Source organism: Macrotis lagotis, chromosome 7 (genome assembly GCF_037893015.1).
Source record: "Macrotis lagotis isolate mMagLag1 chromosome 7, bilby.v1.9.chrom.fasta, whole genome shotgun sequence".
Taxonomy (NCBI): Eukaryota; Metazoa; Chordata; class Mammalia; order Peramelemorphia; family Peramelidae; genus Macrotis; species Macrotis lagotis.
This window is the reverse complement of record NC_133664.1, coordinates 115,689,027-115,761,115: the sequence shown is the minus strand read 5'-3', so window position 1 is coordinate 115,761,115 and position 72,089 is coordinate 115,689,027. Positions and strand designations below refer to the sequence as shown.

Below are 72,089 nucleotides of genomic sequence, written 5' to 3'. Positions count from 1 at the left end.
ATTTTGGAATGCCAAAGAGGATTTTATATTTGATCTGGGAAGTGATAGGGAGCCACTAGAATTTTTTGAATGGGGGTGGAGGGTGGGTGGAGTTGAGGATTAATATAGTCAGATCTACACTTTATGAAGATTGTTTGGATAGCTGAAAGGAGGATGAACTATAATTGGAACATACGTGTGGCAGGGTGACTAAATAACAGGCTAAACTGCAATAACTTTAGACATAAGATGATGAGCATATGCACCAGGTTGATGAAAGTGTCTGAAGAGAGAAGGGGACATACAATAGAAGCATTACAATAGTAAAAATGATAAGTCTTGGAAACATTGGATATGGGATTGGGAATGAGAAGGAAAAGTTAAAAATGATACTGTAAGTCTGGGGAACTGAAAGGATAGCAATACTCTTAATATAATAAGGAAATTAGGAAGAAGGGCAGGGAGGGAAGATAATGAGTTCAGTTTTGGATTTATTGCATTTAAGACATCTATAGGATATTTGGTTTAAGCAATCCAGTAGGGAGTTGAAGATGTGAGCTGAGAGGTTAGGTCTATATAAGTAGATAATGAGAATCATTAGCATAGAGGAGATGATTTGATCTATAGGAGCTGAGAAGATCACCAAATGAAATCATATAGAGCAGAGGGTTCAGGACAGAGTTTGTGCAACACCCATCATTATTAGACTGAATGAAGAATTTGCAAAGGAAACTAGGAGTAGCCAGATTGGTAAGAGGAGTACCAGGATAAAGCTAGGAAACCTAGAGAGAAGAGATTATCAAGAAGAGAATGGTTGATAGTGACAAAGGTTACAGAAAGGTCAAGAAGCATATGTATTGAGAAAAAGCAATTAAGAAATAATGGGAAACTTTGGAGAGAGCAATATTGGGTGAACTATGAGGTTGAAAGCCAGCCTGCAGAGAATAAAGTGATGAGGAAGTAGATATGGCCTTCTCAAGGAGTTCAGCCACAAAAGGGAGGGAAGATCTGGAACAACAACTGGTAGGTTCTTATTATTATAAATTTGAACAGTTCTTTGCCTGACCTCTTCTTTAGCTATTTATCACCATTTCATATTCTAATATTCTTTCCACATGTCTCCCTTGATGAATTCATCTGCTCCCATATTAGTCAGTGATGATCTCCATGTAGATGACTCTCAAATGCTCTATCTCCAGCTCTATGTCTCCTCTAAGTTCCAGTCTCCCATCATCCCATTTTCAGTCACTCATTGAGGTTCATAACCTTGGAACTTGCCTTTGCTATCACTCCATCCCCCCAGTATCCAATCAGTTGCCCAATTTGTCATTGCTCTGGTTGCACACATCTCTCAAATTCCTTCCTCTCTACTCATACTACAGCCACCCTTGTTCTGCCCTGATGACTCCTCATCATGTGCTCTAGGATCCAGCTACATTGGCCTATTGTCCCCATGTAATATTCCATTCTTTTATTCCTTTGGTCAGACATGTTTAAAATAAATTAAAAAAATTTTTAAAGTACACAGAAAAATCACATAAAGAAACGTCCATTTTTGAGAATACAGTAATACTTGGAATAATCTCTGCCAAAACCTAAGTTTTTCCTAGGAATATCTCAGAGGAACAGTTATCCTGGGAAGAGAACTATCTTTTGTAGCTGTTGGTCCCTTAGGTTGCTATAATGTTTGGCCCTGTATCCTTGGGACACATTAAAGTTTTCCAGAAGTTCCCATATGGTAATACAGCTACAGGTATTCACCAAGAGCTACCACCATAATTTTGATCTTTTAACTAAGAAGTAAAATAGCTGGGTCCTGAATGGTCACTTGGTAGTCACCTCTCACACAAACTCAGTATTTATCAGAGATTGACTAATCTCCCTTGCCATAAGAGGATCTTAGAAATAACAGATAAACTAGAAGGAAGTAGAAAGGGCTAGTAATTACCTAATCCTTTTATTACCTTGAGAAATCATTTAAACTCTAAGTAAAATTGGGGAGGAGAAGTGAACTGATAAAATAGTGAGTTTTGTGTGAGAGTTAGATGACTGTCACTCCCTCCCCCCCAAAAATATAGACCCTAATGAGCAATAAAGTAAAGAGAAAAAAATTAAAATTAAAATAATAATAGAGGCTGCTAGGTGGTGCAGTGGACAGAGCACTAGCCCTGGAGTCAGGAGCACCAGAGTCCAAATCTAACCCCAGACACCCAACAATCACCCAGCTGTGTGACCCCGGGCAAGTCACCCCAACCCCATTGCCCTGAAAAAACCAAAATAAAATTAATAATAATAATAATAATAATAATGATAATAATATTCTTCAGTCTGTGTCCCAAAATCTCCAGTTCTGTCTCAGGTGGATCCCATTCTTTAGGATAAGTCCATCACAAAAGCTACTTCCATATTTTTTCACCATTGCCTTTGCTAATTGCAACTCCCTCCATTTGTACTTCCCCACTACCATATACTATATTTTCTCTCTCCTTTCACACTATCCCTCTTCTTAAATGTGCTGTGGGGTAGCTGAGTGGTGCAGCAGACTGATCACCAGCCCTGGGGCCAAGAGGCCCCAAGCCCACATACCACCCCTAAGGCCCAGCAACCACCCAGTCCTGTGGTCCTGGACAGGCCATCCAATCCTAGCCCCTTGCAAGAAGTAAAAAAGAAAATGTGTTATATCTAACCACTCTCCCACCATGGTCCACCCTCTCCTCCATCACTCACATCCCCCCCCTTTCCCCTGTCCCCCCCCTTCTTACTCCAGATGTCTATACCCCATTGAGTATATATGCTGTTTCCTCTCCTAGCCACCTCTGATGAGAGCGAAGATTCCCTCATTCCCCTTGCCTTCCCCCCTTCCATATCATTACAATAGCTCATTGTAATAAAAAAATCTTATTATATGAAATATCTTAGCCTATTCCACCTCTGCTTTCTCTTACTCCCATTACATTTCCCTTTTAGCCATTGTATTAGTCATATTTCAAAAGTAAAAGCAAGAAAAAATAAACAAGAACAAGGAAATTATACTTCAGCTTGTACCCAGAGTCTATCGGTTCTCTTTCTGGAGGAGGATAGCATTTTTCTCATCATGAGACCTTTAAAACTGTCGTGTATCATTGTACTTGTCAGAGTAGGCAAGTCTATCACAATTAATCATTTTAACCTTGCTGTTAGTGGGCACAGTGATTTCCCAGTTCTCACTTCACTTTGCATCAGTTCATATAAATCTTGCTGTGTGTTTTTTTCTTGATCCCTCCCTATGATTTACCACAACAGAATATATTCCATCACAGTCATGTGCCTCAACTTGTTCAGCCATTCCTCAATTGAGGAAAATCCCCTTGATTTCCAATTATTTGCCACCACGAAAAGAATTCCTACAAATATTTTTCTTTGATCTCTTTGGGATACAGTTCTAATAATGATATTGCTGGGTCACAGGCTATTCACAGTTTTATAACCCTTAAGGTCTAGTTCCAAATTGTTCTCCCAGATGGTTGAACCATTTCACTCCACCAAGAAGACATTAGGGTACTTATTTAGTAGAGGAAAATTTCTGTTGTGCTATAATGGGATGGGGACATATTGTAGAATACCTTCTAAGAAGATGGGATCTTAAACATTGAAAGGCCAGAAAAATGTCTCAGCTTGATCTTTTGTTGTTTTTGCTACTCCAAAATTTTATTTGAAGTATTATTTTTAAAGTTTTTTGGAGAGTAATGTTAAAAAGAGTTCAAATATGATAACTTAATATGGAAAGAAGTTATTGACTGTCCAGGTTTCACAGGTATACACAATGAGACCAGCACAATGGCTCTGTAGACTTTCAGTTTGGTAATCAGTCTAATACCAACACTTGAAATGACACTTGAATTGAGATTTGAAGACACTTCAAAAGACAAAAAGGGCAATGGGGAGTTTATGCAGCCATGGGACACACTGCAGACCAAGGTATGGAAATAAGAAAGAGTAATTCAAGAGTGAACAATTCCATTTGTTTGGACCATAAGCTACATAAAGGGAATTTGTCTGAAATGAAACTAAAAGCAGAGGTTGGAGCTAGACTAGAAAGAATCTAAAATGGTAGAATCAGGAATTTGTAAGCAGAGAGGAACCACCAAACATTTTTGACATTATTAGAGTATATATTAGGAATATACTTTGGGAAGCAGTGGGAAAAATAGATTGGAGGCAGGAAGACTGGTTAGGATCAATCCATACATCTCAGTCTCAAAGGATGCATTGAGTACACAATCTGTGAACAGAAAAACTTGCACCAACTTTCCCTCTACCATGGTCTTGACCTGTGGACTTTTCATGTTAAATAATTTACCAGTAGTATGGTAGCTGACCTTGATACCTTTTTCATCCTCATTGAGAGTATCTGATAACATCACAGAAAATTTCATGGTAAAAACACAGCCTTGCGTTACTCCACTGGTGACTAGGAAAGCAAAGAATTATCCAGAATCCAGGCAAGCATGTCATCGTAAAGCTGATGAACTTCTCCAAACAACCAAATTTTGCCATGATTTTCCACATGCTCTCATGACTGATAGTATCAAAGGTCTTCAATGCATCCATGAATGTTGTATATAGATCTCACCTTCCAGGTGAAGGATCAGCCTGTTAAGGAGGACTTTGGAAGAAATCTTGCTGGTTGGTTCTTGTCCTTCATTATCAAAGAGGATGAAAATGACATCACTATGTTAGAGACATTCTACAATGTGTACAATTATGAATGATCAGATTGAAACAAGCTCGGAATGCTCTACCACAGGCTGGGCACAAATAGTCCATGAGAATACCTGGAGCAGGTGCTCTAAACTTATGTATCTCATGTTTCCTTTGAGCTACTCCTATTCTGCCTTGCTCATAGAACACAGCACCATCTCTGATGAGGGCATGCCATGCCTTGTAAATCTGAGCTGGTATAGATTCAGTACCATGCCAGTGTCTTCCATGCTGCATCATAAGTCTTTGGCCCATGAATAGTCTTCACAACATCATAAAAGCACTTTGGATTGATACTATATCACTTTAAAAATGAATTTTATCTGCCTTTTTATGGAGCCAAGAATCCTGCATCTCTCATTTGAGGTCTTTTCTTGAGCTAAACTGCCAAGTAGTCAAACTCTACTGCAGAAAGCACAATTCCGATGGGCTGACCATTTTTTCAAATGCCAAATGTAGCTTACCAAAAAGGCTATTTTATGGAGAACTCATACAGGGTAAGTACTTATGGGGGGAGGGTGTCAGAAAAATAGATATAAATTCTATCTTAAGAATTTTGGAATTGATTATGCAGCATGGAGTTAAATTCTTTCTTCTTAGAGATGAATGAAATATCCTTCAGGTAAACCCTGTAGAGTTCTTGTTTTTCATTTAACAGCTTATGCTAATGATTTTTCCATTATTTTTGTCAAACTGACTTTGTCATTTTATCCATAAGTTTTCTGACTCAGATGAATAAATAAATGCATGATTGTTCACCAAATCTCTGAAAGCTGCCCATTCATTTTCTGCTTCACTAATGTGTGTTGACTCAGTTTTTCCTCTTAGGTTTATAATGAACTATTTTTTTCTGAAAAGCACTCTAATCTGTTTACATTAATTCTTCTAGTAATTGTCTTGCCTTGGGGTCACTGCATTTGTTGAATAAAATCCTTAACTTGGAGAGGGTGAGTCTTTGATCTGTCCAGCACTCTGCACTGCACATTGCCTTCATCATTCTCACAGCCTTTCTGTCTGTTAATGATAGAATGACATAGTCTATTAAATGCCAATGTTTGTTTGAGGGTGCATCCCTGAAGTTTTATTGGGCAATATATTTACTTTAGATAGATATTATGTAACATGTGGTAGATACATATATAATAAATAATTATTTTGATAACATGCACTTTTCCTAAAAGTGTCAATGGGTTTGTTATAAAGAATTATAAGCAAAAATGTATTTTCAGCAATATTTAGCAAAAAATTACAGTTTTTGGTGGTCAAAGGAAGCTAATTCCCTATTTCCCATGTGTTCAATGTATTAATATTTTTTAACTTTTTTACTTTTGCTCCATTTTCTGGGAATGTTACCCCTGTGAAAGTTGAGAATGGACTGGATAGATCAGAGACAGAGACAGAGATAGAAAGAGAGAGAGAGATCTGCCATATAGTAATTAGTATGCAGTAAACAAAAATATTTACTATATATATATACACACACTAATGCTTTATCTACTAGATTTACTGTGAATATAGCATATCTATCAATAAAAACTACTATATAATCTATTTTGTGTGTTTGTGGGGGGGGGGAGTAAATAGAAGATAACGGGGAAGGCCCTAACAGCTGAGGGATGAGAGGTAAGGGAAAGGAAGAGAGGGTTGATCATGAAAAGCCTCCTGCAGAAAAACAGAATTGCACAGAATCTTGAAGAAGTCGAGAGGCAGAGGGTGGATAACCAATGCAAATGTAAGAGATAGGAAATGGAATATTATATGAAAACAGTAAATTAGGTTAGGGTAACTGGATATCCAAATTGTGGTAGAGAAGTATAAGAACTATAGAAAGTGTCCAGATTTTGATGAGCTTTAAATGTCAAACAGCAGTTTATATTTTGATCTTGGAAGTAATAGGGAACCATAGTGTTTATTGAGGATGGCATCATAAGTCTCATACTTTAAGAAAAGCACTTTGGCGTGATGAGCTATCTCTAAAATTTGCTCTTTCAGAACTGACCATCTTAATGAATGATTGATTCAAAGAATCTTAGTTTAACTATCAGGTGTCGTTTTATAGTCGAGAAAATTTACCTGAATTTTTTTTTCTTTATAATTCATTATAGTCCTGAAGAACCAACTCATTCCTGCTTAAATCATTGGTATCCTATTTCATTTATAGAGGACTTTAGCTCCAGAAATTCACCTTTCCTAACAAACCAAAAGTAACAATTCATATTTATGTAATGCTCTAAAGTTTGCTAGAGGCTCAAAAAAGCCTGTGGGGTACATAGATAAGTATCATCATCATCTTTAATTTACTTGTGAAACAACTGAGACATTGAGAGGATACATGGTTTGCATATGAACACACCACTAGTGAATGTATGAGATGGGATGCAATCCCAGATCTTCTGACTCCCAGGTCCATGCCCCATCCACTGTGCCATAGAACCTTTCAGTAGACTTTGACCTTCAGGGTTTGCTATAAGCGAGGTCAATCTGTTCATTAAATAATATTGTAAGTGCCTACTTTAAATTGTCTATGTTAATGCTATATTAATGCATAAATGAATGCTAGTCTATTTTTTAAATTAAATGGTTATGTCTTTTTAAAGTGGTTATTTCTTCAGTAAATTTTCAATTTTCTAAATTCATAATTGAATCCATATATCACTATCTCAAATTAGTTTAGACTGGATAAAAAAATTGGAGAATAAATTAAGTATCTTGGTCTTCATTTGTAAAACCAGATGACAAATAGAAGGGTCTCCTCCCTATTCCTATTAGATTCCTATTAGAATCTTTGGCTACCTGTATAGAGGAAAGAAAATTACCAAAAACTGGAAGAGTCTGGGAAGGAGGATGCAAGTTGTCAAGGAGTATTGATGAGAACAAGGGAATCAGTGAAATACTTGTAATTTAGAGAGTCAAGGTGAAAACATTAAGTTGAAATTAAGAACATTTACATTTTACACTTCTGAGTTAAAGATTTTTTTTCATTAAACTAAATGTAATATATATTTTGCTTGACTTGAGATTCACTACCAGTAGAGGGAAATTTCATTTTCTGTCTCTTGTGCATTTATTAAAATAATGATTGACCTCAATAAAATTGCCAGATTTGAGGACCTTTTGATTCAAATGGCAGAAAAAAGATAGGAAAGAAAAAAAGAAAGTATTAAGTCAAGAATGGAAAGGGACTTTGCTGGAAGAAATGACCTATGGAGCAACATTTATAAAACAAACAATCTTTTTCTGAATGAGTGCTTGTCAATTAACTTGTTGGAAGAGTTGAAAGTGAGTGGAGGCAGTGAACCAGATGTCCAAACATATTGTCAAGAAGAGAAGTTTTCTAGTCTCTCAATATCCAGCCTGCCCTTCTTGGTTCCTCTGTTTCAGTCCCTTTACTATTTCTTTTCATTTTAAATTTACTTGCCCTTCAAAATCCAAAGCATCAACTAGTTAATCAAAGTAAAAAAAAAATCTATTATATAATTGAAATGTTCTGTTTTGTACATTTAAGCCACTTAAGTCTAACAAATTAATAACTCCTATGGTAGAAATGTCTGGGCAAAGTGTTCCAGTGGGAGAGATAGATGAGGGAAATGAGATCTTTTGGCTCTTCTGAAACCCTAGTGCATAGCCCTGGGTGTGTGTATTTTACATATTTAGGCATTTCATCCTGCTTCCTGTCATGGAATAAGTCTATTATGAAAGTTAATTTTTTAATATGATACTTAAAGATGAAGAATTTTATTCTAACAAATAGTTTTCAAATTGTTGCCACATGATATGATTACAAGTCTGTAGATTATATTGTACCATGTATGCATGTACACACATGCATATTTGTGAATGGACACAAAATTTCTATCATTGTAGTCAATCCATATGATTGCTATGTGATATGATTATTTTTCTGATTATAGTCATTTTTTTCAATTTATATATTTTTATTTATTTTTCCAACTACATGCAATGCTAATTTTCACCAATCACTTTTTTAAATTTATTTTTTGTGGGGTTAAGTGACTTGTCCAAGGTCACACAGCTAGGTAATTATTAAGTGTCTGAGACTGGATTTGAACTCAGGTCCCCCCTGACTCCAGGTCCGGTGTTCTATTCACTGTGTCACCTAGCTATTCCAACCATTCTTTTTTGCAAGGTTTTAAGTTTTATATTTTTCTGCTTCCTACCCTCCCCTCAGCCCTTCCCCTGACAGAAAACAATCTAATATAGGCTCTACATGTGTAGCAATGTTAAGCATAGATTCATGTTGATCTTGTTTTGAAAGAAGAATCAAATCAATAATGATTTAGAGCGATTTTCATATGACTACAGATAGCTTTAATTTTTTTCTTCTGGGAATTGTCTTTCCATATCCTTTGACCATTTATCAATTAGTGAATGATTATTTTTTTATAAATTTGATTCAGTTCTCTATATAATTTAGAAATGAATCTTTTGTCAAAAGCACTGGTTATAAAACTTATTTACCGATTTACTGCATTCCTTTTAATCTTGGTTACTTTGGTTTTGTATGTGCAAAAATTTTCAATTTAATGTAATCAAAATTATCCATTTTGTCTTTTGTAATGTTTTCTATCTCTTCTTTGGTCATAAACTGCTCCTCTTTCCATAGATCTGATAGATAAACTATTCCATGTTCTCCTAATTGACTTATGGTATCACTTTTCATGTCTAAATCCTATACCCATTTAGACCTTATCTTGATATAGAGTGTAAGATGTTGCTCTATGCCTAGTTTGTGCCATTCTGTCTTTCAGTTTTCCAAGCAGTTTTTATCAAAGAGTGAGTTCTTATTCCAGAAGCTGGAATCTTTGTCTTTATCAGACAGCAGATTATTATAGTCTTTTACTAGTGTTTCATTTGCACCTGGTCTATTCCAGTGATCCACCACTCTATTTCTTAGCCAGTACCAACAGTTTTGATGATCAATGCTTTATAATTTTAGATCTGATACATACAGTTAGACTTAAGCTCCTGTCCATGCAGAAGTACTGCCTATAATACTTTTTGCTTTCTACAATATAATTCTTAACCTTTCTGTTTAAAAAATATATAATTAATTAATTCTGGGGGGGATTTGGATTTTTTTACATTTTATCTTCATATAGTTGAACTTTTTTTTCATTGTTACTCATATATATTTTTTGAAATTTTTCTTTTATTCTGCAATGAATACCAAAGTGGGAATGGGGACGGGGGGGAGTAGGAGGGAGTATTTCCATATATAAAGTAAAACAAAGAAAAGATGATTAAAACTGAACCTGTTAATTTATATTATATACAACTTCCTTTTCTTAAAAGAGAATATAATAAATTTAGCATATTACTTTCAAAACCATCCTGCTTGTCTATTTTTCCTTCTACATTTCCTTTGATTCTCCTCTGTACATTTTCTTTTAAACTCTTCAATGACATTCCTTTCTTTTTGCAGGGTGGTGTATAGCATTATTCCTAGTCTGTGTTCCTTCCTCAAATGTCCCTTCCACTGAGTAAAAGAGAAACAAAACTATTCTAACAGTTATTCATAATCACACAAAACTAATCTACATACCAGTCATGTTTGAAAGAGTATATCTTCTTCTGAATGTTGAATCCATCACTATTCTCTCGGGAACTGAGTAATTTGCTATATCATTGGTTCTCATAAATTATGGTAGATCATTACATTGATTAGAGTTCTTAAATCTTATGAAATTGTTTCCTTTAAATTGCTGTGGGTTTTTTATAAATTATTCATGCTCTGCTCTTCTCCTTTTACTCTGTATTAGTTTGTGTAAGGCTTCTCTGAAACTGTCCCAGTTCAAGCATCACTTTTGCTTATTATTTGGGTTTTGATAGTTCTAAGTGAGTATATATAGCAATTGTTTCTGTTTTGACCAGAAATTCTGAAGGTCTTCCCCTTCCCAATTAGTTCTTTTATGAAGACAAACTAGGTACTATTTTGCTTCAATTCTTACCTGGCCTTTAATGACTAAATGGGTATTACCTTAGTCAAACTGAGACCTTAGACCTTAGCTTAAAAAGGTCAGGGTCTCCCACTGCATCCTGGGCCATCCCAAGTCATCTTGACCTGTGTCTTGCCACTGGACTCCATTAACTCTGGAAGAGAGAGTGAGGTTGATGACTTTGCACAGCTCTGCCTCACTTTAATTCAAGTCATTTGCAAGTCAAGACTGTTGTTACCCTCCTGATGTCATTGGTCCTCTTCAAGAATGAAGGAGAGGGACAGCTAGGTGGCGTAGTGGATAAAGCACCAGCCTTGGAGTCAGGAGTACCTGGGTTCAAATCTGGTCTCAGACACTTAATAATTAGCTAGCTGTGTGGCCCTGGGCAAGCCACTTAACCCCGTTTGCCTTGCAAAAACCTAAAAAACAAACAAACAAAAAAAAAGAATGAAGGAGAAACAACAATGATCTCTAGAACTCTCCCTTTTGTCATTTCTCATGGGTCACTAATATTCCATTAAATCCATAGACCATTTCTACAGCCATTCATCAATTGATTGGTGTCCCTTTTTTCCAGTTCTTTGTTACACAAAGCAAAAAGAGCTATTATTAATATTCTTGTAACCTATGAGTCTTTCCTCTTTCTTTGATCTCTTTGGGCTATAAATCTAATATCACCCAGTCTTAATCTTATCTGAGTGAATCTCATTCTTAGTTTCAATGTTCTCTGTACAACATTTATGGATATTTATGTATTGTGTTTTGCATGAATTGCTTCAATAATTCAAGTTTTTAAAGTAAAAGAATAATAAAAACAGTGTAACATCAGCAGGCTGGCACTATGCTGAGTTAGAAATACAAAGAAAGGTTCCTATTTCTTGCAGAAGTTGAAATTTTAGCTGAGACTAGAAAGAAGGAGACTGAAATAAAGAGGGAGAGAAATCCAGACATGGAAAACAGTTGGCAAATATCTATGGAGTCAGGAATTCGGAATTTTTTTGAGTAAGTAAGAGTAAGGAGACCAGTTTTATTAGATCTTAGCCCATATGGAGGAGAGGAAATTAGAAGATTGGAAAGATAGGAAGGGGATAGTTTTTTTTAAAAAAATACTGTTTTATGTCTGAAAAATGATTCCGTGACCACCTGGGTCTATCAAGGAAAACATGTTGAATTTACTTTGTTTCAGAATGGTCCATTAAAATATAAAACATAAAAAAGGATCCAGGTTTGATTTTTTTCTGTTTCTTCAAGGCTATTTTTAAATGATGAACAATATATTGAAAAGCACTCTCACAGTTTTGTCCAACTAAATGATTCAATAGTATTTCCTATGTAATACAATCAGTTGTACAGAAATTGGTTTTTTTAAAAACCTCTATGACCAGAGTCTCCTTTTAGATGCAGTTTCATTTATATCTGTAAATATGTCTATCTATACACTGAATATAGAAATTTGGGGATTTTTTTTCATTTCTTCTGTACTATATGTGATGAGATAGCTGCTATGTTGGGGGGGACAAAAAAGAGGTTAAAAAAGAAATATAGAATGTTTTTGTTTCTGTGTGTTTTAGCTTTTGCTTGTATAATCTAGATTCTGTGTTTGTTCTGTTAAAATGTGCAATAAAATATCATAGAAAAGAAAGAGACAAGACTTTTTTTCTTGTTATTCTGACACTCTTGGCTTTGAAACAACCTAAGTTTAAATATTTCGCAATTTACAATTCAATTGAATTGTGCTTTTCAGTTCCCTGGAAACTTTGTTAATATAGTCTTGCATTTGGCAATGATATTAATCCATGAAACAGCTTTAAAATCTACTATGCATCATTAAATTCATTTAATGCTTCATAATAGGTGTTTAAATAAGTTTAACTACCCCATATTTTCTGGAGAACTTGGTTCTTCTTATGAACTGCAAAGCAATTTATTTTTAAAATGTTGCCTCAAGGTTGATTTTAATTCAGACACTTTTACTGGAATTATATCAGGAAGCTCTATTGTAGGATATTATAATACTATTAGTTCAATTTTTTTTGAAAGCTGGATCTTTTTGTTCATTGAGATACTGAGTTGCCAGAAAATATTTTAAGAATTGTAAAGAACACACACATACCAAAGGTGTTTGAGCCAATATGGTGAAGATAGTATTAACATTCTCAAAACTGATAATGGATCAAATATAAAATTTTCACTGAAAATGTATTAATCACTGGAGAATTATTAAAAGAGAAGTTATTGTTTGAATCACACCAATGTTCCTACTGTGTCATGGCATAGTGGGGATTAGAATATGGTATACAATGAACATACAAGGAATAAGTCTACATGGTTGTTTCATACAAGATATATTGAGCTTACCTGGAAACTTCCAGGGATGAATATGGCTCAATATTAAAGGCTGATCTTGGTCAACCCCCCCCACCCCCCCACTCTGGCACGGCTGAAGGCCATGAAAGCATGCTTTCATATTGGGGAAAAGAAGTGGTCAAACTGCATCAGGGAGGATTGACCTTTAAAAAAGCCTTCCACTTAGTAGACTTTAAAGAGAGTGAATCTTCCCTCTGACTATTTTTTCTTCAAAATAAATAGTAAGATTCCCATTCTGTGTTTTCCTATGAGAATTTACAAGAATGGGAGCCCTCACTCCACCCAGCACCTGAGAACATGTAGCAGGGGTTACGTGATCCCACTCCTGAGTATTAGAACTTTCCCTGAGCATAAGTAACTGAACATCAAGTCTATATTGAACATTTTCAGCCATAGTGGTAACCAAAGGTTACCTCAGAAATCATCTATTCCTACCACCTCAATTCACAGATAACCTGGGAGAGGCTAATAATTCCCTCAGGTCATATGTGCCATAAATATGAAGGTAGGATTTGAATTCATGTCTTCCCACTCTAGAGTCAGTGTTTTTCCATGGTACCACAGAATTTAGGAGCTCCCACCGGCTATACTTCAGGAGGAGTCCCTGATTACTGCTATAGTCCTTGAAGATGACTTAGTTGCCTGACTATCTTAACACGTGCAGAACAAGGTGAAAGTTGACCCTCTGAGGATTGAACAGATCCACAAAGTGACCCATGTTTTGATTTTTATCAACCTTCTTCTGAATGTTGCATTCATCACTATTCTCTCAGGAGTTGAATAATTTGCTATATCACTGGTTCTCATAAATTTTGGTAGATTATTACATTTCCAGCCTAGGCATTATAACAGTAACTAATATAATACTTTTGTTGCCTGTTTAAAGTCTTTGTGGGCAAAGTTCTCATGGTTCTTTTGTCTTTGTGTTGAGGAAATTGCTGTCTCCTACCAGATTGTTACAGTTCCCTAAAGGCTCTGCTGGAATTTTCCATCTGACTTAAAAGTTAACAGTTCTTTTGTTTTTCTTTTATGGTTTATTTATTTTATATTATTACAATAATCTTATTGTGACAGTAAACATAAACCCCACCCCCTCCAAAGAAAGATAGAGAAATCTCAAGAATAGTGAGAAAAAAGTATACTTCAGTCTGTGTTCAGATTTCATCGGCTCTCTGGGATGAATTGCCTTCTTTATCATAAATCCACCAGGGAAGTTGCTTTGACATCTTTCCCCATAGTTGCTATTACTAGCTGTATTTCTCTCCATTCTATTCCTCCCCACTCCAATTTATTCTATTATCTCTTTTCTTTCACCCTGTCTCTGCTCAGAAGTGTATCTGACTAGCCTCTCCCAAGATCATCCCTCTCTTCTATCACCTTCCCCATCCCCCTTATCCCATCCCTTTCCTCTCATTTTTCTCTAGGGTAAAATAGATCTCTATGAAGGCTCACTCATTCCCCTGGCTTTCCCTTGTTCCACTCCATTGAAAAAAACTTTTTTCTTGACTCATGTGAAATATCTTAGCCCCTTCTTCCTCTCCTTTCTCTTCCTCCCAGTGCTTTTCCTTTATCATCCATTGACTCCATCTTTATGTCATATTATACCCTTATATTCAACTCCCTCCTGTGTCTTGTCCATACATGGTCCTTCTAACTACTCTTATAAATGAGAAGGTGCATATGCACCTTCTTCCCATGCAGGAACACACGCAATTCAACATCATCAAATTCCTCATAATTCTAAAAAAAAAAAATTCCTCATAATTAGTCCTTCTCATCCACCCTTTCTGAGTCCTGTACTTGAAGACCAAACTTTCTGTTCAGCTCTGATCATTTCAACAGGACAGTTTAAAATTCTCCTGTTTCATTGACAGTCCATCTTTTCCCTTGAAATGGAATCTTCAGTTTTACTGGATAGTTGATTCTTGGTTTTAATCCAAGCTCTTTTGTCTTCTAGGATATCATATTCCAAGCCCTATAAGCCCTTAATGTAGTTGCTGCCAGAGCCTGTGTAATCTTGACTATAGAATCATGGTAGTTGAATTGTTTGTTTCTGGCAATTCTTAGTATTTTATCTTTGATTTGAGAATCTTGGAATTTGTCTATAATATTCCTGAAAGTTCAGGAGGTGACTGGTGAACTCTTGATTTCTATTTTACCCTCTGTTTCTAGGCTCTCAGAGCAATTTTGCTGTATTATTTCTTGAAAAATGAAGTCTGGGCTCTTTTCTTGGTCATGGCTTTCAGGAAGCCCAGTAATTTTAAAATTATCCTTCCTGGATCTGTTTTCTGGGTCAGTTGATATTTCATATTTTCATCTAATTTTTCATTCTTTTGGTTTTGTTTTATTGTCTCTTGATTTATTACAAAATCACCAGCTCCCATTGTCCATTACAAGGAGTTATTTTCTTCAGAAAGTTTTTGTATCTCCTTTTCCAGTTGACCAATTCTGCTTTTAAGGCATTCTTCTCATTGACCTTTTGGACTGCCTTTTCCATTTGACCTAAACTGGCTTTTAGCGTGTTATTTTCTTCATTATTTTTTTGGATCTTCTTGACTAAGCTACTGACTTGGTTTTCATGAATTTCCTCTATTGCTCTCATTTCTCCTCCCGATTTTTCCTCTATCTCCCTTATTTGTCTTTCAAAGTCTTTTTTGAGTTCATCCATAGCCTGAGTCCATTTCCTATTTTTCTTGAAGGCTTTGGGTACAGAAACTTCAACTTTGTCATCTCCTGAGTGTGATTTTTATCCTCCATGAGACAAAAGTAATTTTCTATGGTTAGGTTCTTCTTTTTCTATTGTTTGTTCATTTCCTCAGCCTCTGACTGATTTACCATACTTCCAAAACTTTGTGGGCTTTTGGGGACACCCCACAGGGATATTAATTCCTCCAAGGTCTTTTGAAAAGCCCTGACTGTTCTCTGGCTTATGCCCTGGTCTGTGGTATGGACAAACAGCAGAGTCTTGCCCCGGGGGAGCAGAGAGACCTCTACAGTCTCCCCCAACCCCCTTAATGTCTGTGGGCTGAGAGCTCTGGGAGTGCTGGGTGACTCTGCCAACTCTGGCTGCAGGTTCTCACTGCAGGGCTGCTCTGAGGCCAGCTCTTACTCTGGTGTGGCAGAGTTCTCTCACTACCCCTTCAAGCCCTGCCTGGGGATCCCTGGGCCAAGAGGTCTGGAAACCACTCCCTCTGCCCAGATGCCCCATGGGCATTCCTGGAAGGCTGGAGCTGCTTTGCTTGCAGTGGCCATGCCTTGTGGTTCTTTCCAACCCCCTTTCTTGTGGATCTTCTAAGTTGCCTTGGACTGGGAAATTGTATCACTCAGTCTTCCTCTAGATTCTGCCCCTTTAAATTTTGGCTAGAGTCATAACTTGACAACTTTTGGAATTTTGCGGGGAATGAGTTTCTGGTCACATGACTATCTTGGCTCCACCTAACAGTTCTTATATGAGTTATAGAGACCTGTTAGAATTTAAGTTCTTTTGAACTGCTTTGATTTTCTATTTCTCTTCTCTTGTGTTTACCATTATATTTTGCATATAGAAAACACTTAATCAATGCTCTTAGTTTAATTTATTTATTCATCTATACCCAAAGTGCCATCCTAATTCCTTTAAGGGGAAATCCTAAACAGGAGCCAAACTTCAGCTTTAAGGAGTTCCCTTGGGGATTGTGAGCTAGGGGTTAAAGAACCAATATATGGGGGGAAGGGGGAGCTTATATTCTCTCCAAACAAGTTGACTTTGCTCAGGACTGAACTCAATGGGGAGGGGGTGTTAGGATTTGACAGCCCCACCCCCACTGGGAGAGGGGGAGAGCAAGCATCTCAGCCTCCTGGGCCAAAGAGTAGTCTTGTATTTATTACATCATCATGGTTGTTTACATGATAATGGAGGTGGTTGTTGAGAGAAAGCTAGTAGAAGAAACACTGGAACAAAATCATATTTCATGAAGGTTTTTGGTTTGAATAGGATCTACTAAGTTGAAATGATTTCCTTTACTGTATTCTCTTAATAATCTAGAAATTTTATAGGTATTCATGAATATTCATAACATGGAAGACCCAACTGTCAGATTCAAACAATTTAAAGGTATTTAAATTGCCCTCAGCAATTTGATGATAATGACAATTTAAATTCCGGATACTCTAGGTCTCTGGAGACCCCAACCTTTGAGAGGAAATTAGCATATTGTTCAGTAAATTTAACAATAACTTTGCCATCATTCATTTCTAGCTCAGATATTGTTCTTCACGTTGTATGAATTGTTTTCATTTTCAGTTTTCCAAAGGAAGCATTTTTCTAAAAGATAAATGATAATGATTGTTTTATCAATTAATTCAGGAGAATTACTGCTTTAGCTAATATTTTAGAATATTTTAATTCATATATATATATTATATATCCATATTTAGAGAGTGCCTCTTGTTTATCCAGAACTATATTACATTTTGAAGAAGATCTGTTTTAACTTTATCATTTCCTTAACAGATACCACTGAGGGGATGCTTGACAGGACAGCACCAGAAAATGAAGAATATTTTTGGCATCTTTCTTCAAAGCCTCCTTTCAGTGAATTTCCAGACTCCACAGACAGAAATTATATCATTAGCTTAGCAGCTAAACTTTCCACAGAAGAAATACCAACGGTAAGATTAGGAAAGATGGGATAAAGGTGAAATTGAACATTGTAATATGCTATCTTAAAAAAGAAATTTAATGCTCTGAAAAAGTAACAGATTTCTCTTTTGGGTCTTCAGGGCATATTAGCACATAGCTTATTTTCCTAGATCAGATCACTTGGCAATAGATTCAGAATGATTCATTAAGAATTATTTAAAAGGCTACAATAAAATAAATTCTGTAAAAAACAATGTTCTGAGAAAAATTACTTTTTTATTTAGAGATAATGTATTATGTGCAGTTTGATTTTGCCATGCAATGATAAAAAGCAATGACCCAGCTAGTAGTATACATGAGTCCTAGCTCTGCAATTAAGTAGCCCTGTGATACTGGCCGCCTCATTTAACTTGAACTTCAGTTTCCTTATCTCTAAAATAAGATAATAATAGTTATATTACTTCACAGGGTAGTTATAGAGAACCAATGGAATAATATATATATAAAGCAGTTTATAAAACAATATTAAAATAGAATCACAGAGTCTCCAAGTTAAAATAAATCCTAGAGACTATTTAATTTAACTCATCTAGCAACAAGAATCTGTCCTATGAAACCCCTAGGAGATGACCATCAGCCATTTCTGGAATAAATGCAGTAAGGGGGAAATTCTCCTTCTCCCAGGTCAGCCCATTCCTCTATTGGCTAGTCCTATAAGTGGAACATTGGGATTAAGTGATTTGCCCAATGTCACATAGCTAGTAAGTATCAAGTATCTGAGGTCAAATTTGAACTCAGGTCCTTCTGACTGGCCTTAGAGTCAGGAGGACAGGAGTTTGAATCCAGCCTCAGATACTTACTAGTCATATAATCTTGGGCTACTCACTTAACCCTGATTACCTTGCATCCAGGACCATCTCTAATCATGCTGATTTCATATTTGGTCACTGGACCCAGATGCTCTGGAGGAGAAAGTGAGACTGGTGACTTAGCCCAACATCCCTCACTCAAATCCAATTTATATGCTTGTCTTAGCATCATTTCCCCGATATGTCACAGTCTTCTTTGAGAATGAAGGACAAACATTAACTCTGGGAGTTAGGAATTTTTTTTTCCTTCTAACAAACCTAAATTTGTCTTTGCAATTTCCACTCTTGGTTTTATCTTCTGACACTAAAGGAATAATTTTAATCCCTCTCCATCATTTGGCAGCTATCATGGGATGGGAAGAGAGTTCCCACATGGGAAGCTCTCCATGACAAAAATTACAACTCTTTGTTCTAATTGTATATTTATAGCAGGCTCAGAAATGTTTAATGAGCTGCTCATTGTCACAATTGGAAAGTGATAGAACCCACATTTGAATCCAGTTCTTTTGACTCAAGTCTTCATTTTGGCAGCTAAACATAACATGTTTTCATGTGGTATAATACTCAAAACATTCCACCATCCTCACTGCCTTCCTTTAGATACATCTATTGATCATGTATGCCTCTACTCCTAGACACTATGCCTCTCTTTTTTTTTCCAAGTCAACAAATAAAAATTTTTCAACTATTTTCTAAATATATTTTATTTGATTTTCCCCCAGTTATAGGTATAAAACAAGTTTTAATATTCACTTTTAAAAGTTTAGGTTCTGAATTCTCTCCCTTCTTCCCAAGTACCCCCTCCCCATTGAGAAAGCAAGTTATTCACTATCTTAAAAATGTGTAGTCATGCAAAACATCTCCATAATAATCATGTGTGAAAGTAAACATAGACCTCTCCAAAAAACACTTCAGAAGAAATAAAGTAAAAAATAAAACACCCTTCAATCTGTATTCAGACACATCAGCTCTCGCTAGGCGTAGTTAGTCTTCTGGTCACAACAATGCAATATTATATCACATTGTTAACCCACATTGAAACTTCACTAAAACCCTTCATTTTTTTCAGATTAATGTCTATTTCCCCATTTTATACATATAATGTTGATTTTTTAGAATCCAAGTATTAAGATCTACATTTGGGTTCAAGTAATGTCATTACAAAGGATAATATTCTATGAATTTGAAAAGAAAATTGCCTGAGGGTTTGACTTATTTCTTGTGTTCATAAATTAGCCAATATGAGTTAGTATTAATGGCCAGTTTTGACTAATAAAATTATAGAGAGGCATGTTCACTTTCCCTCTTTAAATGCATTTTTTGATGATAATTATAGAATGTTCCTCCACTCATGTCCTACCTCATCATGGGATGGAGGTGCCATTCATAGGCTATATGAGGGAATTCTAAGTTCTAGCAGGTAGATCCTACCAACCAGGTTGAAAGACCTTTGGTCCTAGGCCAGAACAGCCTGAAAGAACATCTGAGAGCCAGCCTTGCAGTATTTAGAAAGTCTGCATGATCAGAAGGTAGACAATGAAATAATGAAAGAGAATTGGGCCATATCCATAAGGCAATCTATTAAAGATAAAGATTTATTTACCTCATTGGTGAACTGAAGTACCCATTCTTGAGTGAACTGGAGTACTCATAATGGGTCTTTGGATCTTTGAAAGTAGGGGCTTATAAAAGACCAGATTTGGCCAATGTATGAGGGTAGGTCAGCATTTACAGATGTCACAAAAGCCTGTGATCACAGTTCCTACAAACTGTTTAGTCTTAGATATAAGTCCCTCCTCTCTCTCTGTGTTCACTGATGCCAAGAGGGCTATCACTCCACATGCTCATTTGATGCCTTGCCAATTTGTATAGGACCTCTCAGAGGGTGATTTTCACTGGTATATTTGAAGATTTCTCCATCTCACCTTTTCAAGGATGAAGCGTTAGATTTTTTTTAGGTTGTTTTTTTTTTTGCAAGGCAAATGGGGTTAAGTGGCTTGCCCAAGGCCACACAGCTAGGTAATTATTAAGTGTCTGAGACTGGATTTGAATCCAGGTACTCCTGACTCCAAGGCCAGTGTTTTATCCACTACACCACTTAGCCGCCCCGAAGTGTTAGATTTTTAGGATAGTACTTTCTGTTCTTAAAACCTAGAAATATGAGAGACAGAGTTGACTGTCCTTTTCTACTACTTTGTTTGCTCTACACTATTTCTGGTTCTTAGGAATCCTCCAATTTCCTTCTTTCTGGATCCTTAGCCTGAGGCTCCTGTAGGATATATAGTCACCTTTCCATACAAGGATCATCTCTGATATGGATCTAAAAAGGCATCCATAACCTAAAGCAGCCCTGGCAGAAATCAAATCCCCATTGGTTTTCCTGGATTTCTGTCCGGGTCACACTTTGCATGATTTGATTCCCAAGTCATATCAGGATGTCTTTGGGTTCCTCATTTTTTTTTTTGTGCTCAACAGAAATGGGAAGTCTCACATTTACAAAAATATTTGTAGCAGCTCTTTTTGTAGTGTCAAAGGAATAAAATTTGAGGGGATGCCTATCAATTGGGGAATAGCTGAACAAGTTACGGTATATGAATGTATGGAGTATTATTGTTCTATAAGAACTCATGAGCAGCTAGACTTTAGAGAAACATGGAAAGATTTACATGAACTGATGCTGAGTGAAGTATGCAGAAATAAGAGAATATTGTACACATTCACTGCAACATTGAGCAATGATCAACTAGGATCTACTTTGCTTCCTCAGCGGTTCAGTGATCAAGGATTATCTTGTTAAGGAAAATGCCATCCATAATCAGAGAAAGAACTAGGGATACTGAATTCAGAGCAAAGCACAATATGCTCACTTTTTAAAAAACTACTTTTACATCTTTCCTTTATTTCTCATAATTTCCCCCCCCCCTTAATTCTAATTCCTCTTTCATAACATGACTTCTGTGGAAATACGTTAAACACGATTGTACATGTCTACCTTTTACCAGATTGTTCGTTGCCAGGGGTAAGGGAGAAGGAAGGGTGATAGAAAATTGTGGATTGCAAATAGATAAATGTTGAAAACTATGTTTGCATGTAATTTGAAAATTTAAATAGAATTTCAATAACAGGACTCAAATCCCTGTAACTTTGGCATCTTACTAGTCCCTTTGGTGGGAGGAGGGGACAAGGAGTCTGCACTTTGGCTATGGTCCCCTGGTCTCCTAGCTCTCGTCTTGATCTTTAGGTCTGCCTCTAATCACACCCCTACTTGACTTGTTAGAGTCGTCATAGCTCTGCCCAGAGGTAGTCTGTATGGAAAAACTACTTAATAAGCAATGAAAATAAATCTTACAACCTGTTTCTCTGATTCTGTAAATAGTTTGTGTGTGTCTGGATGCATTTGGTGGGAGTGGAAAATACTATTTGTATATGGTAGCACTATGTCTTAGGACTCTGGGATGTGACTAGGGGAAAGAATATAATAGACATATTAATCCATGGATTGGTTTAGTAAAAATGAAAAAAAATGCATTATTGGTAGAATCTCCTCCTCCCATGTGTTGAAACCAATCTGAAAACTCTTTGACCCACACCTGACAGGGGCATATCCCAGACTTTGCTGTTGTCTTATTTTTTCCTCGCCTTATTTTTTTCTTTTTTTAAGCTTACAGATTCAATGGTGTCATCAAACTTCAGGTCTTCATGGGGCATTATCACATTTAATAGTTTGTCCCTAAAGAGAGAGATTTTTATCTATCCCAGATCTCAGAGGTGCTGTGCAGATGGCGCTGCAAAACAACAGAACTAACAACCTGCGTTAAGAGCTGCCCAAGAGCAGCTTTTAAAAAGTCTGGAGAGAAAATACTAAATTTCAGCAATGTGCTGAATTACGACTTTTCTGACATAACTGGTTGTACATATTTTAGGCACAGATTGTGGGTTCTAACAAGTCATTGATGCTTCTTCTATTGAAAACCAGCATTTTAAATGATGTAGAAAGATGAGATAATCAGCACTTGGCTGTTTTCATTACAGTATGAACACTTGAAAGTTTTCCTTCCAACAGTGGATTTAAATTAATAATAAAACTTTGGCAATTGTTTTTTCGAGGAAAACTCTGTACTAAAGAGCAAAATCAGTTAATCTACTTCCATCACATGCTGTTCTCCTTTCCTGGGCTATCTTTCTCAAAAATGAAAAAGGACATGATATCTATTCAAATAACCAAATGGTTCTTTTTCAAATCATTTCCCTCCCTTCCTTCAAAATTACTCCAAACTCATATCCACCTACCTTTCCAGATTGGATGTAAATCCAATCACACTTTGTCTTTTGTTCTTTGCATTTCCATTATTAGTTAATACCTAAGTTTTCCCTGACCCCACCTTTCCTCCTTTCTCCATTTCCTTTCAACTAAAATTAATTTTTCTCTTTTCGAATGTCCTTTCAGCATCATCTTAGATCCACTGAATATGTGTCTCACAATCTACCTTGTATCATACATATGTGTGAACACACCTAATCTCCTCCTGAACTGTACATTTTGAAAGGATAGAGACTTTTTTTTCTTTTCCTCTTTTCTATTCTCAACTCTTTGCCCATACCATATACTTGCAAATGGTTTTTGAATTGAATTGAGATAATTTCCCCCAGGGACTTATGGGAATCATTTAATACATTTGTCATTATCTCATAAGCTTACTGACATTCATTCAAAAATATTTATTAAATACCTACTACATGCAGAATATTACACTGAAGGAAATTTAAAGAAGCTCTGAAGGAGGTTACAATATAGTAAGGGAAGTGACATGTACTGATAACAATAAATTATAAATGGGAATAGAACATAAGTGCATTAGGGAAGGGTACAATGCAAGGAGGTAAGTCCTTAGTAAGGAGATTAGGGAAGGCTTTAAAAAGAAAGTATTTGAGGAGGATTTGGGAGGATGACTAGGATTTCCACACGAGAAAATGAGGCTTAGGCCATTATGAAAATAGGAAACTTTGGGGGCCCAAAGTCGTGCCTGTTTTTGTGAGTATATATTTCTCATTTTGATCCACCACCTCTAGTCTATTATATACTCCTTGGCACAAAGATCCCCATTCATTGTAAATCTGTAGTAAATATTATTGGTTGAGGACTTATTTTATTTTTCCTTTTCATTCTTTTCTCTCTCCTTATTCTTGTTCTTCCTGATAGCCCATGTCTCCCTCCACTCATCCACCTTATATCTATAATATGTTATTTTAGGGGCTCCAGGAAGACTCCATGCCTGCCCAGTAGTGGTTCCATTATGTGCCATAGCTCTTTGATTGAAGTAACCCCCCAAGAAGGAAATCATTCATTATCCAGGGTAGGATGGTTGGGGGCTTGTGAGAATGGACTCCAGAAATTATCTAGTCCAACTTGTCCTTGGGCAAGAATTTCCTTTACAGTTTCCCCAGTTCCACTCTTAATTGAGAAGTTTCAGCAGAGGCAGTGTAGCATGGCAGATGGAGTTCTAGCCTATTGTTAAGAAGACCTGGGTGCCTACAAATTTCAGGTTTCTCGGAAACCAATCCTCTTCATCAGTTCTTACAATACAGTAATACTTCATTACATTTGTGTACCATAGGGTGTTTGGCTATTCCCCAAGGATGGACATTCCTCAAGTATTCAGTTCTTTGATACCACAAAAAGAACTGTTATAGATATTCTTCTACACATGAGTCTTTTTTCTTTTTTTTCTTTTACTTCTTTGGGGTATTGCTAGGTTAGAAGGGATGTGTGTGCTCTTTTTAATAGGAATATAACTGGTGATCATATTTCTTGCCTAGGAAATCATTTCTATGCAAAGACGACGTAATGCAGCTCGGCAAGCCCTAATGGGGAAGATTCCTGCAAATTACACTATCCTGTTTCAAAGGTAAATAATAATTTTGTATCAAGCAAGTTTTCAATCTATACATTTTTATCATTTTTTGAATTTCACACATATATCACTGTATTCATATATACCATTCCTATTCTAAATTCCAAAGAAAAGTCAGATATTCTCCTGGAGAACATTATATTGCCAAATTTGGCTAATTTTAATACAAACATTTCTTTTAAAATGTACCATTATTCTGTATTTAATATAATATATTAGGTTACAATTAAATAATGGTTCCATTTCTAGACTTCTGCAAAGTTAATAAAGTGTAGTAGGTAATGTATGCCGCTTGGAGTCAAGGAGAACTGCATTCAAATCCCTGGTCTGATAAATTCTGACTCTATGACTTTGGATGAATCATTTAACTTCTCTGTTTTAATATTTTCATTTGTAAAAAACCAGGGAGCACAGCTAGGTGTTACATTGGATAGAGTACTGGCCCTAGGATGGATAGATGAATGGATAGATAGATAGATAGATAGATAGATAGATAGATAGATAGATAGGATTAGATAGACAGACAGACAGAAAGCTTAAATAGATGATAGAAAGAGATAGAGATAGATATAGATGTAGCTATAGATAGATAGACACACATTTTATATATATTAAATGAAGTGAATATATGGTGAAGAAAAGCAGGTGAGTTGGTCATGTAGTTAGAATAAAGATATCAGATGCACAACTCGGGCACTCTTCAGGTAATAAGTATGAACGACCTATCTTATTAGACAGCTAGGTGGTACATTAGTTAAGAGCACTGATTTTAGAGCAAGGAAGAGCTGAATTTAAATCTTCCCTCAGACATTAGCTATGTGAGGGCAGGTTACCTTTCAGCCTGAGCCTCCTGACCTATCTCCTCAGGTTGTGGTGAGGACCAAGTAAGATAATCTTTGTAAATACATAGATATATATGTTAACACACACACACACACACACATATTAGGCTAACATATATTAGGGCATATATATTTGGGCAGCTACTTCTAAATGAATGATGGGGTAGCTCCTCTTGACTATATGGGGCAAATAGGCTCATTACAGATATTAATAACTGAGAGGAAAATTGTTAGTTTTGGTTTTAGGAGAAATATTTGCTCCTACTCTTATGGTACATTGGTCTTCGTGGCTGCTCTACATAATTTTACCTGCTCTTCCCTGCTCTGACTTTTTGACATCAAAATGCTGCTAAATTCCTATACTTTTTTTTTTTGGCTTATGGAAAGTATTAATTTGACTCAGGTTCATCTACCCTTTTCCTTTAAAGAGCACGAGCTTTCTCATGACTTTTAGAACCAGTTCTAAAATGCTTTTTTAGCTTTGCTCACTTATTCTCTCTCTAATGGAAAAAAGAAATTAGAAAAGGAAGAAAAAAATTCCAGTGTGATTCCCCGCGTTAGTATCAAACCCCTTGGTAATCTCCTTGAATCAAGAAAAGGTTTCCTTGGCAACCATGATTCTATTCAAGTCTCTCACCTATACAGAATCACAGAATGCTACCTCTTCTCTCTGTATCAATGCTGATAGGATTTTTTTTTTGGTCTGATGAATTGTGCAGCTTCTATAATTTTTTTTTTAAACCTGGTTTTCGACTAGCAGCTTCATAACAAGGCCAAACTCTTTTTTCTTCATGAACATTTTAGAATCCACACAACAGAACTATTTAAAGGGAGAGATGCAGTTATTTCCTCATATGGTATCAATGATTAATAAGAATAGATTGTAGCAGGGGTACAGATGAAAATGTACAAGCAAGGGAAGAAATATTAATTTTCCTTGCAATTTGAAATAATAGAAGCGGCAAAATAGATTATATAGCTATAGATTAGAGCTATATCCACAATACTTAGGGATCTAAGATTTCCCTTAACTTTGGACCTTGAAGGAAACGTCTTGCTTGGAAGGTGTGTTCTCCTCATCTCTGCAAATTCACAGTCTCTCAGTTTTCTCTCAAGGCTCAACTCGTCCAGAAGGCCTGTCACAATCATTCTGCCCCAAGTTCTTGTGTCTTCTGAATGCATATACACACCTATGCATACATGCATGCATGCATGTGTGCATAAATATACACATGCACACACATATTGCAGGCATGTTCATGGGATGGGTTGATATAAAAGCATTGTATACATAACTATATATATGTAGGTATTATATTGCAATGGATTGTGTAGACACGAGCATGTACATGCATGCATATGTATGTCTCCATATTTGCATGTCAGTATGCACTTATATATGTTCATTTTGTTTCCCTAAATACACTATAAGCTCCTTGAGGCAAGGGTAATTGCATTTTTGTCTTTCAAGTCCCAGTACCTAACATCATCAGGTATAATAAGTATTATTAATCAATTCTTGTTGATTGATTGAATGACTATGTGGCTTGGCAGAATATGTTTCCTAGGATAGGACTCAGGAGATGGTGACATACTCCTTACTTTGCCACTAATTTGTTGTATATGATCACTCTGAATCTCACTTTCCTTTATTAAAATAGGAGTTGACATCACATAATCACTTAGGTCTTCTTCAGATTTTCACACTTTTGCTTATTGAAAAGGACAAAAAAGATAATGGAGGGGCTTGCACTTTTGGACAAAAAGAAATCCACTAAAAAACAGTCATGGAGTCAAGGCACATCCTCAGTATGACCACACAATGAACTATTTCCCATCATCTAATCTTCATTTGACCAACAAGAGAACTTTGGAATTGAAAACTGGGGAACAATGAACCCCAGGAAGAGATTATTGGACCCTAAAGGCATATTGTCTAACAGAATAAGGACTTCATTAATCTTTATGAATTAAAAGAGAAGTCTTTTTTCTATGACTTTGAACCAAGAAAAGACTCCAAAGCTGGTGGAAGGAAGACTTATTTTTATGAAGGACGACTATCTCAACCTGTATTGTTACCTGTTTCCTGGAAGAGTCAGTTGATGAGGGGCAGCTAGGTGGCACAGTGGATAAAGCACCAGCCCTGGAGTCAGGAGTACCTGGGTTCAAATCCAGTCTCAGACACTTAATAATTACCTAGCTGTGTGTCCTTGGGCAAGCCACTTAACCCCATTTGCCTTGCAAAAACCTAAACCCCCCCAAAAAGAGTCAGTTGATGAAGAAAGATTGTCTCCACCCCCCTCCCCATTGTGTGCATTATTGGGATAGTGTGCTCCAAGTTTATGGACAGTTTATTTTTGCTTTGACTTTTTTTAGTCAATGTTTTAAGAGTTAATGAGGGAATTTTTTTTTTAGTTATATAGAATAGTTATCTTGAAGTGAGGAGAGGAAGGGCTACAGGAAGAAATTTAGGTGATGAAAGAAACAGAAGTCCAATAAAAAATTTCTTTTTAAAAAAAACAGCTGTGAAAAACAAAAAAAAAAAAAAGCTGTGACTGATTTATGGGAAAAATAACAGCTGGGGCTCAGGAACTAGAGTATAAAGTAATAAGAGAGTAACCATCTCTTAGGTTTATCCATTGAACCGGGAAAGGTTTAGTTGTAGCAATTGCTGCCCCTCTGAGGAACCTCCAATAGACCAGTAAGAATGTGAGTTTAGTGGCTGAACTAATCCAGAGAGAACAGAGAGTGGAGAGAAAGGGGGGAAAGGAACTGCTACATTAATATTCTACTGAAAATAGAATTTTAAAAAATATTTTGAAAAGCAACTGCATCAAACTTTAAACTCACAAAGTTTATTTAACTTTCAGTTCCTTTCCTTTTTGACTTGAATCTCACCTTTTTTAATATGCCCGACATTTAGTCAAACGGCATTGCACTAAATTGTTATTTGCATTCACATTGGTCCCATTATATAATCATGCCTCACTGAGCTGATTTGGGGGGATAAATCAGTTGAATTGCCTTAACTCTGGCACAGGTGCCCAAAAGGCTGTTGAATAATTGCCAAGACCAGCCTTGTTCCGCTATATCAGTGAAGGATTTTTAGAGAACTTGATGCTCCTCCCTGTTTTGGTACATTGTAAAGGTCGTGCATTCACTATACAGTGGTAGAGAGAAATGCTGGCCACCATTCCTGAGATCCCAAGGACATAGGAGGATTCAGTTTGAGATACTTACCAGCAAACATAGTGATAAAGAACACTAGACTTGGAAACAAAAGACCAAGTATTTATAGAATCATGACTTTGACATCTATTATGTGACCACAGACAATTCAGTTAACCTTTCTAAAATCCTTTTTAAAAAAAAATCTATAAATAGGAATAGTAATACTACAATCTTACTTCTCAAGGCTATTGAGGAGAAAACAAAATATAAAGTTTAAATACCATATTCTGGTGACTTTTTTTATGATGAACTAGATCTGTTTTGTTTGAAGAAGAGAAGGAATAAATAAAGGAAGGAAAGGAAAAAATGAAGAAAAGGGGAGAAAGAAAGATAAGGAAGGAAGAGAAAAAAAGAATAATGAATGAAAAATATCTTTCATAAATGCTTGCTATTTTCCAAACACTATGTTAAGTGCTGAGAATACAAATAGAAAAATAAGACAATGCTTACTCTCAAGGTGCTCATATTCTTAACTGAGGGACTTGGTATATAAACTTTTTTTTTCTGTATTGCTGAAGACAACAGAAATCAGTAAAGAGACAGATTTCAATTCACTCTAAGGAAGAATTTTCTACTTATTAGAACTAATTAAGAAAAGGCCCGTAAAGTAAGGTGGCACAGTAGATAGAGCTCTGGATCTAGAGTCAGGAAGACTCAGCTTCCTGAGTTCAAAACTGATCTCAGTTTGAGATTGCCTCAGTTTCTTCACTGTAAAAGAGCTGGAGAAGGAAATAGCAAACCACAGTATCTTTACCAAGAAAACACAAATGGGGTTATGAAGAGTTGGACATCACTGAGCAACAACCTTGGAAAGACCATTCAATGAAATAGGTGAGATCCTTATTTCCACAGAAGCAGAATGACCACCACTCAGGGAAGTTGTAGACAAGAAGCTGCATAAGAGCTCATATTTTAGTGATTAAAGGGACTTGGAGCTCATCTAGTCCAATGAAACCATGACTCAGTGTGGAAATAACCTTAGGCCATACAACTAATCATTGACAGAACCAGTATTTCAATCCAGCTCAATCTGACTTCATAATTAGTGAGTGCTCTTATTGTCCTTTTCAAGTCTAAAATTCCAAGATAGTAGGTTTTATCCAAGGTCACTTTTTTTTCTTTTTTTTTTTAAGGTTTTTGCGAGGCAAATGGAGTTAAGTGGCTTGCCCAAGGCCACACAGCTAGGTAATTATTAGTGTCTGAGGATGGATTTGAACTCAGGTACTCCTGACCCCAGGGCTGGTGCTCTATCCACTATGCCACCTAGCCACCCCTATCCAAGGTCACTTTGCTAGTTAGTGGGAGCACTGTGATAAGTATTTAAAATCAGTGATTGCCAAAGGAGAAAAAGGAAAGGAGAGAAATACCTACTGAACATGTCAGACCTGTGACTTAATAACCCCCCTTAGCTACAGTCTAAAAGTTCCATTGACCAGTAAGTGGTATAATGTGGAAGCCTTAAAGTCATATATAATGATATTCCATGTTAGTTTGCATAATTAATAAGAGACTGATCATTAATTTGTTTCTTATTATTGGTTAAATATCATCTCTAAATGATTTACCCTGTCCGGTTTTGTATATGTAAAAATCAAAATTGTGTTGTAATATTTATATAGAAGTCTATACTCAAAGAAAGGAAATGTAGTGGTAGCCCAAGTATAGTGCTGACCCACTCTTGCTGGCATGATTCTAAATGGCACATGCATCCCTCTTTTCCTATGTTTTTAGTTGACTGACTCAGCCTATCCTGCATCCGTGTCGATAGGCCTAGAGGAGGTGAGAGTTTCTCTCAGAGTCCTGGGGCAGACATGTATGTGTGTGTGTGTGTGTGTGTGTGTGTGTGTGTGTAAACACATTCCTACCACCGTAGTTCTTGAATTCCCATAGTTGTGTTTTACAATTGCATGAATTAGCACAATTATATACCATTGACTCTTACATACGAAATTTATTAAAAGAATTTAGCAGTAAGACTATCCATAATCTATAGCCAATAGAAGACAAAATCAGGAATATATGGTCATTAGAATATAACCATCCATCCATAGACTTTGGAGACATTTTTTTCTACCTATGCACAAATTGTCTAGAGGAGAGAGTAGGTACACACAAAAATCTTAGCACCTAAGAAAGGTGAGTAGAGTGCCAAAGACGACTTACACCTCTCTTAGGGAACAGTCTCTACTGCTCATTCCCTGTTCCACTTCTGAGTGCTTCACTCTCCTTCTAGACAAAGTCACTTCTTACCCTCTGGGCCAAGTGTTAAGTTCAGAATACTTTCGTTAAGTCTGAAATCTGCCAACTGAATCTCCTTTCCTGTGGGCTAGAAGAGGGCAATGGAGACAAAACCCAGAGGGATTGTCCCTCTCTCCAGTCATGTCTCAGTACAACAGTGCATCAGCCCAGCTCCATAGTAAAGAGATGCACGGTCTCTCCTTGTCCACCCTGTTTCTTCCTCTCTTACCTCCCTCAGACTGTGGAAGGTGCCAGTGGGCAATGCGCTTCACCCAGGAGGAAGATTCTGTTTTCTTCCAATCTCTTCCTAGCCAGCAGCAGATCTAAGCATGTGCTTGAGTTTATTGCACCATACCCAAAAGCAGTTCTTCTTGTCTTCTGATTCTCCTTCATTCTTCTTCCTTCAAATACCATGGGCTGAGGGGGGGTGAGGGACTCTCTGCTATCATTTTTTATCTTCAGGCAGCTGCTGTATTGTCTCCCCATCCTCCACAGCTTCTAATACCTCAAGTTGGGGGCTTCATCATGAGAATTGGCTCTTCTCTGACACAAGTTGAAAAAAAAAACACAAAATACCAAAATCCACAGTTCAGTCAGACATAACACAAACAAATAATATATAATTTTCTCATTATCGCCAAACAATTTTATGATTTAGTTTCTCATCTATGTCCTTCAGTGGAAAGAATAATATATGAGCTACTGGCCAATGGTATAATACAGACATCCTTGCTACCACCAATCCCCTCCCTTGTAAGTAGTTTTATCTTTGAGCTGCTTTCAAATAGGTCCTCTTAGTACATTTAGCTGAGGGCTAGTTTTCTTTCAGATCTTCAGATCAGTCTCAAGCTACTTGTCTAACTTGCATGTCCTTTTCTGCAATTAAAATGTCTGTAAATGAAAGAGGGCAGTACTTTACCTGGGAGATGGCCAAAATGAGACTATAAGAGAATAGGGAAGCCATAGACAAGGATCTAAAGTAGAGGAAGTGCCTGGAGATAAAGACCTGATGAAAGATTACAGAATACTATAGAGGGAAGCCTAGTATTTTAAGCAATCTTGGGGGAGTTCTAATTGGGAGAAAGGAGTGGATGATGGTGTATCATGCAAGGAAAATAAAAATCAATGTTAGATGAAAGATAAGTATAGTCTGAGAAGAAATTTAATTTTCATGTTCTACTACCACTAACTCATCAAAAGAATCCTCAAAGACTGTCAGATTGACATCTGCTGATCTCACTGCTAGTGTTATAATATATAAAGAAAGTGTGTCCTTTGGACTAGCAAGCAAGAATTCTTATGATAAGTGAGTGGTTCTATTTCTTTGAATTTAAAGATGAAAGTCCAGGCTTTAAATTGAATCCAATATTTATAACTAGGATAGAAGATGGATTTGAAATATTTATCTTCATTTCCTATACTATTTTGACCTGAGGAAGTCTTGGAAAACTTAAAGGGCAAAGATGGTGAAGTCACTATTCTAGAGGTATGAAAACAAGAGCAAGACTTTAATCAACATATATTCTGACCTCATTAGCTGTTCAAAGAACACCATGGTGAGATGAAGGATAAAGTAAGCAATTTACCTTAAGTTTGAAGCATTTGAATGAAGGAAGGAATAAAAGAATGCAATGAATTTCAAGTACTATGTGCAAAGCACTAAAGATAGAAATAGAAAAGCAAGACTGTCCTGTTCTTTGGGCTTGTTGTTCAGTGGTTTTTGTTATGTCTGACTCTTCAAGATGATATTTGGGTGTTCTCCATGAAGATACCAAGTAGTTTGTCACTTCCTTCTCCAACTCATCTTACAAATAAGGAAACTGAGGCAAGGAAAGTTAAGTGATTTGCCCAGGGTCACCCAGCTACTAGATGTCTGAAGCCAGTACTCTACACATTTCACCCCTTAGCTGTTCAGCAATTTGGGGTGCTCAGACTCTACTAGGAGAAGAAAATATATATAGAAGGCTTTAGTTATTCAGTCAGATGGAAAAGACCACTAGGTCTTAGGATATGCTAGCAAAGCAGACAGTAATGCATCTTCTTCAGTATATTTCCACTGATGACCATAATATTCATATCAATTAAATTCTAGTTGATAATATCCATAGCCATTTTTCATGTTGAGCCGTTTGATAGTGACAAGGACACCAAACTAGTAAGAACTTTCTTTTCCAGGGGTTCAACAACTGGAGTAAGCTTTAGGTTGTTGGGTATATATAGGTGTGTGTCTGTGTGTCTATGTGTGTAGTTGAGTTGCGGAGGATGATGCTATTAACAAGTTTCACATCATAAAAGTCACCACAATACCTAGCTGCTTTGGTGGGTGGTGGTAAATTAAAGATCAAGTTTTAAGTATTTTTGCAAGCATCAAAAGCCATCTAATCATCTGTTTGTATATATAAGATATTCATGGACTTTTCTGACTTATGAATATCTTTTATGACTTTTTCCTTGACTTCTCAGTGACAAGGATTCCTTAAGTCCATTATGCTCATATTCCTGGGCACTGGCAGCCAAATGGTAATCCAGAGAAATGGTTTCTAGTGGCAACTCTGCAATTATTTCCTTGTGTTGTTTGAACAGATCTTTAAAATGAATTTGATCAAAGAGATTTTAGGACATATTTGAGAACCTATGATATGGAAATAATTGGCTTAATAGTTTTTGTCCCTGGATTGTAGATAGAAAATAGTTAGTGCAGAATAGAGTTGAATACAAAAAAAATTTAGGGATGATTTGAAGAACTGAGAAGAGAATCAAACAATCATTCTTCTAAAATAAGGAATTTTGTGATTAAGAACTGCTTATCTAACATTTTCTGGGACTACTAATTTATAAATTAGAGGAATTTTTATTGCTTGAGAAAATTGCGTAGTCATAGTTCTTTGAAAATATCTACATTAAGTACCCTCTTTTTAGATTTTAGGACAATTGGACCATCTCTTTTCCTATTAATTTAGGAGTTAATCCAATGGACCTTGTACATGTTGCCTACTTTATTTTGATCAATGATAATAATTATGTCAAACAGCTGCTTGCCTTGCCTTGGCATTCAATGCCTTCTCAATCTGGTTTGTCCCTACCTTTTAAGCCTTCATGTGCTCTGTATCTCAGCCAAATTCATTACAAGCTACTCCCTTAACACTCCATATTTCAACTCATTCCATTTAAATAAGTCATTCATATGCATGGAATGCTGCCATTTCCTTTCTGCCTCTCTGAAGCCCTCTATTTTTTTTTTAAAAGGTCAGCGTGGTTGCCACCTCCTGTGGAAAATCTCACCCGATTTATCCATCTGTTTGTGTTCTAATCTTCAATTTTCCTAGTACTATACTACTTGCCCTGTAAGACTCTGAGCAAGTCATTTCCCTGCTACCTCTCTCAGTTTCCTCCTTTGTAAAATGGGAATAATAATAATTATTATCCTCCCATTCAGTGAAGATAAAATGAAATATTTGTTAAAGCATGTCACAAAACTTAAAGAACTTTAGAAATGCTAGTTTTTCTTCTTGCTACCATATTTATGTCACTCCTCAGACTCAGTAGGTACACAAACAAGTAAATGAATGAAGATTATAATGGGAAAGCCTAAATAAGTGCTATGGAATCATAGGATTATTTTTAGAGCTTAGACTTTGGCAAGTCATATAATATAATATAATATAATATAATATAATATAATATAATATAATATAATATAATATAATATAATATAATATAATATAATATAATATAATATAATAGAAATACCTTCTTATTTTACATGCTGGAATAGTGATGAAGAGAGTACAGATCTATGACAAAGATTGCAGATATAGCAATTATGTCATACCTCCTCAGATTCAGTAGGTACTTAATAACTGTTGGACTGAAAAGACATTATCTATATTTAGTAAATAATCAAAGACCCATTCTAGAGTATATACAAATCTCAGAGAAGATAGTATGAAGTGATAGTTTTATGAAAAAGTTTTTTAAGAAGGATTTGCTTAATGTTACAAACCTGCTTAATCCACTAATTATTGTATATATAGAGAGATACTAGTCCAAGCATTGCTCTATACCTCAAAGATTTTCTTACTGTTTTCTTGGGGATTTAATAGTGTTTATGTTTTTCATGTGCCTCCTCTTTATTATGGCCTTAAATCTTTTCTTATCCTTTTAATTATTTTTAAGAATTAAAATTAATATTTAGGGTTCTGATAGATTAGAATTTTTCTAATTTCTCTGGTTACTCTTTCAGAGGTCCAGTACCAACTCCATTATCAGCCATTGCTCATTTAGACCAAAACTCACCTACAAGGCGGTGGGCTAAAAGTATGTTTGGTGATGATTCCAATCTTATTCCTCCACCATGCTTTTCTGAAGGAGTCAGGTAAGCTGAAATACTTTCTCTGTGCTATTCATAATGATTACAATTTTGACTGGTTTGGAGATGCAATATGTGAAATCATAAATTAGGCAGCCTAACTTAGTAAAAAGAACATTATTTGGAGTCAAAAGACCTGAAAACATTCAAAGTTTATACTTTCCTTTACCTAATCTTATTTATTTTCATGTGTTGTCGTTTATCTTTCCTTCTTGAAGAAGTCCATGACATCAGGGAAGTGATGCCATGACATCTTGTGAATTGGGTTTAAGTGAAGGGGCTCTGTGCAAAATCACCAGCCTCACTTTCTCCTCCAGAATCATTTGGATCCAGTAGCCAGATATGAATTGGAATGACTGCAGATGATCCTGGAAGCGAGGCTGTGAGGATTAAGTGATTTACCCAAGGTCGCCCAGCTAGTATTTGAGGCCAAATTTGAACTCAGGTCCTCCTGACTCCAGGGCCAGTGCTCTATCGTCTGTATATACATTAAAGAAAACCAAGGGAAATCTATGTCTTCAGATAAAAATAATGTCTATAAACAAGTGGACTAGTCATAATTAAAAAAGCAAGATAAACTAGAGGGAAATTCTAAAGCAAAGTAGTATATTTGACTTCCTAATTATCAGTGAGACAGTGGATATGGAACTTATGACTAATTTGGCTAGAGAAGGTTTATTTTATTTAACAGGAATAGAATAAAATGAAGAGAGAAAAAATACTATATGTTAAGAATATGTGTTCATTAAAGGAAACCTAGTAACCCGAGAGGAGAAACCTATTGGGGAATCTTTAGGTTAGATTAGACTGGATGTGGAAGAAGAAGAAGACCATTTGCACATCAAGCATTAGGAGTAATGCTTGATATGGATAGGATGATAATGAAGACTTTGAAAAAACTGACCTAGTATGGAATTTGGAGGTCAGAGAACCTTGATTTAAATTTGGGCTCCTGTCGGCTAGGTGGTACAGTGGATAAAGCACCTGCCCTGGAGTCAGGAGTACCTGGGTTCAAATCCGGTCTCAGACACTTAATAATTACCTAGCTGTGTGGCCTTGGGCAAGTCACTTAACCCCATTTGCCTTGCAAAAAAACAAACAAAAATAAATAGATAAATTTGGGCTCTACCTCTTACTACCAAAGTGACCATTGATAAGTCATTTATTCTCTTCTCAGGAGAAAGTAATTGGAGAGTTAAGATAACAAACAAAATCTGGTAGGGAAATAGAAGATTTCAGTGATGTCGACTTAACTCTCCAGATATTTGCTGACCTGTTCTCTCTGCCAAAAGCTGGACAGCCAATGTATTGATGATTTAGATGAATGTTTTGATCCTTTGCAAGATGGAAGAATGACAAGGAAAACACTACCCCCCCCCCCGACTGGATTCAGACAAACAAGAAAGAATTAGTTGCTTTAGCAGAAACAAGAGGAAGCTTGGGGGCAGGTAGTTTATGACATGGGCTCTTTCTCTCTTGTTCTCTCTGTCTTTCTGCATCTCTTCTTTGTCTCTCTGTCCATGTCTGTGTCTCTGCTTCTGTCTGTCTGTCTGTCTCTCTTTCTCTCTCCCTCTTTCCCTCTCTCCTTTAAAAATAGATTTTCAAAAGTTCAGAGAAGGAAGAAGTAGGACCCAGTGACTTATTATTTTGCAGAAGAAGTCATTCTAAGAGGAGTAAGAAGCTCTCAAGAATGAAATTTAGAAGTCATAAGCAGAAATTACTGAGATGAGGGAAAAAAAAAAGAAACTGCCTGAAGGGACCAATATAAATACACAGGAAACTAATGGTCATAATTAGATTTCTAAAAAAAATGGATTAAGGTCATTGACTAGGTCTGTAACCCAAAGAAATTTTTTTAAAAAGGAAAAGGAAAATATGTACAAAATTATTATAGCAGATCTTTTTTTGTGGTGACAAAGAATTAGAAATTGAGGGGATGTCCATCATGTGGGGAATACTGAATAATTTATGGTATGTAATTGTGATGGAATTCTATTGAACTAGAAATGACAAGCAGGATACTTTCAGGAAACCCAGGAAGGCTTACATGAATGATTGCAAAATGAAGTGAGTAGAACCAGGAGGACATTGTACATAATACCAGCAATATTGTATGATGACTTGGCAATACAATGATCCAAGACAATTTCAAAGGACTTGTGATGGAAAATGCTATCCATCTCTAGAGAAAGAACTGAGAGAGTTTGAATGCAGATCAAAGCATCCTTTTTTCTCCTTTTTTCTTTTTCTTTTTTTTTGCAAGACAGTGGGGGTAAAGTGATTTGCCCAAGGTCACACAGCTAAGTAATTATTAAATGTTTGAGACCAGATTTGAATAAGTCCTCCTGATTCCAGGGCTCGTGCTCTACCCACTACACCACCTAGCTGCCCCCAATATCTTTTTTTTAAAAATCTTTATTTTTCGTGGTTTTTCTTTTTTTTGATTGCTTGCTCTCTCAAAGAGGAGGGAGGAGAAGAGGAGAGAGAGAGAAAACTTGGAACTCAAAATTTTTAAAAGCAAATGTTAAAAATTATTTTCATGGGTAATTAGAAATAAACATTTTTAAAAATTAACCTAATTTTTTTAAAAAAGATATGGATAGAAGATGGAAGCAAAAACACATACTAGAGGATGAATATGTGAGTGTTATCATGGTATCATGAGAATTGTGTGAAGAGTGTTAAAGGCCAGAGTAAGTTGGGGCTGATAATGAACAATAAAAAGGGGTTCTCTTTAACTATGTTAAGAGCACAATGAGCATGGAAAAGACAGACAGTTAGGACTAATGCTTGCTGTGGATAGGATGATAATGAAGACTTTGTAAAAGCTGACCTAACATGGAATTTGGGGTCAGAGAACCTTGATTTAAATATGGGCTCTACCTCTTACTACCATTGACCATTGATAAGTCATTTATTTTCTTTGGGCCTCATTCTATATCTTTAAAAATGAAGAGCTTAAACTAGATGACTTAAGTTCTTTCAAAAGTTCTAAATCCCCCTTTATAAAAATGAATGTTGAAAACTAATTTTTATTTTTGAATTATTTTTAATTCATTAAATATTTCCTAATCACATGTAAAATTTTTATTTTTAATTTTAATTTTTTAGATTTTTTTGCAAGGCAATGGGGTTAAGTGGCTTGCCCAAGGCCACACAGCTAGGCAATTATTAAGTGTCTGAGGCCGGATTTGAACTCAGGTACTCCTGACTCCAGTGCCGGTACTCTATCCACTATGCCACCTAGCTGCCCCACATATAAAATTTTTAAGAACCATTTTGAAAATTTTTGAACTCTAAATTTCTTTCTTCTTCTTTCCCTAACACATCTCCTTGAGAAGGCAGGCAATTTGATTTTGATTTTATATAGATAGATAGATAGATAGATAGATAGATAGATAGATAGATAGATATGAAGTCATATGAAACATTTCCAAATTAGCCACACAAGCAAATAAAATAATAAAGATAAAAATAATGAAAAAAGTATCTTTCAATTAGTACTTTATCAATTCTCTCTGGAGGTGGATAGTATTTTACATTTTAAGTCTCTTGGAATTGTTTTGGATCATTGTCTTGATCAGAGTAGGTGAGTCATTCTTAGTTGATCATTCTTACAATATTGTTGTTACTGTGTACAATGGTTCTATTCACTTCACTTTGTATCAATTCATGTAAATCCAGATTTTTCTAAAAGCAGCCTGCTCATAACTTCTCATAACATGATAATAGTTATCACAATTATATACCACAAATTATTCAGCTATTCCCCAATTGATGGACATCCCCTCAATTTCAAATTCTTTGCCCACTACAAAAAAAGGGCTGCGATACTTTTTTTCTTTTTTACAAATCCTTTTCCTTTTTCTTTGGTCTCTTTGGGTTACAGACTTAGTAATGACATTGCTAGACTAAGAATATATATGGTTTTATAATCCTTTGGATATAGTTCTGTATTGTTTAACTCCACCAACGATGCATTATGACCCACTTTTCCCACACCCACCCTGGCATTTGTCATTTTCCTTTTCCATCATTCAGAAAGAGAAAGATAATATTTCTCCAGGTCTGCTATATTCTGTCTTCAATTCTGGGAGCACAAAGACATAGACCAACAATGAAGGAGGTCAACAAGACAATGGCCAACATGGATGTTTAACCAGAAGAAAAGATTTAGAGGGAACACCATTGCTATCTTCAAGTATTTGAAAGGGCCTAATGGAGAAGAGAGATTAAATTTGGTCTGTTTGGTCCTAAGGTGCAGGACCAGGAATAACGAGTAGATTGCAGAGAGAGACTTAATTTCCAACAAGTAGAACTATCTAAAAGTGGAGCAGTATGCATCAGGAGGTATTGCATGTCTCCACATTGGAAGTCTTTGTGTAGAGTGTGGACAACCATTTATTGAAAATGCTATAAAATTAATTCTTGTTTGTTGAATTAAATGGTCTCTGAGGGGCCATCCATTACTTAGCTTTGGGGATTGAAGTGTTAGGGCTCTGCTAACTTACTCCATGACTTTTGTCAATACATCTCTGGATCTCATTTCTCTTAGGTGAAGGCCCCTTCCAGCTCTTACATTCTATGTAAGAAAATTTCACTACCTGTGCTGTGTGTGTATATTATATGCATAGCCATACATGTATGTATATATACATAGGTAATGTGTGTATTTATGTATACTAGGTATGTATATGTGTACAGGCTATACATGTTATATGCCTGGACATATATTTAGATATTAATGATACTATTACTATTTTGGTTAAAGAAAAAAAGGAAAGATATTTAACAAATAAACATCAGAAGCCAATCTTATGCAAAAGAGGGAAGGAAAGCATGATTTCTGAAATTAATAATGGCCACTTGCTTATAAGTTATAACCTTTCAGTACTGACAAAGAATCGAGTCCCAGAAATCCACTTATCTGGTATTAAAATGACAGTCCCAAGAAGTTGGGAACTAGGCTGCGGTTGTCGATCCTGCACTGCCCCCTGGAGGTTAGAGCGGTGACCTGCACCCTCTCTGATCTGGGCCTCGCAGGAGCTATCATTTAATTCTTTAATTGTTTGAAGAGACCAGAACCTATACATTAAAATATTCAATTTTTATGAATAAACCAAATAGATAACTTAAAATCTAGAAATGGGAATCATTGTTGCCACTGTTCAAAATTAATTTTAATAGAACATATTGTTTAAAATTTGATGAACTAGGGAATGTTTTGCATGTAAAATGTAGTATGTCTCTAAACGGAGAGCACTTTATTTCACAGCTTGTTGTGACATTTGAGTTTTTCACGTCACAAATATCTGATGATGAAAAATAACTGTCTGTTCCCTTTAAATTATCCAAACTCTGCCCACTCAGTAGACAAGGTAGAGCCTCCCCCCCCCAGTAATTAGTTAATTAGCATGCTGTAACAATGTTGAAACTGCAGGCCCCTGTGGATTTGTTAGTGATCTGTATTTGTTCTGCTGCGGAGTCCACTGATGGGAATAAAGGGAGAGCGTGAGGGAATAAGAATATATAATAGGTTGCATTGGGAGCATCCATCCTCTGTTCCAAACAGGAAAGCAGGAAGCCATCTAACTAGTAACTATGGAGCAATGAGGACTTGGAAAGGTCTGACCCTGTGCATGTGGCAATAAACGTCTTTCCACTCTCCTGCATTTTTGTGTTTGACTTTTATAGCATTTTCATTTAATGTTGCGAGTAGTATAGCAAGAAAATATAAGGAGGGGAAAAATTAGCTTGTTAACGTGATCCATCTCCTGTGCTTCAATTCATGGTCCATCCTTTTACAAAAATGAAGGATCAAAACATAGATTTTTAAAGATCCAGTTGAAATATTCTCCTCATTTGTCTATTGTTCTGCTTTCAATATACCAAATTTTATCAAACATCACTTCAGAAATGTGGCCATGGAATCTGTGAATTTTTATGCAGGGGTGAATGAGAAAGTTTATTTGTAATGAATAGTTTCATGCTTCAAAACATATGGAATGAAAGACCTTGTAAAGCTGAAATACAACTGAAGTCATCCCTGGGGGATGAGCGGTCATTGGCTAGGCCAGAATGAGCGTTGTTGGTGTGGGGATAGAGTTTAAACCCAGAAGACTAATCTAGTGAAGTGGTTTTCAACCAATCTGCATAGCCCTGTGCTGGGTGGTGATAGCTCTAATAGAAACCATAGGCGGTGGAGAGTACCAGAGATACTTGCTTTGCATTACAGTTGCTACAAGTTCTCCTAGTTTTCCTGCTTTGGGAAGTGGGTTGTTCGGCGCACAGTCTAGGAGGTTGATTATCCATTGATTCAATTTTTCGTATTGGTCACTTTCCTTAAAAATCTGTGATCATTTCCTTAAGGAGAAGCTCAATTCCTGTAATCCTTAGTAGTATCAATTTACAAATGACACCACCTCCTCCTCTCACACTCCCATGAGGAAAACTGATTTTTTTCCCAAAGATCTGAACTCCAGGGAGTGGAATGACCTCTTATACAAATAGATAGCAGGCTGCCTTCTCCTATGCAAATATAGAGCTGTATAGAGTTAACAAGTTACAAGATGCCTATGTGTGTCTACTCTGCTCCCCAGGGGGAAAAACCAATTAATTCCCTTTTGTTCTCCCATACATCTTGAGGAGGGGGGAGAGAAGTTTATACCTTCAAGGGAAAATAGATTCCTCAAACTAGACATTTATTTTCCCTTAGAAACAGTGTTGCAATTGTGTATTCATAATTACATAAAGTTCATCAATTTGTATTTTAAAAATCTTTTGATAACAGTATATAATTAAAATTGATTTCCTTTGTGATCCATTTTTAATGCATTTTAAAACCATTATTTTCAGGAGTCCATAGACCTTACCATTTTGAAAAAAGGGGTCCATTATATATATATATATATATATATATATATATATATATATATAATTAGATTCCCCAAAAGCCCTCCACTACTTTCTGACTTATGACTTTTGTCTCTTTGGGAAAATGTTACAATTTTACAATCATTAAGATTCTATTCCATCTCCATAACTAGTACCTCCTCTCTGTCCTGGGAAGCTGCTAATTAATATTTCTTTATCAGCTGTTGGAACCATTATCTACTGCCACTGGTGGAGGGAGGAAAAGGTACTGTGAGATTACCCCAGGCTGACTTTCAAGATCTTTTCTTCTCAACTCAGCCTTCTTCTTCAAAGGAAAGGGTTATTTGGGGTGGGGGTAGAGGTAGATGAATTTCATTCCATTCAGGATCTGTCCCTGGACCACTTGGGTCATTGGGTCATGTAACCTGCAGCTTCAATAAGGTTCAAGAGGGAACCCTTGGGGACATCTGACTTGACCAACTTTGCCCCTGTATTCCTGCTGCCCCAGGAAGGTTTCCTGTTCTCACACAATGGACACGGGTAATCAATATGCAAACCCAAAGACCAACTAGTAAAGCAAAAGCAATGTGGAAGAAAGGTCAAGGAAGGAGTACCAATGAAAAAAGGGATTAAATACAAAGAAGAGGAGAGAGAAGAAAGATATTGGCAAATAGACGATTTAAATGACAATGGATAGTAGGTAGCTGAAAAGCTGAATGAGAGTGATGGGCCAGACTAGGAGAAGATAGAAAAAAAGACAGAAAACCCATAGGAATCTCTCTGATGATTTGGGGCACTAGGTTTATAGATCCCAGGTTTGTCAGTTTATTCAACCAGACCAATCCTGTCACACTCTCTGTTCCATTTAAATGCTACTTTTTCACTTTTATTGTCCTAGTGCTGGTTTCCCAGGAATATTACTTCCATTTGTGACATTACTGCTATAAAACTATCTATCCTTTGACAATATTGTTTCACCTAAAATTATGTTTCCATGGACCTATTTAATGACACTGAGATTTGTTCTACTGGATGGATATAAACTTTTTCTTGGGGACTTATGGGTGTAATCATTACAAACATCTGCTATATCTTGCTATATTTGATAATGTTATAGCTCTAAGTTTAAGTGATATAGGGTATAGGATTGAATAGTTATTGACCCCAGGAATTGAGCACCTAGGTGGTGCAGTGAATAGATCTCAGGGCCCAGAATCAGGAAGTTCTGAATTCAAATCTAATCTTGGACACTTGTGACCCTCAAAAAGTCACTTAACCTTGTTTACCTCAGTTCTTTATCTGTAAAATAGAATGGAGAAGGAAATAGCAAACCACTCCAGTATCTTTGCCAAGAAAACCCCAAATGGGGTCTGAAAAGTCAGGCATGACTGAATACTACCACTACCACCCAAGGTATTTCCAAACATATGCAAGACAGGGAAGCTCTGGTGATTCCTGGTCTGAATATATTACCACAAAAGTCCCTTCATTTTGATAATAATTGTTGATTTTTATGTAAGGGTGTAGGTAGGCTCAATGGAGTCAATCAAATCACCTACATTTCTCTTAGCATGATAATGTGGGGATGGACTGATTTGATTATTACCACCAAAAATATAGTTTTACTCAAGGTCCAGAAATCACAACCAAATTCCTTAGTCAATATGAATTTACTTCCTGTACAATTTCACTCCATTTCATCCAGGGACTTTCTGCAACTTCTAAATTTTATCAAGAACTTTTTATACCTGGTCTAAATTAGCCTTTGATTGGTTGGTTGGTTGATTCAATAGAAGTATATAGGCCTTATTCACACTTAGTGCCTACTTCTGACTTGTTGACGACTCTTCCTAGAAGTAGTCTCTCCTGTTATGAGTAGGACTAAATAGACTAGGTCATTTGATTGACTCGACCCCTCCCCCAATCCTTGTATTTATATAGTACTATAAAGTTTGCAAAATAAACATTTTATCTGTCTTCATGACAAGCTTATGAGTTAACCCAAGCTAAGTCAGCTAGGGGATAGAGAGCCAGGCCTAGAGTCAGGAAGCTTCAAATTTGGCTCCAGACATTTCTTGGCTTTGTGACACTTTCCCTCTTCTTCTGTTTCCTCATCTATAAAAATGGTAATAAAAATATTATCTTCTTCTCAGAGTGGTTGTGAAGCTCAAATGAGAGAATAATAATAAAGCATTTAATACAATATCAGGGACATAGTAAGTTCTTCATAAATTTTAACCATTATTATAACAAGAAAACTGAGATTTAGAGAGTCTAAGCAATGTCTCCTCTGATTCTGTGTCTGACATTTCTTTCCATGAAACCAGGTTGGCCCTTCTTTTTCTACACTCCAGAAGATGTAGCCAGATTAATCATTCAAGCTGACTGTGGATGGGATTTACTGATCATGAAACTAGTTTTATAAAGTGCTTAGCATCTGTTTGTAATTTAACAACTCAACTGAAGTACAGAGTCTCAGACTAAACCTCAAGGCTGAGCTAGGTTTTCACATTATAAATTTTGAAATGGAAGAGACTTTGGAAGGAGGGGTTGAGTCAACCCCCTCCCAAATAGTCCCAGAAAACTTTAAGAATTTGCCCATATTCACTCAAATATTCATGTGACAGAAATAGAATCGGAACATTAGTCCTCTGCTTCTAATCCATTCTTTTTACTGTACTTTTGAAGTGAAAGACTGACTATCCAGTGATAAATGCTTATAATGTGTTAGTCTTATTGTGAAATGAAATGTTCTGTTCCTCTTAGTAAAGGTATGTTCTCTCCTACATAAGGCTCTCTTATAGCTTTCCATTATTTCATCTGGTATTAAACCCTGAAACCAGGAGGCTCCTGTACTGCCATATTCTTTTTTTTCTTTCTCCAGACCACTCTCCACTATTCTTCAAGTTATCCCTCTCACTTCAAAGCTCTTTTCACAGTCATAGGCCACCAAATTTCCTCCATCCCCTGAAATTTCACCTCCTCCATGAATGAGAGTGAATAAATCTGGAACCTAGGACAATGAAATATGCTCAATCATAGGATGTGGGTTAGATCCTCTAACTTGGCTCTATCCCTTTTGGCATCTTCTGAGACAGCTATCTTGCTCCTTAGATGGCAGAGAAGGGAGTAATATAATTTATTCCACATTGGGTCCAGCAAAAGTATCATGCTTAATTTTTTTTAGGTTTTTGTCAAGGCAAATGGGGTTAAGTGACTTGCCTAAGGCCACACAGCTAGGTAATTATTAAGTGTCTGAGGATGGATTTGAACTCAGATACTCCTGACTCCAGGGCAGGTGCTCTATCCACTATGCCGCCTAGCCGCCCTCTTAATTTTTTTTTAATCATGGTACTAAACAACCTTATAATACCTAGGCAATTGAAATGCAACAGGGATGCATTCCACAACAAAGGCATCACTTTATGCAAGTTAACCAGATGCTAAAAATACAGCTTTGTATCTAAACACAGGAATATTAATTTTTCTCTTTCTAGTAAAAAATAAATGCTGTTGTTGTTCTTCAGTTGTTTCAGTCACGTCCAATTCTTTGTGATTCCATTAGGGGTTTTCTCAGCAAAGAAACTAGAGTGATTTTCTATTTTCTTCTCCAGCTTATTTTACAGAGGAGGAAACTGAGGCAAACAAGGTTAAGTGACTTTTCCAGTATCACACAGGATGTTTGAGGACAAATTTAAACCCCGGTCTTCGGTCTTCTTGACTCCAGGCTCTGCACTTTATCTTCTGCACTACCTACCTGTCCATAAATAAACATACTTGCATTTATTATTCAGTAAGCTTGTACACCTTCCTAACCATTGTCTCTTACAATCTTTTGCTTCTTTAAAGGCACTACTCAAAGTCATCCACTACACAAAACTTTTCTAATGGTTCTACTTGTGAGCCTCTCTCCTACCCTCACTTACCTTGTATTTACTTTTAATTTATTTTGTGTTTGCTTAAATGCAATTTTTGTCTAGAACCTCCATACTAAGAGGTAGTGTGACTTGATGGTTAGGGATCTGGCCTTGAAACCAGGAGGACCTGTGTTTAAGAACTCCTTCTGACCCCTAATGACTGGATGAGTCTCAGTAACCTATCAGCATTTTAGGCAACTCTTCTGACCATAAGTTTGCAGAGAAAGTATTGACCTGCATGGGAAAAGGAGTGTCTTCACCTGGAAGTTCCTTACACCAATGAAATCTCAAATCTGATTCCTATTCTTTATGGGAAATTTGCTTTCCCCAATAGAATGTAAACTCCTTGACCATTTCATTGTTATTGCTGTGTATCCAAATATTAATAGTGCCTGAGTATATAATAAGATAATGCTTATTGAATGAATAAATATTCAATATCAGGGCATTCATTTTTCTTTTTTTTCTTTTCAGTTACAGAGAATCATTTATTTTATCTAAAGCTCCTCCATTATCAACATTGGGTCATTTAGGTAAAGAGACTATGGAGAGTCAAGCTCCTGTAAATTCAGATCTATCAAAAGCTTTTCTTTTAGCAGAAACAACAAAAGGTACGAATTTTATAGTTTTCCTTTGAACTTTTAAAATTCAAATGTATGTTTCAAATGAAACATGAAATTTGAAAGTATGTTTTAAAAACCAATAGGATAAGAAATCAAACTTAATGCTGCTAGTAATTATTAAGTCAATAAGTTAATAAATATCAAGTGCCTACTATGAGTCAGACACTGTATTAAGTGATGCACTAATCAAAGAATAGATACATTATTGCTAGACCTACATTCACCAAAATCCAAAGATCAAATTGATCAATCTTCCTAAAACGAAGCCCAGCTTGTGTCACTACATGATTCAGTGCCTTCTCTGGCTCTTCCTTGCCTGGGAAACAAACCCAAACATTTTAATGTAGCATTCAAGGCTTTCCATCACCTAGCTACAAGCCCACCTTTCCAAGCTTCTTCAGTACTTCTCCTCATATATATCTGAGTATGTCACCCTCTGTGACATTCATGTTTCTGATGAGCTCTTGGACCATCTCTGCCTATTGACATTCTTCCCATCCTTTCATACCTTTTTCAAATATCCTCTCCTTTTTGGTTTTTTTTTTTTTTAGATTTTTCAAGGCAATGGGGTTAAGTGGCTTGCCCAAGGCCACACAGCTAGGTAATTATTAAGTGTCTGAGGTTGGATTTGAACCCAGGTACTCCTGACTCCAAGGCCCGTGCTCTATTCACTGCGCCACCTAGCCGCCCCATGTCCTCTCCTTTTTTGAAGACCTCCTGATTCTCATTAGTCAAATAGTGTCCTATCCTTCATCTGATCCTATAGTCCTCTGTGCTTTGATAATTATTTAAAAGTATAAAGTGCCTTTTAAGTATTTTACTTGCATTTTTATTTTCTCTTCAGATCTGTATTATGTTTATTTATATTTGTATGTATACATATATATTATATATATATATCTTTTTACTCATATTAGATTTTAAGCTTCTTGAGAAAAGGTGCTATTTTATTTATCTTTGTATTTTCTCAGGATCTAGGCTGGTATAATTCAATATATAGAAAGCATTTAAGAGCTATTTGAAAAAAGACTGAATAAGTAAATGCTTCCACTTAAGTTTTCTTTCCATTATTCATTATGGCATGAAAGTAATCTTACACCCTTGAAAGGCAAGTTGTACCAGTTTCAACTAGAAAAGCTTAGAATACAGATTTAGAAACAAACCTGTTTCCTCTCTGAAAACCAACCTAATTCAATTGAGAAGTCAGACATCTGTAAGTTGGTCATCAGGCAATGATTCATTTGGCCATAGTAACTCATGGAACAAAGAAAAATGGATCCCTTCCCCTTTCCACTTTGGCAGTGATGGTGGAAGAGTGATGAAAAAGAAGGTAGAAGATACTAAGACATTAACCACAATGCAAAGATTGAGTTGATAAACTGTTGCAAAATCTCAACCAAATTGCTATTGGAATTCTTACTCTGAAAGAAATAAAAAGAAGAAAATACAACAAACTTTCCTTGAGGGAAGGAACTTTTTTTTGTCTTTGTATTCCTGAAATTTAGTACACTTCCTTGGACATAGTAGACACAAGCAAGTTTTTGTTGAGTTGAGTAGAATTAAATCAAGAAGTCATGGGGGCGGCTAGGTGGCATAGTGGATAAAGCACCGGCTCTGGAGTCAGGAGTACCTGGATTCAAATCCGGTCTCAAACACTTAATAATTACCTAGCTGTGTGGCCTTGGCCACTTAACCCCATTTGCCTTGCAAAAACCTAAAAAAAAAAAAGTGGGGGGGAAGAAGTCATGGAAAGATGGATCACAAGTTCTCCTTGCAGTGGCAAATTAAAGGACTTGTTTGAGTTGACTTTATCATATACCCAAAGGCAACAAGAGATGTCTTACCATAGGACAGAATGAATCATTTTGCCCTGTAAGTAAGAAGACTATAGCTTATGTGCTAACATTCATCTTTTTTGAAAGATTCAGACAGCTAAATTCTTTGAAAAATTCTACCAAAATCCTCCAAACCAATTCAACATCCACACTGATAATTAGAAACTTTAATACAAACAAAGGCAGAGGAAGGATAATAAAATACACATGTGGTTTAGGATTAAGAAATTGGAAGAGGCCAAAGAAAAAGACCAGAGGGTGTCAAAACTCTTGATACTTTGGTCACATTGCTTCTAATTCTAGGATTGCCAAAACCAGATTAAAATGTATTTAGGAAATATTTGACAAAATAAATAAAAATACAGTAGAATGTAGATAATTAATTTGGTTTTCTAAATGTCTATATAGCCTGTATAGGTAGTCCCATTTCTACTTGAGTTTGATACCATTGTTGTAGACTGGAGATGAGCAATGCTTTCTTCAAGAAGAGAGTAGAAGGCCATTGAGTACTGAAGAGCAGCAAAGAAAAGATTAAATTGACTATCTTTTGAGGAGGAGATCTGTGTGATTTGGCTGACTTACTGTTGGAGGATGAAAGTACTTGACAATCCTTAACAGGATGCAAGAAGAGCAATTACAGTTGGTGTCTGCAAAGCCCTTCAGGGTTCACAAAGCACATTATCTGTATTATCTCATTTGATGTCACAACTACTCTGAGAGCTAGGTCCTGCAGGTGCTCAGAGAAGTTCTGTTACTCACAATCATACAGATGATAGGTATTCTAGGCAGGATTCTAGTCAGCAAATATTCATTAAATTTCTACTATGTTCAAGGAATGAAACTAAGTATTGGGGATGGAAAACCCTAAATGAAACTGTCCCTGTCCTCAAGGATCTCATGTTAGAATGGTGGTAGGCAGATAGGAACAAAAATAATTGTAATACAAGGTAATCTGGACAGAGAGAGAGAAAAAAACGGGGGGGGAGAGAAGAGAGAGAGAGACACAGAGACAGAGACAGAGACAGAGAGACAGATGAGAGAGGAGAGTACTAGCTACCAAAGGGACAAGGAAAGACTATTCAGAAGGTGCCTGAGATGAATCCTGAAGGTAGATAAAGATTCTGAGAGGAGGAAATATGATAGAAATACAATCTAGGCACAAGGATGTGAAAATCTACAGTGGCAGATGTACTATTGAGTACAAGAACCATTTTACCCATGGTCTTCAATTCTCTAAGCTAAACATTACCAGTTCCTCCACCCAAATTTCACATGATATTATCTTAATGTCAGTTGCCTCATTTGAACATGCTTTCTATAGCTCATCCGTGTCCTTCTGAAAATATAATCCTCATTGAAAAAGATGATATTGGGGCGGTTAGGTGGCATAGTGGATAAAGCACTGGCCCTGGAGTCAGGAGTACCTGGGTTCAAATCCGGTCTCAGACACTTAATAATTACCTAGCTGTGTGGCCTTGGGCAAGCCACTTAACCCCATTTGCCTTGCAAAAACCTAAAAAAAAAAAAAAAGATGATATTCCAATTGTGATCAGACCAGGACCACTTTATTTGGACTGAACATTATGTCTTAATACAGAATATGAATATAAAGTAACTTTTTTAAGCTAATTTCCCTAAGATTGATATTGAATTTATATGTCAATAAAATACCCACATGAACTGTTAGGAAGCCATTTTCTTCCATTTTCTATCAGTGAACTTTATTCTTTATCTTCATTAAATTTAATTTTTATTAAATTTGACCCATTGTTTTAATACTTAAAAATCTCTGGGGATCCTGCTATCTCATCCAACATTTTAGTTATTCTTTTTTTTTTTTAGGTTTTTGCAAGGCAGATGGGGTTAAGTGGCTTGGCCAAGGCCACACAGCTAGATAATTATTAAGTGTCTGAGACCGGATTTGAACCCAGGTACTCCTGACTCCAGGGCCAGTGCTTTATCTACTGCGCCACCTAGCCGCCCCACATTTTAGTTATTCTTTAGTTTTATGTATCCTGTAAATCTGACAAGCAATGCCATTTATGCTTTCATTCATGTCATTGATAAAAATGTTGAGAAGTACATGGTCAAAGACAAATCTATTATATAATTCACTCCAAAATGTCTAAATTGACATTAATTCATCAATTACCAATCTCTTCAGATCCCATGTTGAATCCACTGTACTACAGTTTACTTAAATCTCCATGTGATTCACTTCTCATCATTTTGTTTGTAAGGATAGTAAGATATTTTGAACACAGCATTCCTTTGATGTACCACTTACAACTATTCTGTGTAAGTAATCTAGTTACTTAGTCATAAAAGGAAGAAAGGATAGCATTTATCTGGCTCTTCTTGAACACCAGTTAAATTTCTATATTAATACATTCTTGAATTTTTCCAAGATTTGAAGAATCTATAGTTTCCTTCTTTTTAAAAAAAGGTGGGGGAGTGGCATATCTTTAATCCTTTTTTGATTCCTTTCATTCTCCATAATTTTTCAAAGATTTCTGTCTGCCACTTTTCTTAGTATTCCAGGATGTCATCCATCTTAGCCAGGTGGCTTTCACTGATCACCAGGACAGATCTAATAACAAACTGTCATCTTCTTTTCAAATAGCTCAGGTTTCAACTCCCTGTTAACCATTTTTTTCTCTCTACCCCAGTTCAAAGATCATTTTGCTTAGAAGTTAAAAGAAAAAGAAAAATGGATAGTTCTGCTTTCTTGCAGTTTATCCCCATTCACCCATGTCAATGTTTCTATCCTTTTGATCCTCATCACAGCTCCAATATCTTACTAGCAGTTATTTTTTTAAGAACCCTTTTCCTGGGGCAGCTATGTGGCATAGTGGATAGAGCAACAGCCCTAGAGTCAGGAGGACCCGAGTTCAAATCCAGCTTAGACACTTAAAGCCACTTAACCCCATTGCCTTGCTAAACGCCCCCCCCCCCAAAAAAATGTCTTGAACATTCATCACCAACCTTCCTCCTTCTGGGTGTTAGCTGTCTTGACACTATCCTGATAGGACTGTATCACCCTCACATTCAAGTTTTGTTCCCTTCCTTTGCTTCCATTGTTTTAAAATTTTGAGTTGGTCAATGAGCTCTAATTAGTCTCTTTATATGATTTCTCCCTTTTTTCCCCTCCATTAGGCTTTTTTTTCAGAACCTTCAGAATTTTATTTTAGAGAGATTCCACTATAGCCTCATTCTGATTTTCTCTTTTAAATCCCTTAACTGAAATTTGGGTGACAGTATGAGAATGCTCCTTATGTCCCTAAAAATCTTCATTTCCTTGCTCAGGATTTTGCAGTTTACAGCAATGCTTTCTAGATATCCTTGGGTGAGATAATTTGCTTGCATATGAATTAAAATACATACCTCAGCAGATATATTTATTTTTAAATTTCTGTCAAGGTTACAAAAAGCTTTGTGTCAGTGTTAGGAGTCACCAATCATTTCTTGTTTCATCTTTCTCTTTAAGTGGTAAGACCCTGATAGCACTCGTGGATCAACATCAACAACCCTTGAAGGTCAAGAAACCACATCCTCCTGAGGGTCTTCAGTCCTGTCCACTCAGGCAAAGCTTTGTACCTGTAACTATGACTTAGCTTTGAGTGCTCAATAAATGGTCCTTCCTTTGCTTCTTTTTAGTATATTCTCCTACCCTCTGACCTTCTGGCATGGCTTATGATTCCCCTTTCCTTTCTAAAAGTTTTTTTCTTCTTTTTTTCTGCCTAAATTTCTTCCATTTTTTTCAAAGAAGGATATTTTTTTTTCATTAGAACCTGAAGAGTAAAGATATATTATTCTCTAGGATGAAAAGTATCCTCCTCGTTACAGAGGTATCTTTAGGGGACATCACATTGCACAGACTACTGGGCATGAGTTCAAATGCAGCCACAGATATTGCCCAGTTGTGTGATCTTGGGCAAGTCAACTTCAGTTTCCTCAGCTGTAAAATTAAAGTAATAACAATAATACCTACTTTCCAGGGTGGCTGTGAGGATGAAATTTTATGTATGTATATATATACATTTTTAAAAAAAAATAAATAGGATAATGCCTGGTCCATAGTAGGTGCTACATAAGTGTTTATTTTTCTTCCCCCTTATACAGCCACAATTGCTTTAGTTTACAGGTATTCTTTGAAGGGTCACCAGATGATTACCTACCATATTTGCTAGAAATGGCTTCTTCGGTCTTTTGTCATTTTTTTCTGGTGGTCTTTATGACTAAATATGATGGCAAGCTCCCCATTTTCCACATCTGTTAGCTCAACCATAAATCTGAACAAGATTTACAAGCAGTGACTTTCCCACCTTTTCTCACTATGTGAAGGTGTTCTCTTCATCAGCTGCCTTTGATTGGCAATTCCTACTTCTCTGCCACAGTCTTATACCTTTGAAACTCAAGCACCTCCTTGCTCCACTGTTTTCCACCTCTCAGCTGAGATAGAGCTAATCCTTCTATTATATCCTTCCAAATTATAAAGACACATCAGAACTCATACTTTCATAAACAAAACTAGGAACAAGAGAATAAAGTTACGACAAAACAGAGATTTCCCTGTAATTTTAGCTTTCAAAAGTAGAAATGGGAGGTTGCCCAGGGAGCTGCTACATTCACCCTCCCTGGAGATTTCCAAGCATAGGCTTGGATGAACATCTCCTTGTAAAGGATGTTGTGAAAGAAGATCCTTGTCCAGGTATAGGTTGGATTAGAACAGCCTCCAGGACTGCTTCCATTTCTGAGATCCTGGGATTCTGTGATCTTGCCAGTCTTGTACAAATGTCCTTGGTTGCTTGTATTACTCTCCAAGCCAGTACTTTTCTGAGGAGGGACTTCAAGGTGCATGTCTCTAGTGGTTAGAAGGGGAAGGGGATATTGAGGGGAAAGAAAAGGGATGTGATCATTGGCACATTCCCCTGGTTGCCACAAGGGACCAGAATTAATGGTGGCGAGCAATTGGAGCTTGGCATCTCCTTTCTGAAGGAGAGCAAATGCCTAAATACTCTCTGGAATAATCCATCCCTACATGGACATGATGACTTTCACATGCTCTTTAGCTCAGTTTTTATTTATGCTTTACAGTTTGCTTTGAAAAAAATCTATAATGGCTTCAGTCTTGTAAAACCCTCATTTTCCTCATCCTACAGACTGATGGGGGTTAAATATATGTTTGTTTTTTTGTTTTTACAGAGCAGTTAAATAAAACTTCATTTGACTCACCTGATAAAAAGAACAAAGCAAAACCTGTTGGATACCAACCCTCCAAACAACCAGGTTCCAACATCAAAGTTGTCCTCCCTCCCATACCACAATGCCGAAAATATGCCAATGCCTAATGTCTGCCTTCAAGAGGAAAAAATTGCTTCATTCATGCCGAAGTCCTCTATCTAACCTGGCTACTGATTCTAACTTTATCTTCTCCAACCAGATGCCTACAAAAGAAAGCTCCATGAGTCTTTAGTACTCTCAATCAGTCTCTTTATAAGTCTTTGAATAGCTTCTGTCTTTTCAAAAGAAAAATGTGATTTATTTTTAGCTTCAAAAAATGACATTTCAGTTTTCTCTATAGCTATAAATGATTTCCCCAGCTGTTTCTTGCTTTGAAATGTCACAGAGAGCAGAAATCTCCTAAGATCCATGTGATGATATCTTCATGGTGATTTTAAAATATTTTTAGGACTAAACTGGGGGCCAGCCTTAAAATTTTTCCACTTGCCCCTTTGTAATATTGGTAGACTCTATAATGAATTATTGTGGTGTTTAGATTAGGAAAGGATTGGGGAATTACACATTATTTGTGGCTAACAGACACCAACTATCTCTTTCAAAGGGAAGCATAAAAAATTCTCCATTTCAAAGCATTAATATGAATTTCTTCAATCTGATTTTTGTTTTAAGTTGTAACCATTGTTCCCTTGAATCACTTCAACAATATTAGTAAATAAAAGTTACTCTTTTCAAGTTAGGTATTTTTTATCATTAGTTAAATATGATAGTCTAGTAAAAATGATTTTTCAACTCATGTTAATCTTCATCACTGTTAATAGCAAAGGAAAAAACTTTTATTTCTGTAGAGAAAATCTTAAGTAATTAACAGATTCCATTGGTTTTTGTTTTTCCAAATGTCTTTTAAAAGTTGTTTTTACAATCAGTTGCTTCTTTTGTGTTCTTGAATGGAGATTATACACATGGGAGTTCCTCTCACATTTCACTTAGATTTGCAACTCAATGTCATGGATCCTTTTGGGCTTTGCAAAATAAATTATACTGTCAGTAATACATAAGTTTTCACACCATTTGTAACTTTTCCCCACACCTTGATTGAACTTCTCAATAGAATCCATTGTTTTAAATTAGTTCATTAACATTAAATCAAATTAGTAATTGTTAGAGAACATATGATAATGGTGCTGGCCTTCTGTTTAGGGAGACTCAAAGTCAAGTTTAGTTTAATGTGGACTAGCTTCATGACCCTGGGTGGGCAAATCATATAAACTTTCAGTGTCCCAGACAGTACATGAAAAGTTGCATAATTTTTGGCAAATAACTTCAGTTGTCAATCTGAAGCAGTACAGAAAATGTCCCTGTCTAGACAAGGCCATAGGGCCATCCCCATAAGTTCAAATTGCACAAATTCTAGTGTAATTTTTATACCTCTTGCTTGTCTATATTTTCCTATTGATTGCAAATGGTTCCAAATACCAAAGAATTTCAAGAATTCATCTTGTGAATAATTGTTTCAATTAAAATAAGTGGGTTTATATGACATTTTACAAATTTAAAATCTATTAAATAGCATTCCCCATATTTTACCAATACCATAAAAGTTGATGTTCATGATGATATCCTCAAGCATAGCAAGCTTCTAAAGGACCTTCACAGAACAGATTTAGGCCCAATGTAAAGAAAACATTTCTTAGCAATTAGAGCTATCTCAAAATGGAATGAACTCTCTTGTCAAGTAGTGGCTTCCGGGGCAGCTAGGTGGCAAGTGGCTAGAGCACTAACCCTTGCGTCAGGAAGACCTGAGGTCAAATCTGACCTCAGATACATAATAATTACCAACCTTGGGCATGTCACTTAACTCCATTGCTTTGCCAAAAAAACAAAAACCAAGAAAGTAGTGACTTCCCTTTCATATAAGATCTTCAAGTCATGGCTAGATTACCATTATTGAAACATTATAGATGGGTAGGTTAGTTAGAACATTATAGATGGATAGGTTAGTTAGTTAAAAACAATTCTGTGTTTCTGAATAAAGAGAAATGAAATTGTGATCAATATAATATAATATAGTTTCATTATAAATCCATTATTAAGTGAATTTTCTGATGTCTTTGAAAATTAATCAACTGTATGTAGTAATTCACCATACCATATCTAACAAACATTTATAAAGTTCTTATTTTGTATATGACATTATGCTGTGTAGTAGGCATACAAAAATAGATGCAATACAGGCCTTGCTCTCTGGAAACTTCGAACAAATGAATGGGAAGAATGTATACAAAAAACTGACAGAAAGGGAAAGGATGGAAATTCAACGGAATAATCTGAGAAACTGAAGGATCACCTTCATTTGGGGATATCAGGTAAAATTTCATGAAGATAGTCCCTAGTAAAGACTTTTGAGAGGTGGGGGAGTGGGAGACTTCAACAGTCTGAAACAGGGCAAAAATCTTTTCCAGTTTCTGAAAATGGCAAATGAGATGATGATAAGAGGGCATCCTGAGAAGGGGGTAAGAGAGGAATCTAGTTTGACTAGAGACCAGATAGTGGTGAGCCTTGAGTTTCAGGATCAGCAATTCATATTTTATTTGTCATCAGGGATCTACTAAAGGTTTTTAAGTAGACACAAGATCAGAGCAAGGCATTGGGCAGTAAAATGTAAAAGGTGGGTTGGAGGGTGCAGAGATTGGAAGCAAGAAGACCAGTTCTAAAAGAATTATAGTCTTGGCAAGAAATTAGGACTAAAATTTGATCATTTGTGGTGAAAAGATAATTTGAATAGAGGCAGATTGAACAGCATTTGGTTGCTCATTGAATATGTCATATAGTCACTTAACCCCATTGCCCTAAATAAATAAAATTTTTTTTAAAAAAAAACCATAAAATTAAAAAAAACAATTTGGAAAAAAGAATATGTGGTATAAGGGAGAAGAGTCATCTAATTGTGGTCCTGGGAACTGGGAGGATGGTGATGTCATAAGAAAGAAAATTAGGGAAAGGGCAGATTCTTTGAAAAATGAAATATGGATTGTTTAGTTTGTCATATCTGTGGAACATTCACATAGAGCCATCCCATGGGAAGCTAAAAATGGAAGACTACTGAGGTTTTTTCCTATTTGCACATATTAAATTGGTTATCCTGGTAACTACTGAGAGTGAAGAGTGTGTGTGTGTGTGTGTGTGTGTGTGTGTGTGTGTGTGAGAGAGAGAGAGAGAGAGAGAGAGAGAGAGAGAGAGAGAGAGAGAGAGAGAGAAGAGAGCGTATTCTGTTATTGCCTTCAAAACACTCTCTTGGGTTCTTCTGACTTCTTATTTAAGTGCATTGCCTAACACCAAAGAAGTTCTCCCAAGTCCTTTAATTCTCACTTTTATACTCATGATTGATATTAATAAAGGCAGCCTAGGTGCATTTATAAAAGGTTTCTGCTCTACTGGAGAAGCTTGAACATTTTAAAACTATGGTTGTTTAGAATGGAAAATTCTGGGCAGGTTTGAATGCCTGGAACTATCACAGATGTGGTTTCATCTTTCACAATCAGGACCAATATTGAGGGGCCAACCAAGCCCACCAACTGCCAACCAGCTGGCCAGCCTATCTGAAGTAGTGGGGAAACCTTAGGAACAGGAGGCAGCATGTGCCAGGCAAGTAAACCACCACCACTATCTTGGCTACCATTTCCCCTCTGAACCTGATGGAGACAACAGCCCAAGATCTTGTATCCAAGAACCTTGAGAATAGGAATGCTTCCAGCCCAATGTCTATAGCCATCATTCTGAGAATTAACTCCTGTGGAGATGCCACTTCACAAACTGCTCCTTCTGGTCACATCAACTAAAGATCCAGAAAAGAAAGTTCTGGACACCAAAGACTTTTTCTCTGTCAAATGATTCAACGTTTGAAATGAGTTTGACTTTAGTGATATAAATGATACGAAAGAAGGGGCATTGCCTTGTGCTTTGCTCTTGAACCTTAAGGACCATGAGGATTTTCCATTTGACTTGTAGCTGAAACCTGCTTGGCTCCCTTAGAGCAGAGCTAACTTTTGAGAGCAGAACTAACTTTTTCCCCACTTGTATCTCTGGCACTTCACACAGTGCTTTTACATATAGTGAAAGATAAATAAATGAATTCTTCATTAATTCATTCATATATAACAAACAATTCCTCAAGGATTTGTTTTGAAGGTTTTGAGGGTTTGGGTTTTTTTTGTTTTTTGCAAGGCAATGGGGTTAAGTGATTTTTGCAAGGTCACACAGATAATTATTAAGTGTCTGGGCCTGGATCTGAACTCAGGTCCTCCTGGTTCCAGGGTTGGTGCTCTGTACTACCTAGCTGCCCCCGAAAAGGTTTTTAAAGCCTACCATGCCCTCCTCTTTGAAACCATAACTGAAGAATCATGTTCAGTTTTGTGGGACCAGAGTTGAACACATGAAGATGAGTCTTCCTGATTCCAAGTCCAGAACCCTATCTACTGTGCCACCTAACTGCCAGACAAATAACAGACCCCAAATAAATCCTTGGTTATTGATTGATTGATATGGAAAAGAAGTAGGCACAGAAAGGTTCCTTCCAGTTTAGTCCATGTTTGTATTCTCTGAAATTAAGTAGTTATATATCTCAATAAATAAAGTTTTCAGACATTGGGAAAGGTCTTAATTTTGTGATGTTTGGACCAGGGACTTTGTTTTCTTGCCCCCCTTTTTTTCTCCCATTCCCAACATCCATTTCTAGGCAATTGTCCTGCTCCACTTGGCATGCCAGCAACCAGAATTCTCCAAGGATGCTGCTCAGGGTTGGCATCAATATGTACTAACTCGGCAACTCTTCCTCAGGTCATCTCTTGGCGCTGAAGTGTAGAGATGCCTGGAGCAAAAACAGATGGAACCTTTAGGATCCAAACAGATATACATATGAAGCTTACATGATGGCTTTTTAATGCCATTTCTTTCATGGGAGGGAGCAGGCACATTAGAAAAAGTGTCATTAACAGTAAACCTTTGTTTCAAGAGGCAGCGAACTTGTACTCCCAGATAAATGACAGGTTTTTTTAAACAAATAATAAAAAAAGACCCTATTGATTGGTTTTGCTAAAAAATGTGCTACTACTTTAATCAGGGCAACCAGGAGTTACAGTGGATAAAGCACCAGACCTGGAATCAGAAATGTCTAAGTTAAAATTCTAAGTTCAGAAACTCACAGCTATATGACCCTGGATAAGTTGCTTAACTCTGTTTGCCTCAGTTTCCTCAAATGAATTGGAAAAAGAGATGGCAAACCACTTCAGTATCATTGCCACACATCCCAAAGCGGGAGGAGCACAAAGAGTTGGAAATGACTAAACAACTACTCTAACCAATACAGATCTCTCCGTAGAACAAAACTGACTAGCTGGCAGGCTTTCTTTTTCACTCCCTTCTCCCTTCTGTAGAAAAGGAGGAGCTGGTTCTTCCCAGACCATTCCTATCTTCTCTCGAAGATAGGGTCAATTCAGGGAATAATATTCCTTTTGGTTCCTGCTCTCTCCATCATTCTCTTTGCTTCCAGGTTGAGTCTGGGACTCCCATATTTGAAATTATTCATCTCAGTCTTGACTGGGCTTACATTTTTTAGCTTACAGGCAAATTGGTTTCTTCCAGGTGGCTTCTTTCCTCTTGTGTTTTAAAGAAAGATTATCAATCAATACAGATTATTAATGAAATCATAATAGTCTCCAATTCAGAATGAATTCTCCATCATTGGACAGTATTTAATATATATATGGGGACAGTTGAGTGGCATGGAGTCAGGAGAAATTGAGCTCAAATTTGCCTTCAGAAACTTGATAGTTGTGTGATTCTGGGTAAGTCACTTAAACCTGTTTGCCTCAATTTCCTCATCTGTAAAATGAACTAGAGAAGACAATGTCAAATGACTCCAGTTTCTTTGCCAAGAAAACCCTGAGTGGGGTCACTGAATGACAACAAAATTCAGTCGTGTCTTACAAGCTATTAATTGAAACAACAAACATGATACATGTATGAATACTCACATACACATTTATTTTGTTGTTGATCGGTCATTTAGGTTTTATATGACTCTCTGTGACCCCAACAGAGGTGGATAAAAAAGAGTGATATCTTGGCAAAGATAATGTAGCATTTTGCTATTTCCTTCTCCCCCTTATTTGATAGATGAAGAACCTAGGCAAATAGGGTTAAGTGACTTGTCCAGGGGCACACAGCTAGTAAGTACCTTGAACTCATGAAGATGAATTCCTCATTCCAAGTCTGGCAGTCTATCCACTGTTCCACCAAGCAGCCCACATATGCTATAAACATAGACATGTGTGCATTTGTATGTAGATATGTTTAAACAACATATACATAAGTGTATCATGTATGCATTGTGGATTGTGTGTGTGTGTAGCATTATCTGTTCATGTACTTAGACATAGGAAAAGAAAGTCGAAAGGGATTCTCAAACTTTTAGGGCTTTTTCTCAGGGGTCATCATTCAAAAAGTTCTTTGTTCCATCAGGAGGCTGCTCCAAGTTGAACCTTCTTATTACACTTAGTCCCCAGCCCCAGCACACACATTCCAAGAGGTCCTCCGGGACATAATTGCTGTGGCCACAACATGTTTTTTTTCCTCCTCATTGCAGCCCAGCCTCTCTCCATTTTCTCAATCATGACCAAAAAAGGTCCCACTAGAGTGCAAAACTATAGCCTCCAGCTGAGGGTCCACAGTGTATCCCTAGTCTCCTGCTGGGTCAGGAAGACTAAGAATGCCAAGATCTTTGGACCTATGGACATATCTTCTGCTTGTGAGAGTTAGCAGCTCTCATACATTCCTATGTATGTGCAGGTTGTGATGGAACAAATGAGATTCCCTCCTCCCACCCCTCCACCCCATTTCCAATTTCCCATTGCCATCCATTTCCTGACACCATTTTTCATTCTTATAGAATTGAACAATGATTTCAGGATGTACCTGAATGGCACATCATTTTCTAATGGCTCATTTGATCTGTCCAAACTTTTTTGCCTTTTTTGATCATTTGCCCACAGTGACAAACTTAAGCAAGTATGTGCATGATTGTTTCTTGGAGTTTGTCACAGTTTAAAAAGAAAGCAAAAGCAATTCTTTTCCTTTCCTTCTACATGGTAAAGGAGGCTACTTGCCAGTGGGGAGAAATATTCCCCAGCATCACCATCCTTTTATTTATTTTTTTTTTGGAAGGAAAGAAAATAAAGAATAGCTAGGTGGTGCAGTGGATAGAATAATGAGACTTTATTCAAGAAGACTCATCTCTCTGTGTTCAAATCTGACCTCAGACATCTGTGAAACCCTGGGCAAGTCACTTTACCCTGTTTGCCTCAGTTTCCTCAACCGTAAATTGGGCTGGAGAAGGAAATGGCAAATTACTCCATTATCTTTGCTAAGAAAAACCCAAATGAGGTCATTAGTAGTCAGACACAACTGAAAAATGATTCAACAACAGAGAGAATGAGGATTGGGTAAATATGGAACATAGACTGTATAAAAGTGGTATTTTGTTGTGGTTCAGAAGATATGGTTTCTAGGGGAAGGTCCTAAGCAGTATGCTAAGATCATTGCATTGGGAGGCAGGAGAACTTGGTTCTAATCTCAGTTCCAACAAAAAAAATATTTATTTGATCTTAGGTAAGCCTTCTCTCTGGGCTTCAGTTTCTTCATCTTTGAAATGAGGAGGCTGGTCTGGATAACTTCTAAGATCCCCATACAACTTTATGATATCAAATGCTGATAGTGGTGGTATATAATGATAATAGAAATAACATGGCATAATGTTGGGGTTCTTCACCCTTTTGGGGTTATGGACCCCTTAAGTAGTCTGGCAAGCTTATGGCCCCTTTCTCAGAATAATGTTTTTAAATGCATGAAATACAAAAGAAACCAAAGGCTACTGAAAATAAAAAAGTATTTTTAATATTTTATTTTCCCAATTACATGTAAAAATTACTTTTAACATTTTAAAAAGTTTTCAGTTCCAAGTTGTCTCCCTCTCTTCCTTGCTCTGTCCCTCAGAGCTCAAGCAATTTTTTATAATTTATACATGTACAGTCATGTAAAACACATTTGCATGTTATTCAGGTTGTGAAAGAAAACACAGACTTCCTCCCACCCCCATACCAGGAAAAAAAAGTGAAAAATAATATGCTTTGATGTGCATTTTGATTCTATCAGTTCTTTTTTCCGGAGATGGATAGTTCTTTACTTCATAAGTCCTTTGAAAGTGTTTTGGACTATGACATTGCTGAGAATAGCTAAGTCTTTCACAGTTGATCATCATACAATATTGCAGCTATTGTGTATAATGTTCTTCCAGTTATGCTCACTTCATTTTGCATCAGTTCATGTCTTTCCATTTCTTTCTAAAATCAATTTGTTCATTACTTTTTTACAGCACAGAAATATTCTATCATTATCATATACCAAACCCTGTTCAACCATTCCCCAACTGATGGACATCACCTCAATTTCTAATTCTTGACCACCACAAAGAGTTGCTATAGTTTTGTGCAAATAGGTTCTGCCTCCCATCCCTGCCTTTTTAAAATTTCTTTGGGATACAGACCTATTAGTGGTGTTGCTGGGTAAAAGAATATGTACATGATAATTGCCTAACTGTATGATCTTTGGCAAGTCACTTAAACCCAATGCCTTGGTTTAAAAAAAAGAAAAAGAAAAGAATATGCACAGTTTTATAGCCCTTTGTTTCAAATTACTCTTCAGAATAGAAGTTCTCCACATCTTCTACATTTATCAGTTTCCTTTCTGATATATTAACCAATTGATAGATGTTGTTTAAATTTGCTGTTTTCTAATCAATAGTGATTTAGAACATTTTTCCATAGGACTCTAAATAGCTTCAATTTGTTCATTGATGGCAATGATGGCAAAATCCAAAGCTTCCTGTTCAATATCCTTTGACCATTTATCAGTTGGGATATGACAAATATTCTTATAAATTTGACTCAATTCTCTATATATTTGAGAAACCAGGCTTTTTTTTCTTTAGGTTTTTGCAAGGCAATGGGGTTAAGTGGCTTGCCCAAGGCCACACAGCTAGGTAATTATTAAGTGTCTGAGGTCGGCTTTGAACTCAGGTACTCCTGACTCCAGGGCCGGTGCTCTATCCACTGTGCCACCCAGCCAACCTGAAACCAGGTTTTTAAAAGAGACACTAGCTACAAAAATTTTTTTCAGCTTACATTTTTTTCCATTCAAGATCACAAAGTCCCTTATCTGATTCTAGGTCAAGAATTCCCAGAACAGTGGATAGAGTGCAACCTTGTAGTCAAGAAGACTGGATATTAGTCCTTCCCCTGATGCTTTACAGGAATGTGAGCCCAGACAAATCTCTTCTGATAACATTCTGCGTGTAACTATGGACAAATCACTTAACCCGTCAGAGCCATAGCAACTGTCTGTGATCCTAAATTACAGGTAGCTAGATGACTATATCACCAGTCCTGGAGTCAGAAGCACCTGAATTCAAATCTGACCTCAGATACTTGCCAACTATGTGATTCCAGAAAAGTCACTTAGCTCTGTTTGCCACATTTCCTCAAGGAAAGAAATGGCAAACCACTCTAGTATCTTTGCTAAGAAAATGACAAACGGGATCACAGGGAGTCAGACAGGACTGAAATGACTCAATAACAGCAATAATCTGCAACGGTGGAATTCCTCACAGTGATGAAATCCAAAGTCTAGATGCCTTCCTCCCTCTTCCCCCTCCCATTCCAATTGAAATAACATTTATATAGGACTTTACATCTCTTGATGTTTGTAGCTGTGCTGTGAATCAGTAAGAGACAGGTCCTTTAGGCTGGTGAGTACCCCACAGAGGTGTAATCTTCCCATTATCCTGCTACTGGTAACAATCAGCTGTTGAGCTTGCCATCCCCTCTAACCCCCATGAGAGTTAGGGCTTGTCAGCCACTTTCCCTATATCCACTTGGGAAGATGTCTTTTTGAATCCATAGGCAGAACTTTGCATTTTTCACTATTCAATTTCATGTTGGTAGATTTGGACAAACATTCTTATTCTTTAATTTTTAATTTTTAATTTTATTTTTATTTTTTAGATTTTTTCAAGGCAATAGGGTTAGGTGGCCTACCCAAGGCTACATGTCTGAGGCTAGATTTGAACTCAGGTACTCCTGACTCCAAGGCCGGTGCTCTATCCACTGAGTCACCTAGCCACCCCAAACATTTTTATTCTTTAAGAATGTGGGAGGGATAAAAATTTTAAAAATAAAATAAATTTTTTAAATGTTTAAACATTAAATTAGAAAAAAGAATGTGGAGAGGGTGGCATTCTGATTTGATCATCCAATGTTAATTGCCCCTCCCAGTTCCATGTCATCTACATATTTCATAAGTATGTGATCTATTCATTGAGCATGTATGGCAAAGATAAAAATGTCAAATAGAACAGAATCAAGGACAGAATTTTCTAATATTCTTTAGCAGTCATCCTCAGTGACAACTTACTTCCTTCTAGAATAATAGTTAACATTTATATAAGGTGTTATGATTTGCAAAGCATTTTACACATATTTATCTCAACTGATCCTCACAACAATCCTTTGAGTCAGATGCTATTATAAACTGAAGTTGAAAGAGATTAAGGGAACTGCTTAAGGTCACATAACTAAGTAAGTATCTGAAGCAGGATTTGAACTCAACTCTTTCTGACTCTAAGTCTAATATTCTCTCCACTATGCTATCTAGCTAGCTTAATAAATGTGGTCCATTTATAAATGGAACTAGGAAAACAAGTTCAAATTCAGCCTCAGAGGTTTCCTTGCTGTATAACCTTGGGCACTCTGTCTGCCTCAGTTTTCTCATCTGTGAAAGGGAGATAATAAATAGCACCTGCCTCTGAGGATTGTTGTGAGGATCAAATGCAATAATAATTGTAAAGTATTTAACACGGTGACAGGCACATAGTAGGTGCTATTTAACTGTTAGACTTCTTCCAGTAGTTATTTTTTATTTTTCTAATTATATATAAAGATAATTTTCAACATTCATTTATGTAAAGTTTTCTTCCTCCCACTCTTCTCTCCCCCTCCCCTAGAATAGCAAATAATCTGATATAGGTTATCAGGTACAATCATGCTGCACATATTTCCATACTAATCACTCTATGAAAGAAGAATTATAACAAAAAGAGAAACACCATGAGAAGGAAAAAAGCAGAAAACAAATTTAAAAAAGGTAAAAATATAGGCTCTCTGCTCCTTGCACAAGAAGCACAAGACTGAGTGGTGATCATTGTACAACGATTATGTAGACAAGCCCTTGGAGAAACCATTGAAATTAGTCCTTCAAGGGGAGGCTAGGTGGCATAGTGGATAAAGAACTGGCCTTGGAATCAGGAGTACCTGGGTTCAAATCCAGCCTCAGACACTTAATAATTACCTAGCTGTGTGGCCTTGGGTAAGTCACTTAACCCCATTTGCTTTGCAAAAATCTAAAAAAAAAAAGAAAAGAAAAGAAATTAATCCTTCAGGTTGGAGGAAGTGAAGTTATTGAGCTCTCAGGATCAGGCCACGATTCTAGTTATTAGGATGACAGATCAGATCATGAGCGAGAACATCATAAAGAAAAGAAAAAGAAAAAAGAAATCTGAGAAGGAAAAACACCTTGATAATGAGGAAAGGAGGAAAAGAAAGGAAGAGAAAAAGAGGAAGCAAGAAAAGGAGCATTGTGACACCGAGGGAGAGACTGATGACTTTGATCCAGGAAAGAAAGTGGAAGTTGAACCACCTCCAGATCGACCTATCAGAGCATGCCGAAGCCAACCTGCTGAAAACCAGAGCACCCCCCCCATCCAGCAATTGCTAGAACATTTTCTTCATCAACTCCAGAGGAAAGATCCTTATGGGTTTTTTGCTTTTCCTGTCACGGATGCAATTGCTCCTGGATACTCCATGATAATAAAACATCCCATGGACTTTGGTACAATGAAAGACAAGATTGTAGCTAACGAGTACAAATCAAGTCACAGAGTTTAAGGCAGATTTCAAACTGATGTGTGATAATGCAGTGACTTACAACAGGCCAGACACTGTGTACTACAAGTTAGCCAAGAAGATACTGCACACAGGCTTTAAGATGATGAGCAAACAGGCAGCTCTTTTGGGCAATGAAGGCACAGCTGTTGAGGAACCTGTCCCTGAAGTTGTTCCTGTCCAAGTAGAAACAACCAAGAAATCCAAAAAGCCAAGTAAAGAAGATATTAGAGCTGAAAGGGACCTTGAGAGACCATCTAGCCCAGCCCCATTTGTCCAGGCAGGACTATATTCAGACCATCCCAGAAAGATACCTGACCACCATTTTCTTAAAAATCTCCAGAGAAGGAGACTCCACAGCCTCCCTTGCTCCATATTTGAGCCAGAAGGAAATGCCTGCAGCCTGACAGACAGCACAGCAGAAGAACATGTGTTAGCCTTGGTGGAACATGTGGCTGATGAAGCTCGGGACAGAATTAACAGATACCTCCCAAACAGCAAGATGGGCTACCTAAAAAAGAATGGAGATGGGGCTTTACTGTACAGTGTGGTCAACCTGTCAGATCCTGAGGCAGAAGATGAAGAGGCTCATCCAGTGGACCTGAGTTCCCTCTCAAGAAAATTGCTCCCTGGTTTTACTACTTGAGGATTCAAAGATGAAAGAAGAAACAAAGTCACATTTCTTACAAGTTCAGGTACTTCACTTTCAATGCAAGATAATTCCGTATTCAGTGACCTGAAATCAGATGAAATGGAACTGTTATATTCCACCTATGGAGATGAAACTGTTATACAATGTGTCTTAAACCTTACAGGAATTTGTGAAAGACTCTGGGAGCTACAGTAAGAAAATAGTGGATGACCTACTGGATCACATCACAGGTGGTGATCATTCCAAAATCATTTACCAACTGAAGCAGAGGAGAAATATTCCAATGAAGCCACCAGATGAAATTAAGATTGGTGACTCAGTTGAAGAAAATAACAGTTCTGTTTTGGACTTTATGTCAATGAAGTCATATTCTGATGTCTGTCTTGATATTTCCATGCTCAGTTCATTGGGGAAAGTGAAGAAGGAGCTTGACCATGATGATAACCACTTAAACCTAGATGAAACTAAGCTTTTGCAAGATCTTCATGAAGCCCAGACAGATTGAGTGGGCTCCAGGCCATCTTCCAATCTTAGCTCTCTTTCTAACACTTCAGAAAGAGATCAGCATCATCTGGGAAGACCTTCTTATCTTAGTGTTGGAGAACAGCAAGACATGTTCATGACCCTTATGAATTCCTTCAGTCTCCAGAACCTGCAACCTCTACTAATAATTAATCTGATGGATATGGATTTTTGAGGGGTGTGTGTTTTGCTTTTTTAAATAATTGCATGTACTGCTTTTATAAAGTTTGTCAAGGGACAAAGACTTCCACTTTATCCTTTTTGGAATGAGGAAAGCAGCTGTATTATACTGCCACAGGGGATGGGGAGATTGTCTCCATGATATCATGTCAACACACCACATACAGCAGTTTTTGTATATAGTGTAATAGATGAATCTTGGATAGTGAAGATATATGGTGTGTTCTACAGCCAGGTTTATAAAGGTATGTTTGATCAGTTTCTGAGCATCATGATTTCTGTCCTAAAAGCTGTCTCTAGTCAGTAGTGTTGTACCGTTCTCTTCCTTTACTCAAGAGAAGCAAAGGTCTTCAAGAAGTGGTACATATGACACAATTTCAGAATTTTTATTCCCGCATTCTCTACTTTAAGCCAGCCCATGTTATTCTGAATCTCAAAAATGAAGTTTCTAAGCCTTCTTTGCATGCCTTCCCCTGTCCTCAAGGCATTTGATATGGAAACCTAAAGGGAATAACTTGAAACCTGTTTTGTGGGTGGGTGGCATTGTCCCTTCCCCTCTGCTAATAAATGCTGATATACTTGAAGTTAAGGGAACTCACATTCTATTGTCTTATTAACCTGTATACATAGGAAAGGAGTGACAGACACTATACTGGAAGTGCGTACAGTTTCCTGCATTTTTTAATGAAGTGTTAAGTTTCAGTATTTATGTGACAAGACTTTTTTATTCTTGATGTTTACTGGATGACTGTTAATATTTACAGAATATTGTAAATACAACAATTAATAAAAGATATGACAAAAACTTTTTAAAAATGTAGGCTCTGATGTGCATTCAGATTCCATATTCTTTCTCTGACTGTAGATGGCATTTTTCATCATACGTCTTGCCTTTGATCGCTGTATTACTATGAAGAACCAAGTCCACCATAGCCGATCATTGCAGTGTTGCTATGTACAGCATTCCCCTGCTTCTGCTTACTTCATTGCACAAAAGTTCATATAAGTCTTTCTAGGTTTTTCTATAAACTACTCATCATTTCTTAGAGAGCAATAATATTCCATTATATTCATAAACTACTTCATTTGAAGGCTTCTTTGTATAAACAAATTATTCTTTCTAGAAAACTTGACTTTTTTAATCCCTGTCAGAGTTCTTCATGATGGTGGTGGTATGATCTGATCAAGTTTTAATTCTTGAGAACATCTCATGCTTTTTGAATAATCATTTTCTAATCTTCTCTTTTCTAAGATGAAGGAGTTGGACTAAACAACTGCTAAAGCAGAGACAAAATTAGGACTGGGTGATTGGGGCTTTAAAGGTTTTAGGACATTGAATTTTTAAGGACACAATATTTGAAACCATGATTTTTTTTAATGATTTATTTATTTTCACATTATTACAATAATCTTGTTGTGAAAGTAAACATAAATCCCCCTCCCCCCAAAAAAGACAGAAAAACCTCAAGAGAAATGAAGTGATAGAAAACAAAAACTGTGTCCTGATACCATCAGCTCTGTCTCTAGTATGGGTTGTATTCTTTATCTTAAGTACATCAGAGAAATTGCCTCAATATTTTTTCCCACAGTTGCTATTGTTAACTCTATTACGCTGCATCCTCAGACGTGTGCTGTATCTAACTGCCCTCTCCCATGATCTTTCCTCTCTTCTATCACCTACTTCCCCCTCCTCTTCCCTGTCCCCTTTCTCTCATCCCTTTCCTCTTATTTTTCCTATAGGATAAGATAGATTTCTAAACCCTATTGAGTGTGCATGTTATTTCTTCACTGAGTCATTTCTGATGAGAATGAAGGCTCATTCATTCCCCCTCGCCTTCCCCACTTCCACTCCATTGCAAAAGTTTTTTTTCCTTGACTCTTACGTGAAATTTCTTAGCTTCGTCATCTCCTTTCCCTTTCTCCCAGTACTTTCCTTTATCACCCACTGACTCCATCTTTATACTATATTATACTATTATATTCAGCTCCTTCCTGTGCCTTGCCTATATATGTTCCTTCTAACAGCTCTTACAAATGAGAAGATTCATGAGTTATCAGCATCTTCTTCCTATGCAAGAATACAAACAGTTCAACATCATTAAGTTCCTCATAATTAGTCCTTCTCATCCACCCTCTCTATGCTTCACCTGCATCCTGTACTTGAAGATCAAACTTTCTGTTCAGCTCTGGTCATTTCAACAGGAAAGTCAAAGTCCCCTGTTTCATCAAATATCCTTCTTTTCCCCTGAAAGAGGATGTTCAGTTTTGCTGGGTAGTTAATTTTCAGTTGTAATCCAAACTCTTTTGCCTTCTGGAATCTCATATTCCAAACCTTTTGAGGCCTTAATGTAGACTGTCAAATCCTCTTTAATACTGAGTATAATTCCATGATATTTGAATTGTTTTTTTCTGGCAACTTGTAGTATTTTTCTCTTTGACTTGGGAGTTTGGGAATTTGGCTATAATATTCCTCAGTATTTTGGGGGAATCTCTTTCAGGATGTGATTGATGGATTCCCCCAATTTCTATTTTACCCTCTGCTTCTAGGATCTTAGGGCAATTTTACTGGATTACTTCTTGAAAAAATGAAGTCTAGGCTCTTTTACTGGCCATGACTTTCAGGTAGCCCAATAATTTTTAAATTATTCCTTCTGGATGTTTTCTGGGTCAGTTGTTTTTTCAGTGAGATACTTCACATTTTTTCCTAATCTTTCTTTTGTTTTTATTGTTCCTTGATTTCTCACAAAGTCATCAGCTTCCCTTAGCTCCATTCTACATTTGAAAGAGTTATTTTCTTCACAGCTTTTTTTAAATCTCCTTTTGCAACTGGCCAATTCTGCTTTTTAAGACATTCTTCTCATTGACCTTTTGGACTACTTTTTCCAATTGCCCTAAACTGACTTTTAACATGTCATTTTCTTCAGTATTTTTTGGATCTTCCTTTCTAAGCTGTCAACTTGGTTTTCATGATTTTCTTGTATTGCTGTCATTTCTTCCTAATTTTTTCCTCTACCTCCCTTACTTGTTTTTCTGTCTTTTTTAAGTTTGTCCATAATCTGAGATCAATTCCTTTTTTCTCTTGGAGGCTTTGTATACATAAGCTTGGACTTTATCATCTTCTGAGTGTGTGTTTTGATCCTCCATGGGACCAAAGTAATTGTCTATGGTCAGGTTCTTCTTTTGCTGTTGTTTGCTCATTTCCTCAGTCTATGACCTGATTTACCACACTTCCAAGGCTTTTAGGGGTTTTGGGGATACCTCCCCCCATTCCTCCAATGTCTTATGAGTCTCTGACTGCTCTCCTGGCCTGTGCTCTGGACTGTGGATGACCACAGGCCCTCCCCTCTGCCCTGGAGCTGTGAGGAGGGTCCCTGCTCTCTGGTAGTATGGGGGCCCAGACTGGGACCTGGACCTGAATGTGGGCAAACAGTAGAGCCCTGCCCCAGGGATAGCAGAGACCCCTGCAGTCTCTCCCCATTTCCCTTACCGTCTATGGGTTAAGCTCTCTGGAAGCAGCTGCTGGGTGACTCTGCACTTATTCTGGTGCAGCAGAGTTCTCCCACCAACCCTCCATTGCTGTCCCCAGGGATATGGGGGGGGTGCTTTTTTCCAAATCCCAGTCCAATGAAACAGATCTTTCCCCCAGATCCACCAAGTTGTCTTGGACAGGAAAATCGTTTCACTCAGTCTTTCTGTGGGTTCTCCCCCTCGTTTAAGATTTGGTTAGAATCATAATTTTATGGATTTGGGGGCTTTTGGGGAAAGAGTTTCTGGGAATTCCTGCCCTCATGTTGCTCCACCTGGAAATGATATTTTTTTAAAAAGATTAGTCACTTTGAAAAACTTTTTACATTTGCATGTTAATAATATATGCATCCCTTCAATAGTGTAGAAAAAAACTGAGCAGGTGGCATAAGTAGATAGAGAACTGGCCCTGGAGTTGGGAAGATCTGAGTTCAAATTTGGCTTTCAGACACTTGATACTCATGAACTGTATGATCTTGGGCAAGTCATTTAACTCCATTGCCTTACAAAAACCAAAACAGACACAACTGAACTTATGCCAAGATGGGACTCTCTTCCTGATAGCACAGGGAAAGGAAGCAGCAAAGCCCAAGTCTCTTTCTGGCTCGGATAAAACAAGAGACATTGGCATAAAATGTGCATTTTGTCAGCCCAGATCCAGAAAAGGGGAAAGTCAGAAGCCTGTGGGCTCTAGGAAAGTAGTTAAGGATAAAAAGGCAAAATGGTAAAACAAGCTCTGTCTTGGAGAAGCTTACATTCTGCTTCCATGAGGAACCCTAAAAATAGCTTCCTACATACAACATAACCCTATTGGACTAAAGTGAAAATCCAGCATGACCATATATTTTAATTCCCTCCACAAGGAAAAATAGAAAAGAAAGAAAAATTTTTCTAATTCCATCCAAAAATGATGCTCTTAACATTAAAGAACATGGCAATTGTCAACTGCTTCTCCATTTAACTAACATACTCCCCACCCTATGTCATTTACTTCTTTCTTCAATCTATTAAGTATATTATCTCTTTAAATAATTAACAGGATTCTGCATCTGGGTTAATGGAGTAGGAGAAAGCCCTCAAGGGAGTTTATCTTAATAATATAGCCATTGTATCCATGAGGGAAAAAGGAGCTGTAAGGTCCAGGGTAGGCAAGAAGTAGGGAAAGTTAGATGTTGCCTTTCATAGAGTTACTTAAAGGCAAATTGTTGTAAACAGTTGGAAAGCAGTGACTACAAACTTAGAGGGAGTAAATGACTCCTCTTGGCAGTCCCAGAGTTCCCATCCTTGATAAACATTGGTGTTATTACACTTTGGCTGCTGACAGGTTGTAATTGGACACTGACACTGATTGAAAGGGGAAAAAAAAGAAATGACTTTTAAAGAGAATAATTAGCCTAATGAAGAAGGTAACAAAATTCATATCTTGGGTTCTGGCAGCTGCAGAACAGAAGTGAATTGTCAGATTATTTGAATCACTCTCTTCCTCTCAAACTATTTTTTGTCTATTTTGATGACTTTTCTTCTCAAGTTTAAAGCAATTAAAATC

General features: G+C 36.8%; 1 protein-coding gene and 1 pseudogene across 1 annotated transcript; both read left to right on the top strand.

Moving 5' to 3' along the window:
- The first annotated feature begins 16,859 nt into the window (after positions 1-16,859).
- Positions 16,860-56,510, top strand: LOC141492918 (leucine-rich repeat and guanylate kinase domain-containing protein-like). The gene is made up of 6 exons (XM_074193662.1): positions 16,860-17,136; positions 17,536-17,693; positions 24,351-24,439; positions 35,000-35,131; positions 46,390-46,526; positions 53,579-56,510. The coding sequence occupies exons 1-6, from the start codon at positions 17,085-17,087 to the stop codon at positions 53,722-53,724; spliced, it is 714 nt and encodes a 237-aa protein (XP_074049763.1). The 5' UTR covers positions 16,860-17,084; the 3' UTR covers positions 53,725-56,510.
- A 3,773-nt stretch (positions 56,511-60,283) lies between these two features.
- LOC141494133 (bromodomain-containing protein 9 pseudogene) lies at positions 60,284-67,064 on the top strand (annotated as a pseudogene).
- Positions 67,065-72,089: the final 5,025 nt, after the last annotated feature.

Bases quoted from the DNA above. Each gene is read 5' to 3' on its own strand.
- LOC141492918 (XM_074193662.1), top strand. From the start codon at position 17,085: ATGAATATTCATAACATGGAAGACCCAACTGTCAGATTCAAACAATTT. The intron at 35,132-46,389 runs GTAAGCTGAAAT...TTTTCTTTTCAG, and splicing joins TGCTTTTCTGAAGGAGTCAG to TTACAGAGAATCATTTATTT. The intron at 46,527-53,578 runs GTACGAATTTTA...TTGTTTTTACAG, and splicing joins TTTAGCAGAAACAACAAAAG to AGCAGTTAAATAAAACTTCA.